The sequence below is a fragment of the Ahaetulla prasina genome, chromosome 6 (genome assembly GCF_028640845.1).
Source record: "Ahaetulla prasina isolate Xishuangbanna chromosome 6, ASM2864084v1, whole genome shotgun sequence".
NCBI lineage: Eukaryota > Metazoa > Chordata > Lepidosauria > Squamata > Colubridae > Ahaetulla > Ahaetulla prasina.
Window position 1 is genome coordinate 49,807,041 of NC_080544.1, and position 72,089 is coordinate 49,879,129.

Below are 72,089 nucleotides of genomic sequence, written 5' to 3' on the forward strand. Positions count from 1 at the left end.
TGGAGAACCGGTAGCAGAAATTTTGACTAATTTGGGGAACTGGCAAATAACACCTCTGGCTGGCCCCAGAGTGGGGTGGGAATGGAGATTTTGCAGTATCCTTTCCCCAGGAGTGGGGAGGGAATGGGGATTTTGCAGTTTCCTTCCCCTGCCACGCCCACCAAGCCACACCATGCCCACCAAGCCACACCCACAGAACCAATAATAACAAATTTTGGATTTCACCACTGGTGTGCTCATTAAAGCTAATACATCTGGGCTGCAAATTTCCATACTATTAATGGAGAGCAGAGAGATACAGAAAACTCTAGTTCTTTAGTGAATCTAGTGGTAGCGCAGATTTCGCAACCCAAACCTGATAACACTAATTAATACAAACTCTATAGATCTGTTCATTTGAAAAAGAGTTCCACTGAAGAGGCGAAGTGGTGTTAAGTGGTGTCTGGTAGTCTACTAAACCAGCAGATTCATCTGCCTCACCACCTGTGCCCTATGCATTGTAACAAGCATGACTGGAATTTCTCCAGAATGTTCTCTTTTGTGTATTTCAGCTCAGAGAGGCCTTCCCTGGACACATCTTATTATAGGTTTACATGTGGGAGAGGGAGGTGTAATCGTGGCCTACTGCTTTCTATTAATGTGACTCTAAAACAAACAAAGTAGTTTTTTCCCCCCTAATATTTATTTCTCAGATATTTTTAATGAAATATTTAGAATGCAAGGGTAAAATTGTTCTATTATACTTGCAACTATAGTTCTGCAGCTACAAATGAAATGATATAGTACAGTAGCTTTTTTATTTTTAATGCAGATACATATCACACTCTAATTCAGGGGTCTCCAACCTTGGTCCCTTTAAGACTTGTGGACTTCAACTCCCAGAGTCCCTCAGCCAGCAAAGCTGGCTGAGGAACTCTGGGAGTTGAAGTCCACAAGTCTTAAAGGGACCAAGGTTGGAGATCCCTGCTCTAATTATTAGGATTAAAATGACTGTCATAGATGCTTGTCTGTTTACAGTTGGTCATGGTGGATGCTGCTAGTCACGAAACATTGATCCTAGGTAAACATGTTACTGAGGTCATTCCCTCCCTCCCTCCCTCCCTCCAGGACAGCACCCTTCCAAATGAGCTACACATCCTTTTTATGTTCTAAGGGCATCTCCAGGGAATGCATCATCCCATTATCCCAATTGTTAGATCTCCTAGAAGCAAAGATTGCCTTGCCTGGAGGATCGTAATTCTCATTTTGTGCTGCTGTTTAGTAGGCCTTTGAATTTCTGTGGCCCAAATACGACAGTCATAAAGAAATAAGAATAAAAAATGCTGCATGAGATTAAAGATTCAATACCACAAATGATGCATTACACATGATTCTTTATTGGTATTATTTAAAATCTGGACTAATATACAAGCCATTATCCATTGTTTTCTAGCAATTAACCATGATTAAGGGAGCTACAGCATACCCATGGGCAACATGCAGAAATAGCAACGCTTCTTTCATTTTTATTGTTTTCAAAAAAATATCTTATTGCCTGTGCTTTCACCCTTATTCATATTTATCCATAATGATTTTTAACTCAAACAATTAAAGGTTATACATGGATACCTCTCTGTATCCTCCCCTTTCCTGGCTTCTCTTGCTGATCAAGATTATTTATTTATTTATATCCTGCCTTTATTATTTTTTTATTAAAAAATCCAAGGTGGCAAATATACCTAATATTCCTTTCTCTTTGAAGGTTTCCCTGTAGCAAAACATGAACTTTATATATATGTACCAAATGTCAAATTCAGGCAAGGTTTAAAAATTACTGGAGTAATTACTCAATCAGGAATAAAGTTTTAATAATGCAGTATCCTATCACGTTACAGATGTAGTATACTGTAATGCAGTTGATCTTCTGCAGTGATCAACTCTGGAAACTGGAATCAAACTTCATTTTGACACAGCATTTATACTTGCTAGATAAGGGAGAAAACTGAATTCCCTGAGAATTCAAACACTGACATACTTCACAAGATACGAATTTATTACTGCTATATTTTCTGCATCCTTGGTGACTAGGATTTTTTATTGATTAAAATTTTCCTTTGCCATTTGGTTATATAGAGGGCAAGGGGTTACAAGAAGATGCCCTCTTTTGATAATGCTTCTGTAATAACAGTGGTGCTTCCAAGTCAACAAACAATTAACTTTAGCCTGAAGAGGGCAGGATAACTTCATTGTCCATAAGCTTTACAACATAATAGGCTTTAAATACACAAGTCATACTTCTTCATCCTCCACCATCTTGCAAGCTGCTCTCTATTTCCGCTACTTCCCAATTAACCTTTTCCCCCAGATGATTGTACATGGGCCAGAATAAAATGTTCAAATATTTCTTATTACCTCAGAAAGCATTTTTCTAAAATGCCACTGGCAATCCATGGAGTCCATCCTTGGAAATAAAGGTGGCTTTCATAAATATTGTTTAAAGAAAAAAAAACCTAATAAACCCAGGATGAATCCCCCAAACATCACTTGAGCCTCAAAGCTAGTTTCCCATTTCCATGTAGTAAAATGCCTATTAATGTTATATATAATTGTAATATTTTTAGATTTAGGTGCTAGGAAAGCCTTGAAGAGCTGTTGCCACAGTCAATTGGGGGCTTAAGATGTCTAGTAAAGTGATCCTTTGGCTTTGCTGTGGTTGCTAGTGACTCCAGTTATAAAATCCAGATCACCCCAATTCATCTGCGCAGGACTGGACTAGATTTTAAAATTTAAATGGGTTTTAAATGGGTTTTATTATGTATATTGTTATTTTTAATTATTCGGCCATTTGTAATAAGTTTTTTAACTGATGTTTTATTTTGTATTTATATGTATATTTTTTATTTGGCTGTGAACCGCCCTGAGTCCCTAGGGAGATAGGGCAGTATAAAAATACGAAAAATAAATAAATAAAAATAAATAAATAAATGGAGTCCAAATAGAAATCCCTTCATCTCATTTACAGAGAAAAAATTGCAGACTACAAGAACCAGGAGCATTATTACTCAGGACATAGATAAACCTCCAAGTGCTTCAACAACTCTCTAAAAGGATGCAAATTACTAGATGTCTGTAAGGAATATGAATTCTTCCATTCCCCACAATCCTGTCAGAACTGAAGAAGCTTCTTGGATGAGAAGTGAAACGTCTTCAAAAGAAAAAACAAGAAAGTCCAGTTGCCTGTTGAAAAAGTACCTTTGGGACAACAATGACCTGGATGACTGAGAATCTCTATAGACCTTAATCTCATAGCTGTGGTCATGATCCAAAAGACTATCCTTCCCCAGTTTCTTTAGTTACTTTCTGAAGAAATTCCAGTTTAGTTGCTGGAATCTCTTCAGAAAGGCCTATGGGTTCTAAAGTTTCACTCAGCAGCAAGCATTTGAGTTTGCTAGACTTCTTAAGACCCCAATTGACTAGTGCAGGGGTCTGCAAACTTGGCTCTTTTAAGTCTTAAAAGAGCCAAGTTTGCAGACCCCTGCACTAGTGGAACAAAACCTCTCTTTTTAATGGTTAATCCACTTTGCAGTGGACTTTCCAGGTTCTGATAGTCCATGGTTGATCAGTACCTGGACCTACTATCTTCTGGAAGAAGAAAATGATAACAACAATTGTTCATTGTTCAAACAGTCCTGAAAATTGACTTGGTAGTATTGCTGTGAAGTGGGGAGTTATCAGATAAAGAGCTAGCCCAGGAGAAGACATAGACTCTTGTATGTTCATAAATGATTGCCTGACAAGGATTTTTATCTCAATTCCAGCCTTGTCATAAGAGATACAAATACAAATAATACAAATGAACAGATTTGGATGCTATGAATGGATGAAGTGATAGCAAAGGGCCAAACTATTGATAGAACAGAAGTTTTAAATGTTTGTAGATTCATGCAATGCATAATCAATTGTATCTCTTTAAAATTACAACTGAGAATTCTACCTCATGTTATTGTCTTAAATAATTGTTGATGTATGATTACAATCTTTGACAGAAAGTAGCTGCATCTCCATCAGTTAAGGATGCGATGGAGACCTTTCTAACAGGTGCTTTCAGATACACTATTAATAATAGAAACAGGTGCTCTTTCAGGTTTTCTCAACATTAATTTTCCAATTTTAGTGGCAATCCCATGCATGCCTATTTAGAAAAATCTGTTCAATTCAATAGGACTTAATTTCCAGTAAACTTTGTTGAAGTCAATGAGTCTCTTCTTGAGACTCTTGAGTAGATGGAATCAGGTTCACACTGTTATTCTATCACTTTCATATTCTAAAGGGGGAAAATTATTTTCAGACCAAGTACATTTAGCTGCTCTATGTAGTAGTTCACTTAGTTTACAGCAGATCTGTCTCATCCGTTGCTGATTCTCCATTGGAAAAAGGCGAGCATCCATTCCCTTTATAGAATTCACTGTCTTTGGCTCTCATTCAAGAAGTGATATTGCATGCCTTCTTTGGGCTACATGGATGTTCTTCATTGTTTTGTCTGAGACGTTTTTTCGACCAATGCAGAAAAGCAGCTTCTTGTACAGACCAAGGATCCTGTCTTGTCCCAGCTTGAAAGCAATTATGACAATTTCCATGCCGACTATAATATAAACTGAGAGAAATAAGAAAAAGTTGGGATGTTGCAGTTTGATGTCACCAAAGCCAATGGTTGTTAAGGTGATAAAGCAAAAATAGAAAGCTTCCTCAAAATTTAAAGCTCTTTCCCAGTGCGGAAGAATAGCGGCAGCACAGGAGATGTATGCAAAAACAATAAAAGTCATCAGTGAAAAAGGTACATCCAGGCTTTCTACTTCTTTCCCTATATTATTAATGCTGCTGATCACGTGGTTTACCATTGCCCCTTTGTCTAATTCAGGACATGAATTCCATCGTTCAAATCTGGTCAGCTTTGGAGGTGCAAGAAGAGCATTTTCCCTGATGATAAGCCTTTCAAAAATTTCAACATTTTGATTTTGCCCAGGCTTTTTTTTAAAGGAAGAATTATTTTTCAAAGCATCCTTAATATTTAAAGGCTCAAGAAGGACGATTTTGGCTGGCCCAAGCGAAGCTGAATCTCCTTTTGAATCGGTGCTTTTTTTACAGCAAGATCTAAAAGAAAGCCGGGCTAATACGTCTGATTGTAGTTTCCGAGCTCGACTGTAAGAGGTGGATAATATAGTTGCTAGGATGTCACCCATGTCGGTGAGGACCAGGAACATGAGAGGGATACCAAACAATGCATACACCATGCACAAGTATTTCCCAAGTCTCGTCACAGGATAAATGTGACCATAACCTGAAACCCAAAAAAAGAGAAAACTGTTTAAATATTATTTGTTTTTCTATTTGTTTGAACAAAACTAATGAATATGCATATAATAGTTGCTTTGGGGAGTGGTTCAGTTTTCTTAATTAATGTTATATTGGAGCATTAATTGTATAACTTCGTTAGTTTTCTTTGTCCACTTATTGATATCTTTTCTGAAAATACATCTTCGTTTTAAATAAAATATGCATATATCTTTTTTTTTAATGAATCTATTGCCTGCATTTAAAACATGAAGGCAAATAATAAAATCCTCCTGCTTCCTTGTCTTACTATTAGAGATGTTAGACCATTTTGATATCTTTTGTTTTTTTCAAACAGAGCTGTGCAGGTCAGAGTTTTCATAGCAAAACATTGAGCTGTCATATACTGTCAAGGCCTGCAAAGCCCTCCAGTTTGTTCCTGTAACCCTAAATATTTTCATTGGATGATTTTGAGAAATATTGTTAAATATACACATTTGCAATATGGAATGTAGGTTTTAGCTACTTAAAAGCTTTCTGTTGTTAACCCTGGTTGATTTTGATGGTGCCTGTTTTTATACCAGTTATTTAGCTTTGTTACAATGTTTTTGCTTTAGAATATTGGAATATTTCTGTAGTTTACATGGAGTTTTATCTCTTTTCCTATTATTCTGCCTAGTCACTGGATCTCATTAGAGGCCCTCCTATTATGGTATATCACTTCCTGGGGATTTATTTAATATCAGTCGAGAAATAGTACTTATCTGCAGAAAACTCTTCCCTAGAGAAAAAGTATGTTAATATTTAGAGTTATGCAAAAAGAACCCATTTATTCACCATGACATTCCATATTTCAACATCTGTGCCTATCTCTGTCTGTGCCTTCACCCGTTTAGTTATATATTTATATGTTCTCTGAAAAAATATTAAGAAGCAGATTGTGATTACCCTGTGGGTCTTAACTTTATAGTTCAACCTTGCACAGAATGTGTTTCCTTATCCCAAATTGCTAGGAATCTGAATATAGAAGTTTCCCCACCCTCTGTCAAAATTGTCTTCCTCATCACAATTGCCACCCAAAACTCATAGAGAATCCTGTGTAGAGCTGTGTTACATAGAATGCAAAATCCAAGCAATGTGTGAAATTTAGCACTTAATATGGGAACCTTTATAATGGCACACACATACCTTTCACTTTCTCAATTTTGCAGGCAAGGTGATTTATATGTCCTGTTAAGCTCACATCTCTAAGCAGTGCTGAGCAAGGCTGATTTTCAGGCTAGAGAGAACAGCTAATTGCTTTAAGTGTCTTTTTGTCTTCTTTTTGTCCTTTAATCATAGTCATCAGAAGGACTTAACCCAGCTGGTGTTCTCCTAAAAATTTGAACTAAGCATCTATTCAAATACTAACAATTGGTGTCTAAGAGTATCAGCCATTGTGAGAAAGGATATTGTTCCTCTATTTTCAAAAGTGTTGGCTTCTCCTAGTTAACTCAGAACACATATAGTGATTTTGCATCCTATTATGATCATTGATTTTCTTTGACTGCTAGGCTAATCCAGAGCTACTTGTCCCCAAACAGCTTCAGGTTCATGGATCAATGGCAATTAGTTTTCATGGCAGTGTGGCTTCCTATGAAGGCTATCTGCTGAGCGAGGAGTAGGCTTCCTTGTACAGTTTTGGCCACTCTGAGAACAGACTGTTGGACTAGATGGGTCAGAAGTCTGATCCAGTATCTTCACTATGATCAGAACTGAGTGTCCAGACTGAAGTGCAAGGTCAAAGTTTTTTCAAGCATCTCTGAGACCCAGAGGCAGAATTTTGATTTGAACATAGGCTTCTTCCTACTGCATCCTGTGTCAGAGTAAGTCTTTTCGCATAATTTTTAATCACTTAGTGCTGTCAAACTCATGGCCCATGGGCTGGATGCATCACCTGTTGGCCATGCCCACACCAGGTTTAGTGAAGGGGAAAAAATAAAAATACGACAATGCCGTGACAATGCGAGTTTGACACCCCTGACTTAAGTCAAGGGATAAATAACAAGCAGTGCATAGGGGAACCTAAAAGAGTGATTTAAGGCTGAAAGTCATATTTAACTAATTTGGTTTATTGTATTGAACAAAGGTCTTGAAATATGTGATGATTTTCAAACAGATTTCTTCTATTAAATGAAATCCTAAAATTTAGTTGCCAGAAATATGCAACTAAACTAGACAGCCAGCTAGTTTGCCCAGATAAAAGGCAGCTTCTTCCCTTGTTCCAAATGCACTTAATATTTAATAGTCTGTACAGATTTAGTGGATGCGATGAAACAGATTTACCAAGCAGTCTCATAATTTAGGAAAGCAACATCAATATAAAAGCATTTCTATAGCTAAAGATAGCTTTATTGAAAAATTATTACTTAATTTCATGGTGTTTTTATTTGGCTTCTAAAGTTGAATATAATATATAATAATGACAATTTTAACAGTTGGATGTTGCAGACTAAAGATTATTTTCAGTGCGAGAACCGCATCCTGTTGTTCATATTTTTTGGAGGAGAATTGTAAGAAAAATCAATGCAAAGAAGAGATGTAATTTACCATTAACTCCAAATGCTTTATTCATGGATTTCTAGGTGATTATGTATCAACATTTAATGATTTTTTTCTGTATTGCTGTAAACAATAATCACAAAATATTGACATAATCTCAAGTTAGAGATCGCTGAAGTATGTAAACAGCAAAAGCATTAAAATTCAGTGACATATTGAATTCACAATGAAAAGCAAATGGGAAAAAATGTCAAAAGGCTGTTCATATTGCATGCAAATCTCTTTTAAAAAATACTGAATACCAATATGAAACTGTCAGCCACAAACTATTGGAGAAATCACTGTTATATTTTTATATAATCACTTATATATTTGTATAAGAATACATTCTTAAATCAATTTAACTTTATTAATTTACAACTAAAACCTAAAAAAACTTATCTCTATATAGGTGCAGAAGAAATTGTTTACAGAATGTTAGTGATAATATTCTAACAGTTTGTTATGAAAATATAATAAAATAGAATATATACAAGATAGAAAATATATAGAGAAAATATATAGAGAAAATAGAAGATCTCTCTATCAATCTATCATCTATCTAATCTTCTATGGTGCTCTTAATCATCCTAATAATCAAACACAAAGCCTTCTCATAACAGTAGCAACTGAACAAAATTTTACTGCTCAGTTTTGGAAAATTTAATGGAAAAGCCAATAAATAAAAAGCAAAATAACTTTAGTTTTGGATCAGCATGGTCAATCAGTAAGAAGTAAGGTTATGAACACTGCATAGATGGAGAAGTGAAGTTAAAACTGGCCTATTGATTCAATTGTAGAATTGGAACAGAAATGTTCTAGACTCTCTTCCCATCTGTTAAAGATAAATATTACTAACATGATGGGTTTTTTTCCTATTTGAGGCCAAAGTAATTCTATAGATACTTGGGAAATATGATTTTGGAGCTGCAATTCTGTACATCTAGAACAAGAATTTTCTATTTCTGTACTTGCAAGGTTTGTCTATTCCAAAGGACAATAGGAATGAGGCTAAAAAGCCACAGGAGAACAGATCATTAGCTGTTCTTTTCCTCCAGTGGAAGGAAGCATATCAGCCAAAGTAAGCTGAGTCAGCAATGCACCCTAAATTATTCTCCTTCAAACTGCTCTGAAAAGCTATCCAAGTTCTAGCCAAAGAAGCACATTTGGAGTTGAGCAGGACTCACAATTAGGTCCTGATGAATTTGGACTGAATGGTTTAAAATGTGAATGATCAGATAGGCATAGAATTAGGCACCAAACAACAGTTAGATTTAACACCTTAGTACAAAACTTTAAAATGGATGCAGAATGTTATCAGTTCCTATTGGAACTGACTGACTGCACTGATAACTTTGTGAATTTAGTTTGTAATCTCTTGAGTTTACTGTAGCCAAGAATTAGATGACCGGAAATAGCTACCTAAATATTTAAACATCTTTATTTGCTTAATGGGATTGCTACTGATATTTCCATGAATGCTGGCAATGTTGCTCGGTGAAGAGTAACATCTTTGCTTTTATTTGGGGAGTAACATTTTTGCTTAATTTATTTTTATAATCCTCATCTTTGACTCTGTTAGAAATATACTAACAAAATTATGTCTAGTTGCTTAATTGTCCATAGAGCATATGCTAGGAATGTTATGACATTAGCAGACTGAATGAAACTGAAATCTTCATCCGGTGCTTTGTATTTTGTTTTTGACATTTTAAGAACAAGGCACCCATTTTTCCCATTTGCCCTCCCAACTGGAAAGCTAACTTAATTCCTTTGAGTTTTCAGGGATGTAGTTGGTGATCTAAGCATATCTAAAACTTAGGGCATCTATTTTTACACTTAAATCCCAGCTGGAAATGAAAAGTGGCTCTAAAAAATTTGTTACACAGGGTCTACAAATGGGGAGCTTAGGCTGGTCTCAAGCAGGTTAGAATTGCTCGTTTCTTTATGTCGTTGGAGGGACCCAATGGCTCAGTGGTTAAGACACTGGGCTTGTCAGCTGGAAAGCCAACAGCTGTGGTTCAAGACCTGGTGAAATGTAAAATTTGTTACTACCGGTTCTGTGGGCGTGGCTTGGGGGGTAATGTGACTGGGTGGGCATGGCCAACTTTTTTTAAAAAAGCATTTTTTTTGCAACCTCTTCATCAGAAGAGGTTGTAAAAAATGCTTTTAAAAGGCTCCTCTGACGATCCCAGCTGAGTTGCCGGATTGACAGGCTTTTCTTTTAAAAGCAATTTTTTTTACCTTTAAAAGGAAAAAAAAGCCTCTGACGATCAGGCAACTCAGCTGGGATCATCAGAGGAGCCTTTTAAAAGCATTTTTTAACCTCTTCGGCCAAAGAGGTTGTAGAAAAAATGCTTTTAAAAGCCTCTGACGATCCCAGCTGAGCCGCACGATCCTCAGAGGCTTTTTTTTACTTTTGAAAGCATTTTTTTGGCCGAAGAAAAAAATGCTTTTAAAAGTAAAAAAAAAAAAACCTCGGCTCAGCTGGGCATGGGGGGAGAGGATTTTTGCTACTGGTTCTCCAAACTACCCACCGCCATCACTACTGGATCGGGCGATCCAGTCCAAACTGGGAGCATTTCACCGCTGGTTCAAGACCCTAGCATTGTGCAATGGGGTGAGCTCCCATTACTTGCCCCAGCTCTTGTGGCTTAGTAGTTCGAAAGCATGCAAGTACAAATAGGTAAACAGGTACCACTTCAGTGGGAAGGCAACAGTGTTCCATGTGCCTTCAGGATATAGTCATGCTGGCCAAATGAGCATGAAAAGGTCTTCAGACAACACTGGTTCCCTCGGCTAAGAAAAAGAGATGTCCAGTCATACCCTAGAGTTGGAAACAACTAGACAGGAAATGTTTACCTTTATATCTTGTTGACCTGCAGCTTTTAGTATCCCTAGCAACTTCGATAAGCATGGCTGAATGAAGTAATGATATATAGTTATAATTTGGCAACAACTAACTGGCTATGCATTCTAATTGAAGGATAGTACAACTTCAGGAGTCAATCCTATTAAATCTCACAGGACTTACTAGCAAAGTTTCACATTATAGATTTAGATCGCATTAACACTCACCACAAACTAGCATAAATTATTGTTTTTATTTTATTATTGCAATTAAAAATAAAGAAGGCAGAACAGAAGCCTTGATGTTGCCCAACAATTGTTAAACACTTGGATGGCAAAGTGAGTAGCAGTACAGGTGTCAAAGACATACCATATTTTTATTTAATCACAATAGTCGATTCCAATTTTACTGAGGAATTTGAAAGAAATATTTACAATTTTTATTCTCAAATTGTGTGATGAACTTTCTTTTTGGGGTGGTATAAATGGCCACTTTTAAGAATTGCCCAGTAGCAAATACGATAGCACTAAGACTGTTCACATCTTTGAAGGGGCACTTTGAGGGAAAGGTTCCTTCAAAGCAAATATCATTTCCGTTCTAACCAATAAAGCAGAGCAGCTGCAGATCTTCACTTGATTAAAGTGTCTTCTGCGTATGCTTGGAAGTCACTGTTGATGAGGCAAGCAACCAATTGAATCAGCTCTGCCTCAAAGTTTCATTGAGATGTTGTTGCCAGCCTTCATGAGGTGTCATAAAAAGATAGAACGATCTGTTTTCCCTAGGAAAACCATACTATGAACAAGTGAGGGTAATAAACATCTGGGAAATTATCAACTTTACAATGATGTTGGAAGTAAGAGATAACATATATGCTATGATTGTTGGTAAGGAAACTCATTCTTATATCCATATTAGTCTGTCTTAATTTTATCTGATGAGTTGTTTTTATACAAGTATATAATACGAAATATAGGTAGTCCTCAACTTACAACCTCAATGGAACCCAAAATTTCCATTGCTAAGCAAGACAGATGTTAAATGAGTTTTGTCCCATTTTGTGACCTTTCTTACCACAGTTATTAGATGAATTGCTGCAGTTGTTAAGTTAGTAACACAATGATTATGTGAATCTGCTTTCCACATTGACTTTGCTTTTCAGAAGGTCACAAAAAGTGTTCACATGATACTGGGACACTGAAACCATCATAAATACATGCCAGTTGCCAAGTGTCTGAATTTTGATCACATGACCATGGGGAATGCTGCAACAGTCATAAGTGTGAAAAATGGTCTAAGGTCACTTTTTTCAGTGCTGTTGTAACTTCAGTCACTAAACAAATGGTTGTAAGTCGAGGACTACCTGTGTAGACATACGTAACCAAAATTGGGGGGTGGGGGGGATTAATGCATTCTGAATCACAAAGAAGCAGGGCAGCGGGGTGGTAGAAGTGGCACAAATCTACAGTATCTTTTTATCTATTGTACCAGGAAACAGTCTTCTATGTTAGTTGCAGGGGTGAAATCCAGCAGGTTCTGACAGGTTCTGGAGAACCGGTAGTTGAAATTTTGAACAGTTTGGAGAACTGGTAGCGGAAATTTTGTGTAGTTTGGAGAACCAGCAAATACCACCTCTGGCTGGCCCCAGAGTAGGGTGGGAATGGACATTTTGCACTATCCTTCCCCCAGGAGTGGGGAGGGAATGGGGATTTTTCAGTAACCTTCCCCTGCCACGCCCACCAAGCCACACCCACGGAACCGTAGTAAAAAAAATTGGATTTCACCACTGGTTAGTTGTTACTAACTGTTGTAACCCAACAGTTAGTTATTATGACTGTTGTCAGGATCCTCAAGACATATAGTATTTGAAGGGAGGGTACAAATATGCAATGCAAAACAGAAAATCCTGTTTATGCCAACCAGTATAAGTGAGAGAGTTTATCATCTTGAATGACGGGTATTGAAAACTTAGGTCTTCAGAAGGATTACACTTACGTTTACTTGGAGAACCAAACCTTGTTTATTGAGGCTCCCAATCATAAATACAATTCTTTACATCTTTAAGGAAATGCAAATGGATGCATAATATGAATAAAAGGATAAGCACATATGTGCTTGATCTATCGGCAGATACATTGGCAATGGGTCTTCCGGATGGGTCTACCACATGAGTCTTGTTCTTTGATGCGTAGAGTGCACTATTTGGGCAATATATTTTCACATGATTTGGGATTCTGGCATCATCAGTAAAACTCCTGATAACTTTAGCCCATTTTTGAATGGGATATTAAATTGATGGAGCTTCATGTCCACTAATGGCATTTCTAGAAGGTCTTTGTTACTGCAGTAATTACAGTACACATTTACTCAAAAGTAAATCCCACTGTATTTAGCAGGAGTTACTTCCACATAACTGTGAAGTGAAAGTCAGTTGCAGAGGTTAAGTAACTGGTGTTATTTAAATAATCCGGGGCCTTGGATCACATCTGCTGACTTTAAAGGGCTCTGAATATCACTGACACTTTTTCTGCTTTACCTTTGGTTAGAATAGAATAGAATAGAATAGAATAGAATAGAATAGAATAGAATAGAATAGAATAGAATAGAATAGAATTTTTTATTGGCCAAGTGTGATTGGACACACAAGGAATTTGTCTTGGTGCAGATGCTCTCAGTGTATATAAAAGAAAAGATACGTTCATCAAGGTACAACATTTACAACAAAAGTATGTTTAGTATGTTAGTATGTTTAGTATGTTAGTCCAAGTATGTTTGTTGCAAAATACTTCATACAAATCATACTGACCTACTGTGGTGAAGACAGTGCAGCAGAAAAACAGAGAGCCAAGAAAGGACCAGTTCTGCGAGGGATCAGTAAACCATGAAAAGTCAATTTCGTTGATCAGATCACGTATCCTGTTTGTAAATATCTCATTGTTGGTCTCATTATCTGTTAATAAGTTAGCGAGATGCTGTGATTAGTAAATGGAAAATTAAAGACTACAGACTATTGCTGTGTTACATCCATAGAACTATGACATGTTGTGGCAATGAAACATGGGAAGCGGCTTATTTAAACACACATAAGTCTTCCATTGACAGAAAACATGATTTTGCAGCTTTCCTCTTTAGTTTTTGAATGTGGCTACATTCTATACTCAATGTTAAGAGAAATGCACAGTTCATTTGGTCATATATGCTCCAGAATTAGCCTCTGGTATTAACAAGAAAACTTTAATCTACTTTACAGATTAACTTCTTTCTCAGAGTAATAGCTGGTGACATTGAGAAAATGTTGAAGGAATGCTAAGGAAAAACATTCATTTAGCGCTACTAACAAAAAGCATACAAAAATCTTGTTGCTGAACATTTAAAAAGTAAATCAATCTTGAAAACATTATTGGCATGTTCATTTTCTTAGAGTACCTCTTCCAACAATGATTACACTTACGTTACATTCAATCTTTTCACAAATGTACATGCGGAAGTGGTTCCATTATCCGCAAGGACTAGCGGAGGTTTAAGGAATACTTTAGGATTAAAACATTTATGATCTACTTTTTGTAAATGCTAAGCACAATCTGTGTTTCCAAGTAAATTTCCAAGTCATGCTTTGTTTTATAGCTATTTTTCGCATTCCCGTTTCTATCCCTAGCAACGTTCCACAAGTCATGAAAAGCTCAGGAATGATATTGGGGAGGCAGGGCAAAGAATCAGAGAATAAATCTGCCTGCAGAACTAAGAAATCCTTTCAACTTAGGGCAAGAAAATTATAATGCTACAGAAACTCATATTCCCAAATGTATTTATATATTCAAAACAAGAAGAGAATGAGGACATATTTGGTGCAATTAACTTGGTTGCCTCCTCTGCTAACATTGCAAACTCTTACCTGACAAATCTTTTGAAAGATTCCAAAGTTTCAGCATGAAGCTCCTGTATGCTTCACCTTCCTGGCTCTCTCTGCAGCCTTCAACGTGAGAGAACATGAGAGCTCCCAGGAGACCATAGACCACCAATGAACAAATGAAGCAAGCATGGGGAAAGATAGCCCAGAATACCTGACAGCAAGTCCTTTCCTTTGGCTGCGAAGGAGACATTCTTGACTTCATCTTCGCAAAACTTTGCATCAAGACCAAACGGAAGGCTTCATGAGCAGACAGAAAACATCTCTGAAACTCAAGTAGAGCGTCTTCTTTGACCAACCAAAACCTGTACTTTACTTCTGTTTCATAGCTAAAGAGCTCCGCATTTCATAACTGGAGTTATTTTTACAACATCCAAAGAACCGGGATAAAGATTGCAACCAGCTGTGATTTAAAACAACTGTCAGATGCTAATACGTTGTGCAGAAGAAATATTGATTTTTCTCAAATGCATATGATGAGCGACTATACGCATCAAGGGTTATCACCATCTGATAGTTGAAGGAAGAGGCTATTTGTTTATAGAGCTATGTCGCTTGCAATGCCCTGCCCTTTGGCAACAGCCAAAGCAAAATTTCCAGTAAGAGAAGGCAAAGAGAAAAGAATAGATAATGAATCTATATAAGCAGGTAATGGATCTTAGTACAATTGGGGATATTCCCCAAGGAGTATAGATGCAACATCTAATTTTTTTCCCCAAGAAAGCTACTAGACTTAATACTTTGCTAACTACTCTATCTTCCTGTTCACCTCTGGTACCAGTTCACTTTTGAGGCATTTGCTTTGCATACAGCGTCTATATCCTGAACATACATGAGTTAGAATGTGTTCTTTGTATAAAATTACTCCAGAATATAGAGAAAAAAAACGTATCTTGTCTTTCCCCCAACTTTATATCAGTTTGGCAAGCAAGATAAATATACAAGAGCTGTCCTTTATTTTTGTAATTTATTTACTGATGTATTCCAGTCTAGTTGTAAAACACAATTCAATTTGGCCAGAATTCTTACTATATACTGGGGAACGTGCAGAAACATGGCTAGCACAATTTTATTCTTATATTTTGCAGATACGGTCCATCCCTTGGCTCATAAAATGGATGAAGTTCATTTCTATCCTTAAGCGAGGTAAACCCAGTATCAAATCTTAGAGCTCCTGACCAGTTGCTCTTTTGAGTATGGTATATAAATTACTGGAAAGACTACTCTACAATAGGATTAATCCAGTCCAGCCTACTCCAAGAATTAGTATTAGCACCACTCTTGTTCAATTTATATACAGTTGATTTAATGTGAAACTCATTCCAGAAAATTTGGGTATACAGATGATTGGGCATTAGCCACACAGAGCAAGTCCATGGACTGTACTGAAGAAACATTGACAGCTGACCTAGCTATCTCAGAACAGTATTTTTGCAAATGGAGACTTCAGTCAAAATGAAGTAAGACTGTAGTAACATGCTTCCATCCGAACATCCAGATGGCTCACCATGAACTAAGGGTACAGTGTGAGAATACTCTTCTTACTCATAATAAATACCCATAATGCCTAGGGGTTACTCTTAACAGATCATTGTCCTTCAGAGAACACCTGAACCCTGCAGCCAAACTGTGAGCAAGAAATAGCATCCTGAAAAAGCTGTGTGATTCTACCTAGGGTTCCTCAGCTTCTATCTTGCAATCTTCAGCTCTTGGACTCATCTTTTCATCAGCAGAACAGTTTTGCCCGATCGATCGACACCTAGCTGAATCACACTATGTGCAATGTATCAGACACAATAAGATCTAATCCCACTTTTTGAACCACGTTCCTCCATCTCATCTAGGAAAGAAAAATGGTCTACTATGAGAGTATAAGAGTATTCACCTGCAATCAATGCAGATATCACTGATACTATGAACAGAAGGTTTTGCTACAGACATTTGCCTATTAGAACTTGCCAGAAACCTATTGAATAATAACTTCAATCTGCTTCAGGCCTGAACACAAGAATGGTCCTTTTCTGTTCCTCCAGAGTGTACAAAATTCCTGCTTTACAACTGAACCAAAAGGATTCAATTTTACCCCATAATCCTCAATAGGGTTAGGACCAGGGGTAAAATGCTCCCGGTTTGGACCAGCTCGCCCGATCTGGTAGTGATGGCGGCGGGTGGTTTGGAGAACCGGTAGCAAAAATCCCTGGCCCTGTCCCCTGCCCCTGCTGAGCCACACCATCATCAGAAGTTTGTTTTTTCTACTTTTAAAAGCAGTTTTTCTTCAGCCGAAAACATATCTTTATAAGTTTTTTTAAAAAGCCTTTGATGATCCCGCGGCTCAGCTGGGATTGTCAGAACCTTTAAATTCTTTTTTTTAACAAGCTCTTCAGCTGAAGAGGTTGTAAAAAAAAAAAAGTTTAAAAGGCTCCTCTGGCGATCCCAGCTGAGTTCCTCATTACCAGAACCTTAAAAAACATTTTTTTCTACAAGCTCTTCAGCCGAAGAGTTTGTTAAAACAATCCTTTTAAGAGGTTCTGGGCTGCAGTGAGGGAACTTCAGCTGGGATCATCAGAGGAGCCTTTTAAAATCTTTTTTTCCTCTGGTGATCCCAGATGAGTTGCCTCATCATCACAGGCTTTCAAAATCATTTTTAACAGCCTCTTACAACAGCCCTCACCCATGCCCACCCAATGCCCCATCCCCACTTGCCTTATTGCTGCTCTTTTCGGGCTTGCAAAGCCATGCTTTACATCAGTTGCATCAGCTAGCAACTGAATCTGCCTGCCTGTAATCTGTTTCCTCAGTGAGCAACTCAATCTGCCTGCTTTGCTGGCTGAGGAACTCTGGGAGTTGAAGTCCACAAACCTTAAAGTTACTAAGGTTGGAGACCCCTGATCTAAAAATATAAATTAAATAAAATAATAAAATAAAATATTTGTGCAGCTGAGATTTGGTGTGTTTCTGTAGTGTTTCACTCTAACTACGCACAAAATCTCACAAAGATGTATGTGGCCTTTTGTGTGTGTATGTGTGTGTGTGTCAGTTGTGTTGTGTTGTGTGCGTGTAAAGTGTGAAAGTTGGTTTTTGGTACCTCTTATTGTTTCATATACTTTGTTTATTATTTTTATTATTTATTGTTATTGGCTACGCCCACCCAGTCATCTGACCACCAAGCCATGCCCACCAATTAAGCCACGCCCACAGAACCGGTAGGGAAAATTTTTAGATTTCACCCCTGGTTAGGACTCAACATGGCAGGTCTCCTCCATAAATGTGGACAGCTCTCCTCTTTGGAATGAAGCCGTGGTGCTCCAAAGCAGACAGTGCAACATATTGTGGAACAGTGTCCTCTGAGTGTATGTCAGGGAAACCCCAGAGACTTTCTGTATACAACCCCATCAACTATTACTATAAAGTCTATCTCTGAATTTGTAAATAGAGTATTTGCAACTTGAGAATGTAGCTGCAATGTGCTTTTGAACATTTTTTTTGCCATACGCTAAATAAATAAGTTTAGCTTACAAAATTTTCTAATTATGAGCAAAAATCATAAAAGCAACATCATGAAACAATCATAAACAACCTGGATTGATAGTTAAAACCAAAACACTAAAATATTACCTTAAAAGATTAAATCATGGGAACTGGACCAAAGTTTATTAAAACTGAGATGTTTTGTTACTCATTCAACTAATTTCTTCAGTTAAAATGAAAATTTTGGTAGGCAGAGAGTCAGATAGTTGTTGGAAAGAACCAACTTTTGCCATATAGACTGCTGCAGGACTCTCTGCCCATCCAGATTTTCATTTTGACTAAAGAAGTTACTTGGATGAATAACAAAACGTATGTCATGTCCCCCTCCCCCTCCGACGACCGGGTCTAGGAATCCACATCAAGCGTGGCAACGAAGCCTCTGCAGCTTTGCCAAATTCCTCCGAGGTTTCTCAGAGCAGGCAGGAGTCCAAGTTGTGACTTCAGCAAACTAGATGAGACTTTGCTTGACTCAAAGTTGGAATGCCAAAAGCAGGTCCTTTATATAGGCTGTGGGGTGTGGCTCCATGACTCAGCATTTATCCAGGCCTGCCCCTCCCTTCCTTCCGTTGGCGTCGCCTCTCAGATCTCTGGAAGCAAGGATCCTCCCACTTTGGATTGTCTTCTGCTGTTTGAGAAAGGGAGGGGTCAGAAGGAGTAGGCCCGAGTAATTCCAATCCGTGGCTGACTTCCTCTGATGGCTGAGCCAAAGGAACACACGCCATATGAGTGAGGTTTGTTTGTTCATTCCTGACATACTGTCCAGGCATGGGGCCAGGGCCGGGGGCTGGAGACATGACAGGCCGTTCATCTTCATTATCAGACTCGGAGTCTGATAGCAGGCCCGGGTGTAGACGGGAGGGGCCCGGCTGAGGAGAAGAAGGAGGACGAGGCACAACAACGTCTCAATTTTAATAAACTTTGGTCCAGTTCCCATGAGTCAATATTTTAAGATATTTTTGGCCTGAATGATTGAAACTTCATTTACAAAAGTACTACCATACCATGTTATCAGAGAACCAGAATTAAATTAATTTCAAGAACCACTAGAAAATAATCACAATCAACTATATTTCATAGGACAAAGTATTCCATAACTTGAGTGCAATTACTGACAATCCTCAATGGTTTATCCTATTATATTCAAATATTCTTAAATGACAGCTGCACATATCTTTATTCAGCATTCCAAGATCAAAAAATTAGTCATGACAAGACTATAGGTCAGTGATGGCTAACCTTTTCTGGACCAAGTGCCCAAAGGATGCATGTGCACCCGGACCCCCAAAATGCAATGAGTGTGTGACCCCCACGCATTTGCCCCACCCTCCTATGCAAGCATGTGCACCATCCACGCACCCCCTCGTGCATGTGCACACCCACACATGCCACACACACCCCGTGCATGCGTGGCAGAGACCCGAAGACCAGCTGGCCAACAGGAGGTGCAGGCCCATGCGCAGCAGAGCTGAACTGGGGTGACAGCTCGCATGCCCACTGAGAGGCCTTTGCGTGCCAGTTCTGGCACGTGTGCCAGAGATTCGCCATCATGGCTATAGGTTTTTGAGATTGTGAAGCAATCCCTTATTGGCAACGGCATGGCCATGTCCAAACCTTCAGTCATTTGGAGGACTTGGTGGTCTCTGAACTTGTTTGTTGGCTCAGAGATGTTGTTAAATGTCTCTATTGTCACCCACCACATTAATAAAGTCTAGATTTATTTCAAAAGTTTTTTTGTTTTATTGTATAAAGATGTGCTATTCTGAAAACGTTCTTTTAAGTCAGAAGAACAATGTTTTGTAGACAAATGTAATTCAATTAATTCTACAGATAAGTGCAGAATTATAATGCATGCAGTTTCTTGGATCACCAAAGTTAGGAAGCTCTTTCTCTGAATGCTGAAAGGCTTTTAGATAATCAATAACAACTCTCCTTGCATTATTTTATCAATGAGCCGCTTGGATGCTTATTATATTTGGCAACTGTACTTCGAGCATTAAGTGCTTATGTTTCTATATTCATTGTTTATACATATGCATTAGGGTTCCCCCCCCCCAAACGAATTTATGAAACAAGGAGCAACCATTCCAGCATGGCACAGAATGGTCTTTAGAAAGGAAAACAAGGAAAGCCTAGTTAGGGGATTAAATGTGGTGGTTGTGGCAAGGAGAATATCTGCACCATTAACCAACCAACGTTCCTGTTGTAATCATTCCTGATCCTTGGCTGTAACCTGACTTTAAAAAAAAATTCCATTGGAACAAAATAAAACATCAAAACAGAAAGTACAAAAACACAGAATAAGAATAATTGCATCTTGTTCTGACTTGCAGTAGTATATTTACATGCATCTTTCAGTCCTTGAATTGGTGCAGAATTCAGAAAATAGGCTGTTAAATGGTAAGGCACTAGGAGATATCATGGCTTCTGAGGAAGACCTGTAGTAGTTGCTAATTGCTTTCTATTACTTTCAAACAATATGGTGTTGATGTTCATCCCATAAAGCTAAGATATTGGCTGTCTAAGGGAACTGATTTCCCATTTTTCCCCTGCTTAGGCATTACATTCTGGAGGAGAGAACCTTTTAAAAAATGAATTATTTTTAGAAGCTTGATTGTCAAGCATGTGAAAGGCCTATCTATGGAAAGCATAACAACTGCATTTGACCTCCATGCTTTCTGCTTTGAAAGTATCTGCAGAGATGCAGCTTTTTAGTTAAGATATTTTTATTACTGTATTTTAATTTATTATTATCTTGAATTTTTGGATATTATTTTAACAGCTGATTCAGCTTTGATGATCAAGCTGCACAAAAGATAACACAGAAATGAATAAATAAAATGTTAAAACAACTAGGCCAGGTGGCAGCAACCCACGGCTCCAGAGCCACATGTGGCTCTTTGATCCCTCTCCTGCGGCTTCCTGCTGACCCAGTCTCCACCCCAAGAAAGTGAGAGCCTCTCCACAGAACCGCTAGGCTGAAGCTCCCCTAGCGTTTTCTCCACACTGTCCGTGGCTGGCTGCTTCGCATCCTTCGCAGGCAGCTCAGCACCAGCCATGGTCCCCTTCGTGTTGGCTCAGGAAGGAGGGGAACATGGAAGATCATCCGCTGCCGCCCAATGCAGGGAGGAAAGAGCTCCAGCTGGCTACTCACCTAAGTGTGCAGTGGCGGCAGCAGGAGGAGGAGTCACAGTCACCACCACCGCCATGATCCCGGGCCAGGAGGGTATCCCACTTGAGTGCACACACACACGCATGAAAGAGAATGAGAGAGAGAAAAGGGAAGAGAAAGAGAGAAAAAGTGAGAGAAATGAGAAAATGATGGAGAAAGAAAATGAGAGAGAGAAGGAGGAGAGAAAGGAAAAAAGAGAAAGAAAGAAAGAAAGAAAGAAAGAAAGAAAGAAAGAAAGAAAGAAAGAAAGGGAGAGGAAAAAGAGAAAAACAGAAATGAGACGGAGGGAGGGGGAGAGAAAGAGACATTTCCCACAGAAAAAACTGGGAGCCACAAAACCTGGGTAGGACTGACTGGGGGGTGTCATGTGACTGAGTGGGAGTGATGTTTGTTAAGTTCGGGAAGTAACGAGGCTGGAGACCAGGGTAGTGACAACAGCTCTTTAATATATGGTGAACCCAGCAACCTGGCTGGGGAAAAACAACCCTATATATACTGTTTAACCGGCGGCTTCAACCAATCAGCAACGTGCTTGTTTCCCGCCTAAAATATTTAAAGATACATAACACTCCTCCCCTCCCAGAAAACACTTTACCATTATTTACATATTATTTACATGTTATTTTTCGACGTAGTCACGCAAATAACCTGGGCGTCTCCTAATTCTTTCAGACCTGCGCGGTTCAGTCCTGGGTTGTGTTTTGAGCTGGTCGGAGGGGCTGTTTGCTCCTCCCAGCTCTTTCTCTAGGCCATCGGGCCCTGGATTACTTTCAGACTCTTTTTCTTGGCCATCCGGCCTTGGATTACTTTTGTAATTTTCCCTGCTGTTTCCATCGGGCACCTGATGTCGTCGCTGGACCTCCGGGACCTCAGCTAAGTCTTGCGCCTCCCCCGGGTTATGGTCAGCTGTGGGTTCAAATAAGGAGTGGTCATTATCTGTCTCATTTAGCTCGGGTTGTTCAGCTATTCGTTTCCTTATCTGATCTATGTGGCGCCTCCATACTCGGTTGTCTTGTAATTCGACTAAGTATGACTTTGGACCGGTTGCTTTTATGATTTGCCCTGCGAGCCAACTTGGGCCGTCCCCATAGTTGCGGGCCCACACTCGGTCGCCTATACCCATTTCTCTCGTTTTTTCTAGTTCCCCCTTGTAACCCTCTGGTGTGTAATGGGGATTCAAACGGTCAAGTGGGCACCGGAGCTTCTGTCCCATCAATAGTTCGGCTGGGCTTCTGCCTGTAGCAGTGCTTGGGGTTCTGTGCTGAACGGCCAGAAAGAAATCTATCTTTGTTTGCCAGTCACCTGGCTTGAGCCTGGACAATGCCTCCTTAGCGCTCCGGACGGAACGCTCTGCAAGGCCATTCGACGCAGGGTGGAAAGGCGCGAGAGGGCATGTCGGATGCCCTCCTCTGCCAAGTATTCCTCAAACTGGGCTGCCGTGGTGCGGGCCGTTGTCGGACACCAGAGTGTCAGGCAACCCGTGGGTTGCGAATAGGTGGCGCAGGGCTGCGATTACTGCCTCGGCCGTAGTGGATTTCATGAGTATGATCTCTAACCATTTAGAGAATGCGTCGACAACCACTAGGAAGGTTTGGCCGTGGAAAGGGCCAGCAAAATCAATGTGGATTCTTGACCAGGGCCCTTGGGGTTTGTCCCATTCCCTGACTGGGGCCGTTGGGGGTAGAGGTCTGGACTCTTGGCAAGCCTGGCATTTCCCTACCCTCTCAGCAATCTCTGAGTCCATGAGTGGCCACCACACATAGCTTCTTGCTAGCCCCTTCATCCTTATGATCCCTGGGTGACCCTCGTGGAGGAGGTCCAATACCTTTCTTCTTAATTTATCCGGGATTACCACATGATCACCCCATAATAGGCACCCCCCTTGAGCCGAGAGCTCATCACGTTTCTTTACAAATTCCTTAAACCGTTCACCCGGCGCAATGACACCCTCTTGTACCCAACCGAGTACAGTCCTTAACATAATGTCGGTATGATGCCGAGCCACTTCCTTAGATGTGACTGGGCCAGAGTCCAAAGAGTCAATAAGCAGGATGGGCGTCCCGGAGTGGGGTCTTGATCGCCCTGGTAGTGGGCATCTGCTTAACGCGTCCTCATGCCCCACTTCTTTTCCTGGTCGATGCTGCAGCTTGTAAGAATAAGCGGCTAAGAAAATAGTCCATCGAGTCAAGCGTGGCGAAAGTGCCACAGGCGTTGGTGATCGCCAGCCAGTATTCCTAACAGCGGTCTGTGGTCAGTCACAATTTCAAAGTCTCGCCCAAAAACATATTCGTGAAATTTTTCACCCTGACACAATTGCTAGCGCTTCCTTATCTAACTGGCTATAGTTCCTCTCTGGGAGGACATCGTTCTGGAGTAGAAGGCTATAGGGGCTTCTGTGCCGTTTGGAAGTCTGTGGCTGAGCACAGCCCCACCCGTAAGGGGAGGCATCGCAAACCAGCACTAGGGCAATGAGCTATGATACTGGATGAGCAGGCTATCGCTCGAGAGCAGGTTTTTACTGCTTGAAAGCCCTACTTTCCGACTTTCCCCAAGACCAAACAGTATTTTTCCTAGAAGCTTATGCAGCGGTTCAGCAGCAGTCGCTTTGTTTTTAAAAACCGTAAAATTCACTAGCCCCAGGAATGCCTGTAGCTCTGTTTTGTTTTGGGCGCTGGAGCCTTTCTGATTGCCTTGACCTTGCTCTCAGTGGGGTGAATTCCTTTCTTGTCTATTCGGTAGCCCAAGAATTCGGATTCTACCCCTATCTGGCATTTGTTCACTTTAACCTTTAGTCCGCTGACCGAAAATGCCCAGAACCTTTCTCAGACGCTCCCCAATTCCTCTACATTTCCGCTGATATTAATACATCATCGAAGTAGGGAACTACCCCTGGGAGCCCTTGCAGAAGTCGTTCCATTAAGTTTTGGAACAGCCCTGGTGCCACACTCACCCCAAATTGTAATCGGGTACACTTGAATGCCCCCCTGTGAGTTACAATCGTTTGGGCTTCTGCTGTGTTGGCGTCTACGGGCAGTTGTTGGTAGGCTTGAGCCAAGTCCAACTTTGCAAAGACTTGCCCTTGCCCCAAAGAGTGCAGCAAATGTTGCACCACGGGAACTGGGTAAGCGCTTTTCTGTAAGGCTTTGTTTAGCGTCGCCTTGTAGTCAGCGCAGATTCTAATTGACCCATCTGGTTTTACTGGGGTGACGATGGGCGTCTCCCACTTTGCGTGATCGACTGGCACCAAAATCCCTGATTTATGAGCTTATCTAGCTCCTTGTCAATTTTAGGTTTGAGGGCAAAGGACTCTCCTTGCCTTTAACCTAATGGGGCTACCTGGGGACTAAGTTGAAGGAAATAGGGGTCCCCTTGTACTTGCCCAGGCAGTCCTTGAAGACATCTTCGAACTCGTTCATGAGCATGTCTTTCAGATTACAGTCACTTCTGTAGATGCCAGTCACTCCCATGCCCAGTGCACGAAACCAGTCTAGTCCCAACAAACTAGGCAGGGTCCCCTTGACGATCGTGATGGGCAGGGTCTTCTTGTGTGGTCCGTACTCGACTCGGACGGAGGTGGTCCCTCGAACAGGGATCGATTCCCTTGGTAGTCGTGGACTCGTAGCCGTTGTGTTTGCAGGTGGCGCTTCGCGACTGACGGCAGTGACTTCGCCAAAGTGTCCCAGGACATGATGGTGATCGCTGACCCGTGTCTACTTGAGTCGGCACCGTACTCCTTCTATTTTGGGTTTGGTGAAGATCTTCTTCTCCACCGGGTTGAGGCGCGCCTATGACCACCGTCGTTTGGTTTGAATCCGCGCCTTTTTGTTTGAGCCAATCGCGGGTCGCCTTGCCGATCCAGCGCTCTGATTGGCGATTTGAATTTTCGGCGGGAAGGTTGGGGGGCTCGACAGACTTGGGCTAGGTGCCCCTTCTTCTCGCACCGCCGACATGTTGCGTCCTTGAACTTGCAGCGCTGGCGCTGGTGTTGACCTCCGCAACTTCCGCATTCGTCGGTCTTCTTTGCCGCGTTTCTCGGTTCGGCAGACCCTTCCTCATCCTCACCGTCGGATTCGGTCTGGATCTCTTCTTGGTGCACGGGGTTGACTTTGTGCTCGCCTTTGGTGTGAGAGGCTTTGCAGTGTCTCCGCCGCTTGGGTGGACATTTCATGCGCTCTGGCTTCGTCCAGGCGTTTGCCAGCGTCAGATTGCTTTTCGATAGCAGCCGCCTCCATAAGCGCATGTCTCGGACCCCCTGATCAAAACAGAAAGTACAAAAACACAGAATAAGAATAATTGCATCTTATTCTGACTTGCAGTAGTATATTTACATGCATCTTTCAGTCCTTGAATTGGTGCAGAATTCAGAAAATAGGCTGTTAAATGGTAAGGCACTAGGAGATATCATGGCTTCTGAGGAAGACCTGTAGTAGTTGCTAATTGCTTTCTATTACTTTCAAACAATATGGTGTTGATGTTCATCCCATAAAGCTAAGATAATGGCTGTCTAAGGGAACTGATTTCCCATTTTTCTCCTGCTTAGGCATTACATTCTGGAGGAGAGAACCTTTTAAAAAATGAATTATTTTTAGAAGCTTAATTGTCAAGCATGTGAAAGGCCTGTCTATGGAAAGCATAACAACTGCATTTGACCTCCATGCTTTCTGCCTTGAAAGTATCTGCAGAGATGCAGCTTTTTAGTTAAGATATTTTTATTGCTGTATTTTAATTTATTATTATCTTGAATTTTTGGATATTATTTTAACAGCTGATTCAGCTTTGATGATCAAGCTGCACAAAAGATAACACAGAAATGAATAAATAAAATGTTAAAACAACTAGGCCAGGTGGCAGCAACCCACGGCTCCAGAGCCACATGTGGCTCTTTGATCCCTCTGCTGCGGCTTCCTGCTGACCCAGTCGCGTGACCTGCTCTCCACCCCAAGAAAGTGAGAGCCTCTCCACAGAACCGCTAGGCTGAAGCTCCCCTAGCGTTTTCTCCACACTGTCCGTGGCTGACTGCTTCGCATCCTTCGCAGGCAGCTCAGCACCAGCCATGGTCCCCTTCGTGTTGGCTCAGGAAGGAGGGGAACATGGAAGATCATCCGCTGCCGCCCAATGCAGGGAAGAAAGAGCTCCAGTTGGCTACTCACCTAAGTGTGCAGTGGCGGCAGCAGGAGGAGGAGTCACAGTCACCACCACCGCCATGATCCCAGGCCAGGAGGGTATCCCACTTGAGTGCACACACACACGCATGAAAGAGAATGAGAGAGAGAAAAGGGAAGAGAAAGAGAGAAAAAGTGAGAGAAATGAGAAAATGATGGAGGAAGAGAATGAGAGAGAGAAGGAGGAGAGAAAGGAAAAAAGAAAAAGAAAGAAAGAAAGAAAGAAAGAAAGAAAGAAAGAAAGAAAGAAAGAAAGAAAGAAAGAAAGAAAGAAAGAAAGGGAGAGGAAAAAGAGAAAAACAGAAATGAGACGGAGGGAGGGGGAGAGAAAGAGACATTTCCCACAGAAAAAACTGGGAGCCACAAAACCTGGGTAGGACTGACTGGGGGGTGTCATGTGACTGAGTGGGAGTGATGTTGACTTAGCCACGCCCACCCAGGTTTTGTGGCTCCTGGTGTTTTCTGTGGAAAATGGGTCCAAATGGCTCTTTGAGTGTTTAAGGTGGCAGAGCCCTGAACTAGACAGTGTGTAAACTTTTATGACTTTGACCCATGTGAAGTTTTTCACATTATTTTTCTGTTGCATGGCAATGGCAACGGAGAATGAGTTTTTGACTAGGTACATTATTTTAAAAGTGCCTTCCAAATGTAATACATCCTAGATTGTCATTTCTGATCATTAGTTTTCCTTGTTGAAGGCATATGCACAAAGGGCATTTTGTTTGTCCCTTGTTTTTCCTGTGACCCAAGAATATAAGAAATGAAAATCTATGGGAGAAGCAGAACTTCTCCAACCCTGCACTAGTGTAGTTTTCTTTCTTTCTTCTCTCTTTTTGTCTTTTTGTAGTTTGCCTCATCTCTGTAATTTAAAGCATAACATTTAAAAATTTATATTCTGCCTGGAAGTGAACTAGATGCCAAGGGCTCAACATTCTGGTCATATAATCTGTAATAACATAATGGTCTGCAGCATTTTGCATATTCTGTGGTTTCTGGTCACTTTTCATGTGTAATATCATACAAAATATATTACAATAATCCAGGTAGCCACAAAAATGTGAGTGATTTCTGGGAAGAATCACTGTTCAGATTATTTATTCTGATTTTTGTTTGTGATCTTTCTGACATTTTTCAAAGGCAGCTTCTTACTATAGTCAAAATGTAAGTAGATTTGTGGTGCGAGGCTCAAGAATTTAACCAGAGCAAAAATAGTTTTGGCTGTGCTCTAAATCCTGGATTAATTGTCAGGGCAAGGATTGTCAAACCAGGTTTTTTATTTAACATTTAATACTGTTGTTTTTATGACTTTTATTCATAATTGGGAAATATTGTAAGCTAAACAGGGAGTGCCTTTATTTTGAGTTAAATTTTTACCAACCAAAAGTGCACTTGGAGTTATACTTTACTGTGGTAGGTTCAACATGCCACTGTAACCTAGTTCACCCAATGATAAACCCTAAATTATATGAATTCACACGCAATCTAAACCTAAACAAATCATATTAAAGCTCAGTGTGATATGAAAACCCATTTCTCATATGAACCTATTTCTTTTATCTGAATTATTATTTTGATTTGTCTGCACTGATTTCAAACAATGGTTGGGGATAGTGATATGTTCTCTGGTCCTAGATAGAAAGGAAGGATGGAGCAGACTACTATACCATGAGTTTTCAGGTGAGTTTTTCTTAAACATTGAACAGAGATGCTAAACATTGAAGTGAAAGGAAGCAAAAGGTCATTGGGAAGAATACCAGTATGTGAAAACCTATCATCAAGAATGCAAGAAGCCACTTTAAAATATGGCTCCATGATAATTCCTTTTAAGCATTCTGGAAAAGCAGTTGAGGATGCTTCAAGATTCTGATGGCCAAACAATTGGAGAGAGGACCTGCCTAGTCACCTCCAGCCAACTCCAGCTAAACCAACTAGCAGCAACTGCTCTCTCAACGGCAAGGACAAGCTAGAAACTGGACAGTTGAGGATATGAACTGTTAATCTCTTTTAAAATGTAAGGTTACTCAGCACCATTCCCATTAGGCAAAATAAGGCAGTAACCTGAGGCGCATAACCTAATGAAAAGGCAGAAAGTGGTTGGTTATATAATTATGTTGTCAGTTTTTGATCAATTGTTGCTGCTTGAGAAGGTGAGAAATGCTTGTGGCGTGTTTGGCTTCAGACACCAAAACAATTTGATGGCTCTTTAGTCGTGCACTCTTGGGCTGAGGGCAGATGCACCAAGATGACTTCAATCAGCCCTGAGGCTACAATACAGTTCAATCTGCTTTTTAGGAATCGTAGTTTTGATGTTGGCTAATGGTTATTAATATGGAGACCGAAATAAATAAATAAAAGTTTAAAAAAATAAACCCACCAGTGAAACAAAATGAAAACCATTGATAATAAAACAATAATGATAAAACAGAAAGTGCAACCCTTAACTATATGATCATTCAAGCCATTTGTGCAGGCTTAAATGATTAATTAACAGAAAAACTAATTTGGTCCTGGAACAGTTCTTTTTACTTATTTATTTTATTTATTTATTTTCATCAAGCATGTATTTTATGACAGATACAAGTGTAAACATAATTATAAACACATGTAAAGGGTATGAATAAAAGAAAACATTAGGACAGGGACGATAGGCACCCTGGTGCGCTTATGCATCCCCTTGGACTGCAAAAATTCAGATAAGCAACCATTTTGTAAGCTGTTATCTAAATTTAGCACTATGGACTCCTTTGGATGGAATTCTGTGAGCGGTGATGGTACATTCTGGATTTGACCTGGTCTTCATGATGTTTCAGGACTTCAGTTCCTTCCACTAGCAAAAGGAGTTGACATGGTAGGGAGCAGCTACAAGTCTAAATGCTTCCCAGGTGTGGCATTTTCCCCTGGAGTTTGCTGTCCAAAGCCATTACTGCAGGATACATCCCCAAATAAAAGCACCTTTACATGAAGCACCTTCATACAGTGATAAGAAATCTACCAATAATTCTGCAACCACACTTTAATACAGGAGATGAATGAGTAGGACAGATGATAATCGTGTGGCTATTAGCTTCATGTAACATTTTTATTGTTTGAAAAAAAACACAATTGGGGAACAGTTTCCCAGGAGGAAAATCAACCCTACCTACAACTCAGTTGCTGCAATTCACAAAGACTGATCCTTCTAGAATCCATATCATCAAACATTTGTACAGTTAAAAATAGTTAGCTCAGCAGCCAGTCCATTAGACTCAAATGATTAAAGAGCTATTTCATCTATTCACATCATTGCTATTTTGTTTAATATAATCATTTGGGCTGGATAGCTGCCCTGAAGCATGCCGCAAATAATGAGTGTTTTGAATTATATATTTTGTTTTTCTAATAGAAGCCAAATGCGGGTTGCTTGCAGCCAAATTGTGGTCTTATTTACCTTCAGTTCATCTAATGCAGAGAACTGTAGAAGAAAGAAGGGAGAAATTTATTAACAATTATCAGTCAGATTATATTTCAGGTTGTAGTTAATTTGTCCACTTGCTTTAATTGATGGTTTTCTCTAAACTATTATATATAAATCAAAAGGTGGGCAGACAAAAATGCATTGATGATATATGGGTTTAAGCCAGGGCTCCTTAAGCTTCTTTAAAATAGGCCAAGAGTTTACTAATAACTATAATGAAGCTTCATTGTAGTTTCAGCTATAGATTGTGAAGCTGGTTATCACTTCAGTTGCTTGCGTTGATTCTGGCAGTTAAAAATCATAACACAAATGGTCACAAGGGGGCAGTGCAGGAACACATCATTTACTTAAAGCAGCCTGTTTAAGGGAGCTAAAGGTTGAGGTTTCCATTCTACCTACTGTATTCAGAAATGTTCCAGTGAATGGGAAAATTGTCTGCTAGTATCAGAAGTTTGGGCAATCTCCATTCCAGCTACTCTGACTGTGAAGCTGAACTGATTGACTAGAAGCCAGACTGCCAAGCCATCAGTATTCCATCTGAATCAATGCACAAATATAATGCCTAGAACAACAACAAAAAAATGCTACCATTTACACGTTAATAGGCATGTCTGCATTGGAGCAGGGGGAGTCTTACCTGTCAACAACTTCTTCAGCTTCAATCTTAATAATACACGGGCAAACAATCGACACAAATTCAAGGTAAAATGCTCCAAACTCGATTGCAGAAAATATGACTTCAGCAACAGAGTGATCAATGCCTGGAATGCTCTACCCAATTCTGTTGTTATATCCTCAAACCCTCACAGCTTCAACCTTAAACTGTCTACTGTGGACCTCATCCCATTCCTAAGAGCTCCGTAAAGGGGGTGTGCATAAGTGCACCAGCATGCCTATCTTCCCTGTCTTACAGTCCCCATTTATCTGTAGAAATATATAACCTGGAGGTATTAGGCCACTAGGCACTGAGGTCACCTGGAATTGAGGCTAACATCTGGAAGTTTTTACCTATTTTTAATAAAACCTGGAAATGCTGCAGGGTCCTTCCCCCCCCACCCCATGTTAAACTAATACAGGTAGTCCTCGACTTACAACAGCTCATTTAGTGACCGTTCAAAGTTACGGCACTGAAAAAAATGACTTATGACCGTTTTCACCCATTACCATTGCAGCATCCCCATCGTGATGCGATCAAAAATTCAGACACTTCGCAACTATTTATGATGGTTGCAGTGTTCCGGGATATTGTCATACATGTGATAAAACATGATATTGTCATACGAGTGACAAAAATTATGCAAGTAGCAACATTTGCTTCATGATGCTACGTGTTTGAGTTTGCTTGTCACCTTTTGCAACCTTCTGACAGGCAAAATCAATGGGGAAGCCAGATTCACTTAACAACCGTGTGACCCACTTAAGAATTGCAGTGATTCATTTAACAGCTGTGGCAAGAAAAGTTGTAAATTGGGGCAAAATTCACTTAACAAATGTCTCACTTATCAATGGAAATTTTGGGCTCAATTGTGGTCATAAGTCAAGGACTGCCTGTACTCCATATCATCAGCAATCTGTACATGGGCCTACAGATCACATTGTAACATACAGGCTGTGAAACTTCATTCAAAGTGGGAGGGGTTCCACTATTAGCTAAAATCTGAAAAATGCAAAGATTAGGTCACTGCACAATTTTATATTGAACATGATGACATTTTGGCATCATGAAGCAAATGATGCTACTTGCCTAGTTTTTGTCACTTGTATGACAATACCATTAAGCAAACAACAGAAGTTTTATTAATCATGTAGCGATGTCATTGAGGAAATGATAGCATCTCCATCATGTTCTTTGCCTAATGACATCATCCATAAGCAATGCAAACTCTAGCATTAGCATAACGACATCATTATATGCATGACATAAATCACAGCCAAACTGGTCCATTGAATGGGAAGTCTATTCCATGGAGGTGTGGTAAATCAAGTTTTCCTTATACTTGGATACGAACCCTTTTCTATATTCAGGAATAAATTCTGCCAGGGCTAATCTTTTGACTTCCAAAGTGGCCACAGCTAAAGCAACCCTGAGTGGAACCATAGTCAATCCCTCTCTTCTTCTTTTTTCTATACTCTTGCTACTACTTCCCCTGTTCGGATTCCTTTTCCCACAAATACTTTTGGAACTGATACTAAGCCCTGCTCTATTCCATTAATGAGCATCTTTTAGGAAGGGAGGGAGGGAGACTAAACTATATAAATAACTTAATTTAATATTTCACTGTTTTGAACTCTGATTTTGTCATTTTTGTTTCAATGGATATTATTATAAATAAATGATTAAACAGGATCTGCAGTTCATCCCTGTGGCAAGGGCTATCACATATTCACAAGGAAAAAGGTCCTTTGGCAAAGGTCTGAGGCACCCATTCTCTTCCCTGCTTCTCCAGGCGAACCAGTGGTGCAGACTGCATTGGGGCTCAATGTACTCCAATTAGCCCCTTTGTTTGTGGTGTTTAAAGCGAGATTGTTGCTGATCTCATTGTTCTTATTTGTATCACGTTTGTCTCAGTTGGAAGACATTGTGCGGAGCAAGTTGGAGTCCAATCGAGGATGCAGAAGGTTCAGAAGTGTTGAAAAAGGCTCCAATTTTTCAAGCAGCATGCAGATCACTGCTCTACACATAATATTAAATTGTAATTATAGCTTGTTGGTGCCCAAGACTGGAGTTGCCGTTAAATCTATATATACTATTTCCCCAGGCTTGCAAATTTTGTTTCTTAACCTGTTGATGCTTAGTTAAAAGGGACAAAGGAAAAAGAAACATTGCTTTTGTTCAAATAACATCTGAATTTATTTTCATGTGTGAGATGAAAGCACATTTTCCAGGAAATTCAAGTACAACACACACACACACATACACACACACACACGCTCCTTTATTAAACAAGAAAGTGTTTTAGTATCTAGGAAGGGGGGAAAATGTCTGTTCCTGTTTCCTTTACAGGGTAACTCCATGCCTTTCTACAGTGAGATTGTTTTCATTATATTGACCACCTGGAGGCACTGTATAACCAGGTTCATCTTTAATTGGGGCTCTTCAGTTGTTATTCCATAGCAGTGGTAGTCAACCTGGTTCCTACCGCCCACTAGTGGGCATTCCAGCTTTCATGGTGGGCGGTAGGGGTTTTGTCCAAAACTGAAGCACTTTCCTTTTTTAAAAAATTTAATTTACTTTTTAAAAAAATTTCATAGCATTATTTAAAAACATTTTCATTAGGTTTTCATAAAATTCCCAGTGACAATTTAAATTTCTGAAAATACACTATTTGTATCGCCTGCATATAAGTTTAGTTCACGTTACATAAGTGAAGCTAAATGGCACTATAGTGCGATCGCAAACAAAAGACCCTCGTCCCAGAATAGCTCGCGCATCTCCCCCCACACCACCCAGCTATAACAGACAAGCAGAGTTGGTAGCCGGCGTCCCCCCCAACCTAATCCACAATGCGCGAGAGGCATGCGCAGACGACAATACACAGCACATTACTGTGGAACCGATGGGCAGTTAGAAAATTTTACTACTAACAGAGATACAAAAGTGGGTGGTAGGTATAAAAATGTTGATAACCCTGTTCCATAGGGTTCAAACACTCTACCAGGAATTGAACTCATACACCTTCGTACTTTAGAATACTATGTATGAGTTCAATAGCTTTACAAGTCATATCAAAACCCATACATCAAGGAAGAACATAATCAGAACATTAGTATCTCTCTGTTCTGAGAGTTTACGTGAATGTGGAATATACTATAATATACCATTCTGAGAGATTACAGTCAAGTATGTATTAGAGTGTGCTAACATTTATGACAAGACACATCAACCTGTCCTTTGGATCTGGCTGGATAAGTGATGCAGACTTAATCAAAGTCATAATATGAGGCATTTTTAATGAGCTTTGTTAACAGTCATGGTTACTGTTCACACAATAGCTGTGTGTGTGCATTTCAGAATCAGAAATAGTATTTGCCTAATGCAAGTCATTAGAAAGGACAAACAGATTAATGGAAAGTGAGGTGGCTCCATCTCTTGCTGGCAGATCTCCTAGAGGCATCTAATGGGCCACTATAATTAGGCTCCTAGACTAAATGGGTCATTTGCCCATTCCCACTCTTGCATTCCTCTATTTTCAAAGAAAAATGCAATGGCCCCAAGGGAGCTACTAGAGGAAATATCTATCTATATCTATATCTATATCTATATCTATATCTATATCTATATCTATATCTATATCTATATCTATATCTATATCTATATCTATCTATATCTATATCTCTATCTCTATCTCTATCTATCTATCTATCTATCTATCTATCTATCTATCTATCTATCTATCTATCTAACCAATTCTCCCACAAGGGGGTGCCTGATCTCCTCCAACATAGTGTGTGAAACACATAAGGGGACACATAATTCTGTCCTATCCAGCCAAATTCCCTATAGTATTAAGCAATTCCTAGAATCTCAAGCCAACATTTCTTGTGCTTATAGTACCAGAAGTAAGAATACTTCTGATGTGGATGACATGAAAGAATGTACTGTATAAATAACTTTGAATTAATAGATGGAATCTTAACATTAACATTAAAGAATTACCATTACCGCTCCTTCCATTTCTGATTTTAGAAATTTTAAAGTCTGGTACTTAACAGAATAGCAGAGTTGGAAGGGACATTGGAGGTCTTCTAGTCCAACCCCCTGCTCAAGCAGGAAACCCCTATGCCATTTCAGACTAATGCTTGTCCAATCTCTTCTTTAAAACCTCCAGGGTTTGGAGCACCCACAACTTCTGGAGGCAAGTCGTTCCACTAATTAATTGTTTTAACTGCCAGGAAATTTCTCCTTAGTTCTGGCAATTAAGTTTATTTATCTAGCAAAGATGTTATCAGGCATTATCAAAAAACATTAAGCAAATAAAAACAATAGCAATGTAGAACAACGAGCCAAAGAAACACTTCGAAATTTCAAAATGGACATGCAAATCAGAGGTGGGTTTCAGCAGGTTCTGACCAGTTCTGGAGAACAGATAGCGGAAATTTTGAGAACCGATAGTAAAAATTCTGACTGGCCCTGCCCCCATGTATTCTCTGCCTCCCAAGTCCCAGCTGATTGGGAGGAAATGGAGATTTTACAGTAACCTTCACCTGCCACGCCCACCAAGCCACGCCCACCAAGCCATGCCACACCCACCAAGCCATGCCACACCCACAGAACCTGTAGTAAAAAAAAATTGAAACCCACCACTGGTGCAAACCCACAGATTGTACTTTTGTGTTAAGGTAATAGGGAAGAATCTTGTTCTTTGATGCTATTGTACTTTGAAATAGACGGAAGATGGGTACCTTTCCAAGTCTTTTTGCTTTATAACAGCAGCCCTATACATACTTATCTGGAATAAATCCCATTGACCTTAGCTTCAATATGACATCCATTTCCAGCAAGCCTGTTGACCTGAAAACACATGAAGAAAGAAGTGGGCTACAAGTGCAGAAGGTTTTCTCAGAGTGGAGATAAAGGGAAAACGAGCCTTGGAGGATAAAGCTCATTGTAGAAGAACTGATCTGAGAGAGCTTCTGGTGAAAAATTGATCCATGTGAATCTTGAAATTATGGAGAAAGGACTAAGGAAACCACCTCTACCTGGGACTCAGTTTTGTCAAACTCCCTGGGAAAGCTTTCTAACTGAAGTAGAAAGGACATTCCAGATTCCCCTCAGCTCTAGGTATTTTGTCTCTAAATCAAGTTGAATGCCATCATCACAACAGGAACGGCTTCCAGAGCAGAGGTAAGCTTGAAGAAAATTGGGATAGCTGAGACTGGTGATGGATGATGGCATGCTGGAGATATGGTGAGCAGATGCAAAAAAAATATAAAAAAATAAGATTCCCGTGACAAACAAACTAAACCTTTACCGAACAATTAAACATGTAGAATGTAGAAGCAATGTTTTCTTATGTGTATGCCAATATAGCTGCCGTTTTATACTTTGAGAATTGGATATAAATATGAGAGCTGGACTCGCTGAAATTAGGGAAACTTTTGAGATAGACAGGATTGTCTGTAGCAGGTGTCTATTTAGACAAAATCTGAAGGTTATCATTCTATAGACTACTAGGATGTGTTATTACAAACAGCAGCTTCTCAATTTAGGGATGGAAAACTCATCATACTATGGTAAAAATAGTAAGATCTGCTTAAAGTTACACTGTAGAGACTATATATATATTTGTGTGTGTATGTATCTTAATTGCATCAATTTGCCTCTGCTTTTTTCAGAATTAGTGCTTGGTAAAAAGCAGTGTAGCAGAAGTTCAATAGATACTGATTTTCTTCTTGACAGGAATATGATACCAGGATCAAAAAAGCTTATATTAAATTGCTGCCCACCATTCATTATGTCCTTTGAGCAAAAAACTGTGTAGTTTTTACAGTTTTACAAAGCTATTACAGGGGAAAGCATTGTGAAGTGAGCATCTCCTAGTATTTTTATGCTTCCACCTGGTACTTTTAGAATCTCTGTTCTCATTAATTTGGCCAAATGTAATATACGTTGCAAATCAGATGCAAGTTTTTAGTTTATTCCTCAAGGGGAGAGTTAGTTAACTCAGAAAAGTATTACAGGTAGTTCTCAACTTACGACCATTTGTTCAGCAACTCTTCTTAGTTACGGTGGCATTGAACAAAGGGACTTAACAACCAGTGCCTAAAGTTATGGCTGTTGCATTGGCCCGCGGTCAAAATTCAGAGCATTGGCAGCCTGCCCGCACTTACTACTGCAGGGCTGCTCCAGAGCCTTTACCGCAGGGGTGAAATCTAAAAAATTTCCCTACCGGTTCTGTGGGCGTGGCTTAATTGGTGGGCATGGCTTGATAGTCAGATGACTAGTGGGCGTGACCAATAACAATAAATAATAAAAGTAATAAACAAAGTATAAAAAAACAATAAGAGGTACCAAAAACCAACTTTCGCACTTTACACACACACAACACAACATAATACAACTGACTTACACACAATGTAAAAGCAGCTGCACTTCACACTTCACACAGCCACAAAAAGCTCAAAAACCAACTTTCACACTTTAAACACACACAACACAACACAACTGACTCACACACGTAAAAGCAGCTGCACTTCACACTTCACACAGCCACAAAAAGCTCAAAAACCAACTTTCACACTTTACACATACACAACTGACACAGACACAAAACAAAACAAAACAAGAAGAAGACCTTCTACGCACTAATTCCAATCGTGCTTTCTATAATTTTGTGAACAATAAACTTAAAGAAACAAGATCCATCCCACCACTAAAAGAACCTAACGGCAAAGAATGTACTGACGAAACAGTTAAAGCAAACCTCTTTAACACATTCTTCGGCTCAGTCTTTGTAAACAGTGATGGCTCATATCCAACATTCCCCAATCGTACCAAAAATATTAACAACGACTTAACTCATATAAACATCACAGAAGAAAACAACGACCTAACACATATAGACTTCACAGAAGATAATGTTGAAAAAGCCCTTCGCAACCTGAAACCATCATTATCTATTGGACCAGATGGACTATGTGCATACTTTTTAAAAAAACTTTCAATTAATATAGCGGAACCCTTAAGCATAATCTTTAATAAAGCCTTCAAAACTAGTTCCCTTCCAAAACTCTGGTCTCTAGCCACAGTCATCCCTATCTTCAAAAAAGGAGATCCAAACCTAGTGGAAAATTACAGACCTATCTCTCTATGCTGTGTCTCATGCAAAGTAATGGAATCTATCATAAACCAATCGATTACACTCCACCTTGAAACAAAAAACCGGCTTTTAAAAGTAAAAAAAAACAACCCTCTGCTGATGGTGCGGCTCAGCAGAGGCAGGGGAGGGGCGGGGCCAGGGATTTTTGCTACTGGTCCTCCGAACCAGCAGCTGCCATCGCTACCGGATTGCGCGATCCCCTCCGATCCGGGAGCATTTCACCCCTGCTTTACCGTCTATGCCTTTTTAGTTTCCTGCTACCCTGCGCTCTGCCACCCCAGCTGACCTTCACCATCTAGCAGTTCCCACTGCCAGTGAGGCATACCCAGCCTAGTTACTGGAATGGGCTGCAAAAACAGCCCCTGAGCATCAGCACTTCAAAACTCTCCTTTGCACCTCATGGCTTGCCTTGGCTTGCCTTCATATTGTGGGGGTGGGGGAAAACTGAAATCTTTAAATTCAAAGCTGAAGAAGCTTCTTGGATGAGAAGCGAAACGTCTTCAAAGAAAAAACCAGAAAGTCCATTTGCCACTTGAAAAAGAGCACCTTTGGGACAACCATGAGCTGGATGACGGAGAATCTCCATAGACTTAAAGCATTTTTTTGGACATCTAAACCAAGTCACAAACAGCCCAAAGCATGACACAAGTGTATTTTGGTGCACTGCCACAAGCAGTGCCTGAACTGCAGCACAGCATGAAGCCAGCCACAGGCACACATCATCAGCAGTGGGAGCAAGATGGTGAAGGTCAGCTGGGGCAGCAAAGTGCAGGACATTAAGAGTTTGGAGTGCATGGTGGTGAGAATAGCTGGGACTGGCTGGGGAGTTGTGGTTTCCCAGTTACACAAGGCTAGGGCTGCTTGCTGCCCACAAGGCAGGATGCCTGGCAAGAGCAGAGATGGGGTCAAATAGGCAGATGGAGGGAGTTGGAAACAGTTCTTTGTCTTACTGAGGGTTGGGGTTGGTAGGGACCAGGTTCAGAATGGCTTGGATTGGTCCTCGGCTAACAACTGGTAAAATTCACTTAATGATGGCAAGAAGGTTGCCAGGATTACCATCGTTAAGCAATGCAATCACTAGATGTGTTGCTTTACAACTGCATCACTCGGTACCTGAAATTCCTACCCCAACTGTGGTTGCAAGTCAAGGCCTACCTGTAGTTTTGCATGCAAAAAGCTTCAGCTTTAATTGATGTTCTCTCCAGGCACAGCGGGAAAACGTTGAGCTAGTAAGTTAGGGTCTGACTTGGCACAAGGCAGTTTCATGTACCTAGTTGGCCACCATTGTCACTCATCGTTCAGCTGCATTTTATCTTTTCTTTATTTATGGCATCTTCCTCCTATGAGTAGACAAATCAAGTTCAGAAATATAATGACTACCTGTCAGTCCTCGACCCCCACCCCAACCTTCCCCTTTATCATTGTTGCTAAACACTGTGGAAAGCAAACTCGCTTCCTTTATAAATGGCCTTAACCAGCAACCTTTAGAGGTGGGTGTTAGAAAAACATTTGAAATCTGTAATGCAACAAAAATGAATGAATTCCTCATCAAAATCACTGCATTCTCTTCTTGATAAAATGATGGGGCCAAGTTGGCAGAAATGTTGGGTGTTTTTGGTGAGCATCAGAGAAGAAGTTAGTGAATTTCATCAACTCTGCTCCAGTTTGATCAAGGAAGAAGACTACTTGGGACTGATTTTTATGCGCAACTGTACAAATGATTTGGTGTTTTTTTTTAATGTATAAATTGTGGTGTGTTAGCTAGATCATTTTAAACTCTAGACTCAATAACCCTTTCTTTTGTGATACCATGATTGTGTATTTCACACCCTTCAAAATAAACAAAGTCAATTTTGCCCTGTTTGAGGAGGGTAAATTCTGTTGAATAAGAATTTGAACATCTGCCGATGGTCTTGTTTCACTGAGCTTAGACTTCAAGTCAAGGTATGATTTGACATTTGATCCTGAATAAAGTTAATCCTTTTTTTCCTATTTTTCAAACTACTTTATCAGAAGTGTGTGTGTGTGTGTGTGTGTGTGTGTGTGTGTGCATACATTCATCATCATGGGGGGGGGGAACTTGACAAAAAAACCTGGGAAAAAACAAAATTTCCAACTCAAAATCTGAACGGGAATCCCATCCATCCTTTTGGTATTTTCATCACCTACTCCAAAAACAAAATAAGAATATTAATTTGAGAAGGATGAGAGTTAGTGTGATTTATTTATTTTTTTTGCACCCTACATAAGCAATCTGGCCACCAGGGATGAGGAAAGTTGCTGTCCAATGCATCTGGAGGGATCAAGTCTGGGAGAAAATATGGCTATGTCAATAGCCCAGGAAATATCACCAGAAATGCTGCCAAAAGGAGAAGATGATCAGAGAGAGCTATCAGAACATCTGAGCTATTAGAATCCTACAAAAACTTCTCAAGAGAAGACAGGAGAAACGGTGCTTGGCGAGGGGCTCCAGCGCTGTCCACTTGCCCCCGCTTATGCAAAGGGGATTTGTAGTCCGACAGGATAGGATTGTGATTTCTACAAAAGGGGAACAAGGGAGGCTAGCTTTAAAATTAGTCTCAGGGGAGAGGAAAATCTGTGATACGTTTACATGTTTAACTAGGTTGGTTGATTAGGCTCTGAGGACTCTATTTCTACAATAGACTAAGTCATAAACCAAGTTGACGGTTCAGAAGGAATGGCTATTTCAGAAACAGGCTGCCCAAACTCGCCGAATGGCTCAGCCCCAACTCGGCCAAAGGTTTGGTTTATGGCTTAGTCTATTTGTAGAAATAGAGTCCTCAGAGCTTAATCAATCAAACTAGTTAAGCATGTAAACGTATCACAGATTTTGGAGAGAGGGAAATTGGGAGATGCCTGCCTGCTCTCCAAACTCCGCTTTTTCTTTTCTTTTCTTTTCTTTTCTTTTCTTTTCTTCCCGTTCCTCGCCGTTTGTCTTTCCCAGCGAAAGCGCGACATCGCCGGCGATCGTTCCGAGGTGGCGCCGGAGAACTCCGCCATCCGTCCATCCCTCTCTCCCTGCCCGCCGGCCGGCCAGCGGGCAGCTATTCAGCAATCCGTCCCCTCCCCCGCTCCCCCGCCCCGGTCCTTTGCGCGCGTTGTAAAGCACTCTCTAGGTTGTTGGTCTCTGCTCCCGCCCTTGTTCAAAAATTCCCCCGCCGCGAAGATGCGAGTCGGGGCCCGATGGAGAAACTGACTTTTTTTCGGGAGTCCAGGTACCTACCGGTCTACTAACAATACCGAGGCCCCACAGCCCAGCCAACCGTCTCCCCCAACAGAGTAAGAAATCCCGCTGAGCAACCCGGCGGCTAGGATGCTACCGGTAATACTTCGCTGCGAAGCCCGGAGAAATAAGAATCTCGGCGGAACAAGCCGCTGATGGGGCTGCGAAAGGCGATTGAGAAAAGGAACGTAGCGGGACACATGTCCTAAAACACGTGAAATCAGAAGTTTATTCAGCAGAAGACCACAGTTGGAGGACTTGGCCATCACCCGGTCGAAACCAAAGTAATCCACATCGGGATTCGGGGCAATTTGGAAACCCAGCTCAATATTTCCAAATCCAAGAGAAGGGGAACAATCGCTGAATGTTGCCCGGTGGCAATGCGAATGCCCAGCATTCCTTCTGTGAGAGAGAAGGGGCGAATTTATGGTTAAAGAATTCTTTCGAGGGGCTTCTGGGAGGGAGGGAGGGAGGGAGGGAGGGAGGAAGGAAGGAAGGAAGGAAGGAAGGAAGGAAGGAAGGAAGGAAGGAAGGAAGGAAGGAAGGAAGGAAGGAAGGAACTTTCCTATTTTTACAGTTTGCATGGGTACCAGATCACCCGGCCAACCCCATTTCTCATCAAAAGATGTTGTCTTCTTGGTCCCCAACAAATGCTTCGTTTTCCTGTTTCAGAAAGCTAGTTATTCCTTTTGTTGAAGCAAACAGTAGCAGAAACAGGTATGAAAAATACATCACAATTTTTAAGAGGGCAAAAGCAAATGTCAGAAAGGTGGGGTTGGAGGAGTGTCTTGATCTTGCAGTCCCTTCCATTCCATTCCATTCCATTCCATGAGCCGCGGTGGCGCAATGGTTAGAGTGCAGTACTGCAGGCTACTTCTGCTGATCACTGGCTGCGAGCAGTTTGGCAGATCGAATCTCACCAGGCTCAGGGTTGACTTTCATCCTTCTGAGGCCGGTAAAATGAGGACCCAGATTGTTGGGAGAAATATGCTGACTCTGTAAACCACTTAGAGAGGATTGTGAAGCAGTCTAAGTGCTATTTCTTTGTGGTCAAGTAGGATATGACAGCTGTACCACTAACCAGACATTGACTAATATAAACACTCAAGGAGAGAAAATGTACAACTAACAAGACACTCCAAAGGATATCCAATTGCAATTTAGACACCTCAATTTATGAAATCATTTTATTGATGTTGTGAACATATAAAATCACTAGAAAGGACTCTCTAGGCATCCGCAGTGGAACTCAGCCTTGTCATATCCACATGATATCTTATAACCGGCATGACTTTTTATATACCTTGTCATTATTGGAGAGGTAAAGTAAAGGAGTCCCTCTGGATTTTATTCCACTAGTCGTTGCTGACTATTGGGCTTGGTGCTCATCTCCATTTCATTGAGCCAGCACTGCCGAAAACATTTCTGTAGTCATGTGGCCAGCACTGATGTCACAGAGTGCTGTTATTTTCCCACCATAGTGGTACTTATCTATCTACTTGCATTTGCATGCTTTTGAACTGCTAGGTTGGCAGGAGCTGGGTGAGGACAGGAGCTCATCTCATCACATGGCGCTCGGGTCATGGGCTGTTGGCTTTCTGGTAGACAAGTCCAGAGTCTTAACCCCTGAAACATAGTGGCCCACATATTGGACAGGGGAATATATATATTTCATTGATGACCTCTCCCACATAATCACTTTCCTGGGAATAAATAAATGATGCAGAAAAGGTGAATTGAGTCACATGGACACATCTCCTCCAAAAGAGAAGAAACTGAAAAAGTTTGATTCAGCAGGAAAAAAATGAATGCGGGGGGCAGTTTTGCAGGATCAAGGCAACATTGGAATTATTAGGTCATTCAGATATTGATGTAAAACACAAATCAGATGGCACATTGGGAACCTGTACAAATAATTTGTACTACCAAATGGTGAATCTACGAGATGCCTTGGATTACATCTAATTTTTTCCAGCTGCCATGGCTTACAAATCTAGCAAAATTATTTGGAAAAGGCTGTTGTAGTTCCTTTCAAATTCAGCTTTGGGCATTATTCTTCTACTGAGACTTACTCAAGTGATTTAAATCAATTAAATCAAAAAATGTAATTAGAGAGATAGCGCTTATAATTTTCCACAAATACACATACTGTAGATCCTGAACACATTTCTTTGAAAAGAATATTTCCAAAATTTTAAAGTTTCACAATGAAATGGAAGAATTAGCTCTGGATTTCTGGGTGTTTTTTTTTTTTTCCTAATCTGTAGTTGACTTTGATATCAGAATGCTTTGGCAACTTCAAAGTTCTCTTCTGATCATACGATTCTGCCTCTGTGTGATTTTCAGACCATGCTTACCAGTTGTTGTTGTTTTTTTGCTAAATTGTCAAAGACCCTACATGTACTTTCTACTTCCCATATGCTCTCATACTTTGACTTGTAGTTCTGTATTTTCAATGCAGTATGTAACTCAATACAGAACAACTTATAAATAATAAGTTCATATGCATTGCTGGAGGAGAACTACTATTTTCAACAACAAAAAAACCCACTAGAATAATGAATACTAATGTATAGTAAAGAATATTTTCCAACAGTCTGACAGGAAGGCAGTTCCACTGATTGCTTGATCAGTCTCTAGTACTGTATCAAGAAACAACCTGGACTTTTGATGACACTGTTCCCTAGTAATCACTTGTTGCTAGTGATCTTGGACCATCCTTCGAGAAGCTCTGAGACATGAACCAGGTGATGCAATGACTGGAGCTAGTAGAAAAAGACTGAAAGTAAACTTGATGGAGCATGGGTACATCTTCCCCATGGCAATAAGGAATTCAAAGTATTGGTACTTGTCTTCATAGCAGCATCCTAAAAAGGAACTAAATCCACAATTGATACAAGTCATTTGTAAAAAAAAAAAAAAAGTAGCTTTGGCTTCAAATAACAAATTCTTTTGAGATCAGAAAAAAGGCAGATCAGTTCAGGAGGTGGACATTTAAAATTAGCCTAGTTTAGAGCAGATTCCAAACAAACTCAGAGCAATTATGTGGACACTGTTGCAACTTCTACAAACCCTATGCCAAAGGAAACAGTCCTCATACCATAGTGGATTAAAGATATATAATTCTGGGGTTCCGTTATTGATGGAATAATAGCAGTACCTGGCAGGGGAAGACATGGTAATCCCATTTTCCAAAAGCAAGTGATCTTCAAATGCAACCGTTGTAAAACTGTTCTTTAATTAGTATGGAGGTGGGAGATACTTCCAAAATATTCTACCAAATCCACTGCATGGATTGCCCCTGTGACTACATAGGACAGACAAGGAGGAAGCTAACCACCAGATTGCAAGAACATAAGTGAGCAGTCAGATGAGGAGATCTGAACTCACTGGTAGCCTCACACTGCAATGAACAAGGACACAGATTCAATTTTGTAGCTACTAAGATTGTTGGATGAGCAGGCACACAAACAGCCAGGGAAGTGATTGAAGCCTGTTTCCCCGGCTTTCCCTCGTCAGTAAACAGGAGTGCTGATTTACCACCAGCTTATCAAGTACTTAGAATGTGAGGGCTGGGCAGCACAAACAAATGCCAGCTAACGATGTAAAAGTCAGCCATCAACGCACCCCAATCAGCATCTTAAAAAGGTATGTACAACAGGCATTATAAATACCACACACAGAACAGCACACGCTTTGCTAGAGAGAAGTTCCCTGAAGATGGGCTCAAATACAAGTCCAAAAGCTTGGAAGATAAGCCTCTGCTCCCAGTGACTGACCCAGATTGGATCCTATGACATTATCTGGGACACATATATTTGCCTTCATTCATGTGTGTTCATTGGACTCAGAATATTGGGCTGTTTATTTGAGCCTATGTTAGGAGTACAGAGAGTGTGCTATTTTGTTTATTCCCCAGATATTTTGTAGTTTTTGTTACTATATGAAGCCACTGGGCGAGATCATCCGTGGTTTTGGGGTGAGGTACCAGCTGTTCGCTGATGATACGCAGCTGTACATTTCCACCCCAAACCACCCCAACAAAGCCGTTGAAGTGATGTCTCGGTGTCTGGAGGCTGTGCGGGTCTGGATGGGGAGAAACAGGCTCTGGCTCAACCCTTTCAAGACCGAGTGGCTGTGGATGCCGGCATCCCGGTATAATCAGCTGATTCCATCGCTGACTGTGGGAGGCGAGTCATTGGCCTCCACGGCGAAGGTTCGCAATCTGGGCGTTCTTCTGGATGCACGGCTGTCGTTGGAAGATCAAACGACAGCCGTCGCCAGAGGAGCTTTTTATCAGGTTTGCCTGATTCGCCAGTTGCATCCCTTCTTAGACCGGGATGCCCTATGCACGGTCACTCATGCCCTTGTTACCTCCCGTCTGGACTACTGTAACGCTCTCTACATGGGGCTCCCCTTGAAGAGCACCCGGAGGCTTCAGCTGGTCCAGAATGCAGCCGCGCAGGTGATAGAGGGAGCAAGTCGAGTCTCCCACATAACACCACTCCTGCGTAGGCTGAACTGGCTTCCGGTGATCTTCCGTGTGCAATTCAAGGTATTGGTTACCACCTTTAAAGCGCTTCATGGCATGGGACCTGGTTATTTACGGGACCGCCTACTGCGACCGACGGCCTCCCAGCGACCAGTGCGCTCCCATAGGGTGAGCCTCCTTGGGGTACAGTCGGCTAGACAATGTCGGCTGGCGATCCCCATGGGGAGGGCCTTCTGTGTGGGGGCTCCAACCCTCTGGAACGAATTACCACCTGGTATTCGCCAACTCCCCGATCTCCGGACTTTCTGATGCGAGCTGAAAACATGGTTGTTTCATCGCGCAGGACTGGCCTGATAGTTTTAATTGAGAATTTTAAACGGGTTTTAAGGAGTAGCCTAAATTTAAATATTTCATTTTAAATTATTTTAATGTTTGTATATTGTTTTTTATATGGCTGTAAACTGCCCTGAGTCCTCGGTCTAGAAATTTAAATAATAATAAATAAATAAATAAATAAATAAATAAATAAATAAATAAATAAATAAATAAATAAATAGCATCCCAATTGCCCTAATTCTGACCTGGTTCCAGCAAATTATGGTTATAATGGTACTTTGGTTGCCTTAAAGAGGTTCCCATGGTAAAGGTATATTAGAAGCCACACTTTCAAAAATAGGACCAGGAAAAAGAAGTGTGTCAGATCAACAATTACATTGAAATGAACTGAAATGAAATCAACAAACAATATTATTTTTCCAGTATTGATATTTATCACCATCTCGTGAAGTCCAACAATTAAAAACATTTGGAAAAGGCTTTAAATTGATGGAGAAAGTGCTTTCAATGTTTTTGTCAAAAGAGAACATTTGCTATAATCCTCTTGGACTTTCCACAATTATGAAGGGGCTACGTATGTCCAAGTTCCAAATCACTTACAGCAAATGGGCAGTTTCCGAGCCAGGACAAAGAAGCTGTAGAGAGAAAAACGTCTTTGACTTGGTGTCTAGGCTGTAATTTGAGGTGTCTCTCTTCTTTTTTTACATTGCTGTTGCTTTATTTTGCTCTAGCAATTTTGATTCAATATGTCAAGTTTTGTAAAGAACTAAATGAAGCTTTATAACTAAATAAATAAATCTGCTTCTGATAATCTGTTTCAAATGTGTGTGGTGCTGGTTCCTGACTGAAGACAATTAAACAGGGCCTTCAAATTGACTCACCATAAAGCAAAGCTTCTAATAGTGGGTTTTTGAAAGGTAGAATAGATAAAAGTTTGTGTTTATGTGAGGGGTTTTTTTTCCTCTCGTTTATTTTGCAAAGTTGGCTACAAGGTCATCCCAATAGATTGATTCAATTCCCAGGCAAAGAGAGCTCAGCAGGCCATTCATTGCCCAGAACAATTCCACCAGATGGCACCTGGACATGGCGTTATTGTATGAAGTGTTATTTCTGGAAAAAATATCCCTCCTCCTATAAATTATGCTTTATATACTGTGCTTGTTCTGTCTCTTCCCATAATTCAGACCTAGATAAAAACATAATCACTCACTGCACCATGATATGTCAGACTCACAGACAATCATGTACTCTACTTTCCAGTCCACATACAGAGGGGAGAAAATAAATAGCTCATATTGTTATTTATTGAGTTCAGGAAGGTTTCCTTCCCATATCCCGGGCAGCAGTTCCCTTCTTGTTTATAATGATTAGCAGACACTTTTTCATTGCTCAAGGTAAACAGATAGCTGTCTGTGGCTTTGCCCACCACTGCTAAATCCCCTTTACAAGTCCCTCTGAGAATATTCAGAAACTATATGTATAAACAGGAGCGAGGGACAAGTATTCTGTTCCTTCTACCACCTGTCTCATTTACCCCTTACTCTTCATGACAGAGCTAAAGAGATGTTGTAAGTTCATTCAGTTGAACACGCTTACAGTTCCTCTTCAATTTTTCCTGTTTATTTTAGAAAATGGGAAGGTGAGGGTAGAACCAGAACATACATACTCCATTCCTATCCACTTTTACAATTAGTGAATGCCCAAAATAAGGCTGAAATATTTGACCTATTAATTAAAGCAATGTCAGAATATAAACAACTACAACTATACAGTCATAGAATGTGGTTAAGTGGAGTGACCTAAGTAATATGTCAGTCAAGTTCAAGGATAGTGACCTCCAGATATTGTTGAGCTACTAGTCTCAGCAACTCTCATTTTGGGTCACGTTGGTTAAGGATGTAGAAATGTTAATTTAATTTTAATTAATTAATTTTAATTTTAAGGAAATATCTTAAGGGGACACAAGGTTTTTCACTGCCATTGACAAAGAAATTGGAAGGAAACATGGAAGACTGCTATAAAAATTATATAGTGTAGCAACTTACATCAAGGTTGCCTTTGAACTGACAATAAAGTCACTTCAAGTAGTTATTCTTTCTTTCTTTGGCCGTTTTCAATGTAGCTCAGATTATATATAAAGGATGGAATATTCACATTGAAGAAGTTGATTTTTTATATGTTGATTTATATAAAGAGGCTTTTCTTTGTAGAGATGCCCAATCTCATTGATTTTTGAATGTTAGGACACAGGAACACCCCCCATTCCGCTCCAAACCATGCCAACCTTGTCATCTCAGAAGGGATTCAGAAATTTAGGTGGTCCAAATACTGGATAAAAATTACTATTCTCCTTATCCTTGTGAGGAACACCATACAGTAAGAGATTTACTTTAAATAAATTACTTGTTTACAAAATAACCGTCTGCAAATAATTTTGGTTTTGTGTTGATACACCTTTGTTCTCGATAACATATTAGAAAAGTGTATCTAGAATTGCAAGATAAATAGTACAATGATATCTATAGCATATTGACGTTTGTTGATTCCCTGTACTATGCTGTTTCCTATGCAAGCTTTTTCCAACCCAGTGCCTATCAATATAGTAAAACTCCTGATCCCAGCCACTTCAATCAGTAGTTACATTAATAAATAATAAGGAAAAAGTAAAAGAACTAGCTCAAGTTTTGCTGAAAAGAAGATGTTTTCCCCTAGGCAGTTGAAAGAAATGGTTGAATAAGCAGGTTTCTAGTTTTCTGTATCAGTAATGTAGTCAGGGAATAAAGTCTGCTGACTTTGAATGAGTTCAGATCTCTAGAATCAAATGAATGACATGTATGATCCTGAAGAAACTTGCTCATGATCAAACCAAATGTATCTGTTTCCTCTGAGAAATCCTGGACAAGGGGTTGAAGTACTATGTGACTAGAGAAAGACAAACATTGGCCCTTTCATCAGGAAGGAAAAAATGCAAGCCCTTAGTCCAGGAAATGATAGTCTGAAAACAGAGAAGATTTGAGATTTAATGATAAAGAAATCTTGAAGAAATGCAGATTATCATATATCAGATATATCATATATCAGATATTAGCATATTCTTCATTAAGTAGAATTAATTTCAATCAAATAGTTGGATGAAAAGAGAGCAAATGCTCATATTTATAGACAACAAAAACATGGCGGACATATATAATATGTTAGAAGACAGAAAAACAAAATGATTTTCATTGAGAAGTGAGCAGAATTTAAGAAATGTAAGAAAAGAGAATTTAACTGCACAGGCATAGGGCAAGGAATATATGATCAGAATAATGAGATGTGTGAAAAATGATTTTGGAATTGTAATTGATTAAAAACTGAATATTAATCAGAAGTATGATCTGGTGGCAAAAGAAGCAAATGAAAGTTTTAACTAGCTAATAATTTCCAAATAATTTCCTGTTTATTTTAGAAAAATTAGGGAAGATAAGCGTACATACTGTTATCTGTTCTTTTATATTCTGCATTGAGTGGACTCAGTCATAAGAATGTGTCCAGTTCTAGGAACCACTTTGAGGGAAAATGCTGAGAAACTGAATAGAAGTTGAGAAAGATAATAAGGCTGATCAATCACAGGGGAGAAACTTAAATCTTAGGAAGAAAACCAAGGAAACTACAGGTAGTCCTCACTTAACTATCACAATTGGGACTTGTAACTCCATGGCTAAGTGCCATGGTCATTAAGCAAAACATCACATGACTGCAATGAACAATTTTACTTCTGCTTTTCTATTAACTCAGCTTGTTGCAACCCAGTTACGAAGCACACAAATGGCAATCACATAACTGTGGGATACTGAGATGATTGTAAATACGTGCAGTGTACAAAGTGCTGAAATGACAATCTGTGACTGTGGGATGTTGCAATGGTCATAAATTCAAGGACTGGTCACAAACCATTTGTTAAACTGCCATAACTTTGAGCAGTCATTAAATGAGGACGACCTGTAGGTAGCAAGTGAGGATTTGAGAAGAGAAGATTGAAAAATCTTCTTGATATCATTCTTGAATACTTGAACGGTTATTCAAAGTCATAATCTGTTCTGTTCGTCTCACAAAGAGAACATGGAATAATGAACTTAAAATTTAAGATTCTAGTTGAATATCGGGGGGGAAATGCTAACAAAGCAGTGGAATAAATTACCAAAAGAAAGTGATTGAAATCAAAGCCTGGCCAACCATCTCTCTGAGAAGCTTTAATATGGAGTCTTGCAGTGAACAAGCAGTTGTATTCAGAGTTCCCAAATTGACCCTTTTGACTTTATGATTCTATTGTGATAATTTTATTATTTTTATATCTAGAGAATTACTGCCTTATTTCCTTCACTATAAGATTTTATCATAGTTTTAAATGGATTTCTTCACTATGTTACATCTGATACAGTTTATTTTTAATTTGTTAAGTTAAACAAAATGATTTCTCCAAAGTCATGAAGACTTTAGTTTAGCCTTTTCTTATTTGAAATAATAGACTCATTCTTTATAGATACATGTCAAATGCATTGGACAAATATAAGCTGCCTCTCAAAGGGGATATTAGATGTAATCAAACATTTTTTTATTTGTTCAATAAAGTAGTGCAAAATGATTAAGGGGCCCAAATTCATCAAAGCATTTAAATGGGAGCTGGTGGAATAATTTCTATTCTCAGTAGATTGTACAATTTGCATTTTAATTATAAAATAATTACAAAGTGTGAAGTTTTATATAATCCACTTAAACTAGTAATGCCAAAAATGAAAGGCATTTCCCAGGAAAATTTATCTATCTCTTTATTTATCTTTTGTATAGATAGCGTATGAATATAGAACTAAAATGTGTTCCACTTTGGACAGATATATATTTAATGTGGCTCTTGTCAAATAGTTTTAAGCTTCAAAAATAACAGAAATCCTTAGAAATATGAAATGTGACTCTATTAAAAATGTTTTCAGATTCTTCTTCTGCTTCTGAATTGTAGAAAGTAGCAGAAAGACAGAAGAAAAATATATTCAATCTATTCATTTTGCAGTAGATGAATTGTCTTGGAGTCTTCGCCAGTTGTTCCCATTCTTGCATCTACCAAAGTACCATTTTTATCTTATAGAGTTAGTGCTGGTTTGTTTTCTTATTCTTTTCCTAATCATTTGGACTTTAAAATTGTGGGAAGCACCCATTTTGTGAATTATATGCAGCCTGCTCTGACAAACTTTTGTTGGGAGAAAATTAAAAATACTTAATCCAGATTCACTACAAACTGATACCGTATTTTTTGGACTATAAGACATACTTCTTTGACTCCCAAAAGAGATTAAAATGTCTGCGTGTCTTATAGACCAAATATTGCTGAAGACCCACCTACCCGCCAGTCGTTTTTTTGCCTCTGCATGCCCTATTTTCAGGCCTTTATTCGACCTTTTTCAGGGCTTTTTTTGGCCCATTTTCAGGGCTTTTTTCAGCCCATTTTCAAGGCTTTTTGGCCCATTTTAAGGCTTTTTTGGCCCATTTTTGAGGTTTCTTCTGGCCCATTTTCAAGGTTTTTTTGGCCTTTTTTCCCCAGAAAAAAGCCTCAAAAATGAGCTGAAAAAAGCCTCAAAAATGGGCTGATAAAAGCCTCAAAAATGGGCTGATAAAAGCCTAGAAAAAGTCTAGAAAACGACCCAAAAAAAGGCTGGAAAAGGCCCAGCAAAAGGCCCAAAAAATGGGGCGTGCAGAACCCAAAAACTTTTTTTGTTGATTTCCTCTTCTAAATTTAGGTGCGTCTTATAGTCAGGTGTGCCTTATAGTCTGAAAAATATGGTATATACTGTTTTGAAATAATAGTTTATCTTGTGAGGGAGGGAATTCACAAAATTGAACTTTTAAGGGGCAAAAGAAAGCTAATATGGTGTAGTGGGTAAGGCACAAACTTAAAAACTGTGAATTCTAGTCCCATCTTAGGCACTAGTCAGCTGGAGGACTCCGGTCTAGTCACCCTATCTCAGGAACAAAGCAATGGCAAATTGTAGAGTCCTCAAAGTTACGACGCCGGCTCGAGCCTTGCCAACAGCTGGCGACTACTGATTGGCTAAGGCGCGAGCTGGCTAAGAAGCGGGAAATCTGAGGCTCGCTATTGGAGCCTCCTGACAGCTGCCTATATAAGAGCTGTCAGAAGCTCACTCCGTCGCTTCTTGTTGTTGTTGTTCCGTTCCAATTGGTTGATGTTAGCGCTGCTTGCGCTAGAAATAAAGGCTGTTTTCTTCGAAGCCAATTGCCTCATTATTGCCCTCACATTAATATACAATACAAATCACTTCCAAAATCTTGCCAGGAAAAGTGCGGGGACTAGTCCAGGCAATTGCAAGGAGTCAACATTGAATCACTCACACACACACACACACACAATAAGACAGAGGAGCAGTGTTGTCCTTGTGGTTTATACTGCCTTAATCTTATACTTCACTCTTTTTGAAGACAGGCTGACCAAGTGTTCTGTGTGAGGCAGAAAGGTTGTCTTCTGAATAGCTATTAGACATCTCTTCAAGGGTTTGTTTGAAGAGCATGCTATGCAATCATAACTGAGAAGATAGATATCAAACCGAACTTCCTTATGTTATAGCAACATAAGAATGACCCTATAGGTAATTCTTGAGATACAGCTGTAATGGAGTCTGCCCATTATGGTTGCATAGCGTGACAGTCGTTAGGTGACACATTTCACCTAAAAATGCCTCCATCCCTGCTCTCCTCAATGAAACATTAAACAAACATGCAGGTTGTTAAGCAGAGCTTGGGGTGTCTCCGGTGTGAGGGAGGTCATTGGAGGCCTAGAAAAGGTCATGGCTTGCCTGTTTTGGCCCTCTTAAGGCCTTCCCCAACCCCAAGATCTCCCATACTCCACTTCCAGGGCCTTGGGTCTCAACAGGCCTTTTCCCACTCCCTCCAGGTCCTCCAAAGCCTATTTTGCCCATAACAATAATCCTGTGAAGTGAGTTGGTCTGAGAGAGAGTGACTGGTCCAAAGTTACCCAGATATGCCTAAAGCATAAGTAATCTCCTGGTTTCTAGCATGGAGCCTTAACCACAAGACCAAATGTTCTTTTCTATGGCAGGTTTATTTTTTAATTAATTATAATTTTAGAAATATTAAATGTTGGTATGCAAAATGTATAGCTTTTAATATTTCCTTTTATCATTTTGATTATGTGTTTCCCCTGTTTAGTAGTCTGTAAAGTTATCATCCCATAAAAGCATATTATTCTAAGATGTACAATTATTAGGATTTTATGACTCAGATCTAAGATTATGCTACTTTAATTCAGCATTCCTCTACAACTTTCCAAGTCAGTCCTGTTTATTTTCATTTCCATTTATTTTATTTAATATGCTTAATTTTAATATGTCTATTGTTTTTTAATTTATATTAATGATTTTTTCTATTCATTTAACAACAACAAAACCTTAGTACAACTATCAGTATTCCTGATTAATTTTAATAGGTTATAACCTTGCCTGTTTATTTTTCATTTGAAAAAAATCTGGAAGAAGATGGAACATGTATTTATTCTATGGTAGCTTTTTTAGTCATTTACAAGGGCATTAAACAGAACTACAATTAATTAGGGTTATAGTCTAGATTATGAAAATGTAGTACGATTTTTATATGTAAGGAAAGAAATGTGTAGAGTAATGTAAATAAATGAACAAATTAATCAGTGGCTAAAATACATTTAACTATATATTGCATAAGTCTAGAGTTTATGTTTAACAAAGTGCTGAAACAGAGGAGGTAATGGTAGTCTTCATTTAGCAATTGCTAAATGTTTAGAGACCATTTGCAGTTATGATGCTGATAAAAAAATAATTTTTCAACCAATTTTCACATTTATAGCCTTCACAAGTCTTTAAAACAAAGAAAAACAGAAGTAAGATAGTAAAAAGAGTCATGGCTCCACTTAGCAACTACTTTGCTTAACAACTTAGATAGTGCTTTCAGTTGTAGTCACTATATTGGCCCAATCCAATACTGCTTCATTTTACCCAGTGTAGTGAACTAATATTTGAGTCGAAGAAAGTGGGGTTTAATACTTTATTTCTGTGAAGAATTAAAGCAAGAATCCAAGTTCAAATCAGGTGTGCCTACTGAAATTCACTGAGGGACACGTTGGCTCATGGCTAAGATGCTGAGCTTGTTGATCGAAAGGTCAGCAGTTCAGAGTTTGAATCCCTAATGCCGCGTAATGGGGTGAACTCCCGTTACTTGTCCCAGCTTCTGCCAACCTAGCAGTTCGAAAGCACTTAAAAAATGCAAGTAGAAAAATAGGGACCACCTTTGATGGGAAGGTAACAGTGTTCCATGAGCCTTTGGCGTTTGGTCATGCCGGCTACATGACCATGGAGACATCTTCGGACAGCGCTGGTTCTTTGGGTTTGAAACAGAGATAAGCACTGCCCCCTAGAGTTGGGAATGACTAGCACATATGCACGAGGGGAACCTTTACCTTACTGAAATTCAGCAAGCCAGTTTATACCATAAAACCTTATAATTTCCTGAACTTTCATCATTTGTTCCTGATTTTTAAGACGTGTGGAGTATAAGTTAATATGCCTTAGTAAGATTGGGGCAGGATTACACTTAATTAGCTAACCTCTCCACCTCTGGGTGTGTTTTTAACATGCTAATAATAAAAACATTTTACTGTACTTCCAGGCTTTTGCCTGAACATTCTTGACCACAGCTAAGCTAAATGTCATGTTTCCTTTCCTTGTTCCAGTAACAGGCCCACTTGCAAAATTCTTCAGCACAATTACACAGCCACACATCCTGCCAGATAGAGTGACATTTCTCACGTAGGAAGCGTTTGTGGTTAGCCCCTTGCTTTCTTCTGGCAGTTGCCAAAGCAGGTATTAATTACTAATTCTAACATTGGCTATATTAAGAAAAGCACAAAGTGATTAAAACGTAGTGCTTCTGCTTGAAGTTAATTCATGATTTATGAAAGTTCCTTATGGTTTATTAGCAAACCAATTGGCCAGGTCCTCAACTAAATAAAGACCAGCAATATCAAAGTCTTTCAGTACATTTGTTGTGAGCACTCTTCAAAATGACTGTTGGGAATGCCTCAGCCTTTATAACATGGCTGATATGGGGAACATAACCAATTACAAAGCTTTCAGAGTATTACCTACTATATCACATCTTTTCAGTCTATCAAAGTTTATTTTGGTTACAGAACAGTATAGAAGAAAACAACTAAAACTGTTTAAAAATAAAAGAGGATAACGAAACAGTGGTGGGTTGCTACCGGTTCTCCCCAGTTCGGGAGAGCCGGTAGCAGAAATCTTGATATGAGAGTGAACCGGTTTGCTCCTAACATCAGATGGGCCCTCCCGCCCACCCCCACGCTATATCTACCTTTATTCCTTTATTTTTAGCTCAGCTGTAAGGCGTGGCAGAGTGGATTGCCATACCACAGCTGTTTTTTTACTCAATGTGCTTGCGCGAAATGGCGATCGCGCGCAAAGCGCATGCGCAATGCGAAGTGGTAAAACTGGTTAGAACCCACCACTGCACCTAAATATAAAACACAAGCTAAAATAATAGTAGAGAATATTATCACTATTACTTGAGCCAGTTTGGTTCAGTGGTTATGGATTCAGGGAACACATTCAGGAAACTGAATTCCCATGTGGCTGGAGAATTATGAGAATAAAAGTCTACACATCTTAAAGTTATCAAGTTTGAGAAACACTGATCTGGATATAGAATCAAATGCAAATTTAAAGTTGATAAAAGCTGCACATGGGTACTGAGCTAGGTTTATCTGTGCACTTTTCTACTAAATGTTGTAATACAAATTGAGCAGTGGATAATAAGCCCTTAACCAGCTTGTTCTTCTGGCACTAACTGCTCAAATTTCATCCAATCCAGTAATTTTGTGTTTAAATGTTTTGCATATAATTTGCTTATGATACGTAATAGACTGATGGGGCAATAGTTAACTGGTATATTCCTTTTCTCCTTTTTATAAATGAGAACTATTATTGTTGTAATCTCTTGGAATTATTGCAAAACAGTCAATAGCAAAAAACAGAAAACCTAAGCTTAGAATCCACCCCTCTGAGTTGTTGAAAATAATTTAATCAGTTAAAAGGTCATTCCCTGATGCTTTTCATGGGTTGAGTTGGTTAATCAGCTATTTGGTTTCTGTTCGTGTTACTGGATACCAATAAGGAAGCATATCAAATTTGAATTTGAATTGGTTGGAGCAGGGCTCCCTTTGTCCATATGAAGAAACAACCCACATCTTCTAGCTCTTTCTTCTATAGGAAGCACTTCACTAAGCCTCCTGTTTGTGCTTTTTCTGCACAAGTGGATGCACTTCCAAGCAAAATGTTAGGCTGTAGCCACTCATGTTTTTATTTTCTAAGAGAGCTTAGGTAGTTCATTTTGAAACAAGTGACATTATAGAATTAAATCTGATATTTTTTTCCAAAAAAAGTCAAATAAATCAAATCTGACGGGCCCCAATTTTTTTTTTAAATTTGAATTTATATCCTGCCCTTCTCCCAAGACTCAGGGCGGCTTACAATGTGTTAAGCAATAGTCTTCATCCATTTGTATATTATATACAAAGTCAACTTAATTGCCCCCAACAATCTGGGTCCTCATTTTACCTACCTTATAAAGGATGGAAGGCTGAGTCAACCTTGGGCCTGGTGGGATTTGAACTTGCAGTAATTGCAAGCAGCTGTGTTAATAACAGACAGACTTAGTCCGCTGAGCCACCAGAGGCTCTTTGGTGCCCCTAATATAATCTCAGAGGTACCCAGTCCAAATGCATTATTTTCACAGAAGATGAAAACTTACTTGCCATTCTACATGTAATTTATAGGAGAAAATCAGAAAATGCAATGCATAAACAGATGATAGAGAGAGACAGACAGACGGACGGACCGACGAAAAATAGGATAATATATGTTAAAATGTTTATTTTTAAAAATTAAAATAAAAAACCATTATAGCAATTAAATAATGCCTATAATAAGCAATAAAATTTAAAAGTAAAATATGAATAGCAGATTTTTAATATCAAACCTAAATGCAGTGATAATCTACTTGGACATAGTCTAGGTCAGGGTAACTTGATGACTTAGAATTGGAATCATGGTTGCCTATTAAAATATTTAAGGACCACTACCAGCTCTTGAAAGTTGGTATCTGTCATTCTCTGCTTCGCTTTGCTTGCCACCTTTGCTTGCTCATGGACCAATCCCTTAAACAATGGTGAGGAGAGGTGTGAAGCAGAAAGACTGAGCCTGTAGCTTCCCAGGAGCCCTCTGAGTCTTCATAGTTGGTTATGCCTCTTGCCTTGAAGAAGCAACCTTGCTAGTTCTTGCTTTCACAACAATTTTTCAAAGGCCTCTGGCACCCAACTCCTAACCCCAACATATGAGTTACTGGTAGTTAGGTGTCTTATAACCTTTGCTGCCATTCTGGAAATTAAAAAGTCAGAATACAAAAGGTAAAACATGTTTTATTTCCTTAACCTACAAGAAGAACATGATTAGAGGGTTTAGCCCTAAGAAGTCATAAACAACAAACTTTAAAAAAAGAATATAAAAACAATTTTAAATTAAATCTTAAGAGGTAATAATTAACCATTAAAACAGTTATATTATAAAGTTGACCAGATCACAATTAAACAGCTTGGCTTAAAAACTAGAAAATTTAGCAAAAAAACAAAACAAAACCTCAAAATGAATGTTTTCTGATGGTATCTTGGAAGAAATGCTGTGACTAAGTTTCAAGTTGCTATTATTTTATGTCAAAATAAATAAAAACAATATTTTCATAACTAATTTTATCATTCAGAATGTAATTAGCATAGCCCAGAGAAACAAAAATTAAAATCATAATGCAAATGTCTTGCTGGACTTTCTATCTATTTCTTCTGAAATAGCCATATGTAGAAGAACTGCTCTGCTTCATTCTTCATAGACTTCCCACTTCTTTGAGATTTTACAGTAAATTTTAAACAGATGCTGATGGGCATAATGTTATATCCTGCTTTTCTACCTCATTCCTGCAACAAAATCTTCTTTTAAAAGGATCAACCTTTCTTCTGTAACCATCAGAGGAAGGGCTGAGCATAATATGAATCCATATGTTCTATTTGTACTTGATTAAGAGCATCTCTCCCTCGTGGTGGTAGGTCATATATTTTAGCCTAATGATGGCGAACCTTTTAGGCACAGAGTACCCAAACCAGAATGTGCATACATATGCGCCAGAATGCTGGAAACCCAATGACCAGTTGGCCGATGCACATGCGCGCTTTGGAAACCTGACAACCAGTTGGCTGAGCTGGGGCAACAGCGCGCGTGCCCACAGAGAGGGCTCTGTGTGCACCTCTGGCATGCATGCCATATATATGTTCGCCATCACGGTTTTAACTGTCTGCTCGAAATCAGCAGGTCAAAATAGATGTAATTCTAGTAAAGATTAATCCAGTAGTCTGCAAAAATGGCCAATGGTGGCAAGAAAGAGATAAAAAAGGTTTTAAACCTTTGCTCCCATCTAGTAGTCATTCTACTATTTGCAGGCCAGATACTGTACGATAGTTGTACTCTAAGATGCTAGATTTCTGAGCACAGACTCTCTGACTAATCTTAAAATCAGACTGTTAACTTAGTCAGACTAAGGCTTATGTAACGAAGGTTTAATGCTGGATAAAGCAAAGTAACAGTTTCCGCTATTTTTTTATTTTCAAAAGCAAGCCCTACATGCCGGTTTAGAAAACAAGTTAGTTAGGCAGTTATGTTTATATAGATCATAGCTCCTTCATTTATTTCCAATTTCTTTCAATACAAAATATCCTAAGACTGTTTTTAATTTATATCAGAATCTTCCTTGATTAAATATCATGACATTATGCTAGCTCATGTTTAAAATTATAACAGTTGCAGCAGAACTATACCGCCACAAACGCTATAATATATTCCAGGATACTGCAGCTTTTCCCAATGTATATTTTACTCCCTTTTCATTCAACCTGGCATTTACGCTTATTTTATGTTAAGAAGGGAGCAAAAGTAATATGTACTGCCCAATATATACTTATATAAACCTCATTGCCAGCATCAGGACTTCTCTAATTCATTCACCCAAGCAAAATAATTCTAGACTTCACAATCTTTCTTTGTATATACATTCTACCACACCTATAATCAACCATCCTCATCACTATTTCCAGGAGGTTTTCAGACTGCTAATAAATATACCTTCAGAGGCAAGTGACCAAAATGGAATGTGGCATTAATCGAAAAGGAGGAGATCCTTTCAAGAGCCTGTTTTTACATTGCTACTCAAAGGATTCCTTTTTAAATTTGGTTTGTTTAAAAAGACACATATGCACATATCTACCAACTGAGAAGAAAGTGACAATGACAATAATACCTACACTCCTGTAGGAATACCTGGCACTCCTTTCCTCTGAGACCTCTAAATGTATGAAGGCTATCAGATTATTGCACAAATGTAGCAAGTTGCAACCACTGTGCACTACCTTGTATTTATCCATGATTAATGTCATGTCTTGACGTGCTGCCCAGTTTCCCTATGTGCTTATATTCCTCTATCATAAGGTAGAATAACCCCAAAATGCCCTGAAATCCTCCATAGATTTTAATAACTAGTGTCATGGGCAATTTGTCTTGCTAACCCTGCTTTTATCATCTCTTACAATTCATTAGGAAGTATATTGAATTCTATGAAGTGCCCATTTAAAGAATGAGCCAATTAAAACTAATGAAATCCTCACAGTTCCAGAGCCATAGGTCAAAGCTAAGAATTTATTGCAAACATAGACTTCTCTTGTCCTGTATTACAACAGTAGCAAATAAAGTTTTCTTTTCCTGGATTCTTCAATGAAATGAAGGAAATTTGAGTGTATCTACATTTACTTTGTTGCAGATGATTGTCCAGACTTACATTTCTAAATCGTGGTGTAGAATATCTCTAAATTTTTAAGGAATCTCATATATTTCTCAACTGGTTTATTCAATGGGTTTACTTCATGACTTTCTTAAATGGTTCAGGTTGGTTTAGTAGAGCAATAATTAGGTAGACTATGAGTTGAAAATAACTCCTGTAGGTAAAATCATGACATCCATAGAAGAATCAACATGCTTAGATCCAGAAACTTGATTAAAGAACAAAGAAGGTCTTTGGATCCAATACATATGAGAATCAAGGAAATTTGATATAACTTAATGGGCATCCCAATATTTACTGCCAAAGATATTCCACCCAATAATTCTGCAATCAAGAGATTTAATGATCAGTTGCTGGATCCAGCTTCATATATCTAGCATTAGGCTCAGCTGTAGGAGCAAAATTATCAATGAACCTATCACTGGAGTGCTAGCTATACATATCTAGCTACATGAACTGACTCTCCCATTTGTGAGCTGGACTCAAAAACAAACAAACAAACAAACAAATAAAAACTAAGGTTATGTGAGATGTTCCATAAATGAAACAGATATAAAATCACTGAAGTGCTACTTGATTGTTTCTAGTGCAGCACTTTCTCTTCTAATTGTTATTGATAATGTGACAAAATTAGTAGATCAGCAAAATGCTGTGGACATAATTTATTTGGACTCCAGGTTAGTGTTAGTCTGACTCCTTGCCTAGATAATTCTCTCAAAGCTTCCACATAACAGAAAAACAGAGTTGGAAGATCTTCTCTAGTCTAACCCCCTGCTCCTGCAGGAGCCCGTACATCATATCAGACAAATGGTTGTAGAATAGAATTTTTTTTTATTGGCCAAGTGTGATTGGACACACAAGGAATTTGTCTTGGTGCATATGCTCTCAGTGTACATAAAAGAAAAGATACGTTCTTTGTACAATCTCATCTTAAAAATTGTACAATCTCATCTTAAAAACCTCCAGTGATGGAGCACCCAAAACTTCTGAAAGCAAGCCATTCTATTGATTAATTGTTCTAACTGTCAGGAAATTTCTTATTTCCAGGTTCGTTCTCTCCTTGATTAGTTTCCACTCTTTGGAAACTAATCTGATTCTGCCTTCAGGTGCTATAGACAATAAGTTGATCCTCTCTTCTTTGTGTGGCAGCCCTTTAGATATTGGAACATTGCTATCATTTCACCTCTAGTCCTTCTTTTCATTAAACTAGACATGCCCACTTCCTGCAACCGTTTTTCATATATTTTAGCCTCCAGTCCCCTCATCATCTTTGTTGCTCTTTTCTGCATTCTTTCTAGAGTCTGAACATCTTTTTTATATCATGGCCATGATATAAAATTATTGGATGCAATAATCCAAGTGTTGTCTTACCAAGATTTTATAAAGTGGTACTAATACTTCATGTAATCTTGATTCTATCCCTTTGTTAATGTACCCCTCAACTGCGTTGGCTTTTTTTGTGGCTGCAGCACATTGCTGGCTCATACTTAAGTGGTTGTGTACTAGAACTCAAAGATTCCTCTCACAGTTACTACTATTGAGCCAGGTACCACCTATTTTATACCTGTGCATTTGGTTTTTCTTGCCTAAATATAGAACCTTACTTTTCTCATCATTGAATTTTATTTTGTTAGATAGGACCCAGAGTTCAAGTCTGTCAAGATCGTTCTGTATCTTGAGCCTATCTTCTAGAGTGTTGGCTATTCCCACCAATTTGAAAATTTGATGAATTCCCCTTCTATGCCCTCATCTAAATCATTTATAAAGATATTTAAGAGTATTGGGCCTAAAACAAAGTCTTGAGATACCCTATTGCATGTTTCCATCCATGTAGATGCAGTTCCATTAAGGACTAGACATTGAGTGTGGTTGGTCAGCCAGTTACGAATCCATCTGGTGATGATGCTATCTAACCCAGGGTTCCCCAACCTGTGGGCTGTGCAGGAGATTGCAACTGGGCCATGGAAATGACTGGTGAGTGTGTGTGCTCCATTTGAGTGAATGGCAGGTGCGCGTGCATGCTGCTTGCACAAATGGAGCTGTGTGCATGTGCTTGCTGGCTACTCATGTGGAACTATCCCCTCCCCCCATCCTCAAAGCCAGAAATGTTGGAGAACTCTGGTCTAATCCTCTATCTTATCAAGTAATAAGTTGTGGTCTACTTTATCAAATGCCTTACTTGAGTCCAAATAAATTATGTCCACAGTATTTCACTGGTCTACTAATTTTGTCACATAATCAAAGAATGTAGTAAAATTTGTCTGGGATGATCTGTTTTTGACAAACCCATGTTGTCTTTTAGTTATAACTTGCTTATCTCTAGGTGTTTGCAGATTTGTTGCTTGATTATTTTTTCCAGAATCTTCCCAGGTATTGATGTCAGACTGATAGATCTGTAGTTTCCATTTTTAGTTCCTTTTTTGAAGATTGGCTCCCAAACAAAAAGTGATAGTTTGTCTGGAATAAGACATCAAAAAGGCACTGCCTATTCATCTGTTCCCATTCAAAGAAATCATGCAAGAATTATCATCATAGGAAGTACTGAAGGAACTCTATAGTTTCTCTGCTAAAAATAACACCTAAGAAGTTATAATTTTATTATCGAAGGCAACATGACTTCCCAGTGAAACCACTTATCACAAAATCAACAAACAGTTGGTGGCTTCAAAGCATACATCTTTTTTAAAAAAGACTTTGTACTTCTCAAAACAAAGGCACTACAGGTAAAAAAGAAAAACTCCGCAAGTAGAGGCTTCTTTAGTGGAAGTGAGCAATTGCAAATCACTATCAGAGTTTTTACATTGGTGGTAACTTATTTGGGTTGAGAAGCACAGTCGAGTCTAGTTATTACCTGAATGGGAGACCAGCAAGAGATGCTATTTTGGGAAGCAAAACATATCCCTGGAAACATCTCTGATCAAGGCAAGGACACAAAAATTGCACGTGTTTGTGTGTGTGTGTGTGTGTGAGTGTACGTGCACGCGCGCGTGCACACATAGCTCTTACTTTTCTATGTCTCCACAGATAAATAATGGCTAGGTGGCCATCCCCATATTAATTCCTGATAAATGGTGGCATTGCTAAAGATAAGCACACAAAAATTCCCTCCCTTGAAGAATAGTCCTGTCTAACAGATGAGGAGACACAGCTTGACATACTAGGATTCCATGCACAATTCAAACATGAAAGATAGCTTACCTGTAGGATGATGAGTCCCCAAAATCAGTTGATTTGGAAAGCTATGTTGACTGACTTTAATAGCTATGTTGACCATGACTTTAATAGCATACTGTTAACATTCCTTCCTGACAAATTTTCATTCTACCTTTTTGTTAAAATACATATGTTCAAAATTGAAAATCTAAGATGTGGCAGGATGCGGCCACTGCTGGCAGCAACAACAGCAAAGAAATATTGCTCTTTTATCTTGTCCGTGACTTTCAAAAGGGACTTGCCTAACCACGATGTAAAGTGGTTTATACATAAATGTCACTCTTTATTTCTGGGTACCTATCTAATGGGTATTTAGAGTAGATTAATAGCAGATGATAGCTGTTATGTATTCATGTTTGTACCTTTAAATATTTGAGCGGGAAATCAGCACGTTGCTGATTGGTCGAAGCCTCCAGCAGAACTGTATAAAAGGAGAGGTTTTTCCCCCAGCCTGTTAGCTGGGTTCACCCTATATTAAAGAGCTGTTGTCACTACCCTGGTCTCCAGCCTCGTTACTTCCAGAACCTAACATTGGCGACGAGGATGGGATCTCGAGGCTGAGGAGAACCAGAACCGAGCTGAAGCACGATAGACCCGAACCCAGCAAATCCAGGGCAGAAAAGAGGAGATGGCCAGTTACACTCCGCCCGCGCCGTTCGACCCGGCTAAGGAGAAATGGGGGACGTATATGACCCGTTTCGAAAGTTTCCTAGAAGCCAACGAACTGCACGGAGTTCCAGACAACCGAAAAAGGGCTTATTTCTTAAGCCACTGCGGTCCGGAGGTCATCGACATCGCGGAAGCCCTGGCAGAGCCAACGCCGTTGCAGTCGGTGTCGTGGCCAACTTTACAGACTTTATTAAAAAACCACTTCGCACCAACGCCGTCCAAATACGTGCGGCGGTTTGAATTCGGAGAGCGAAGGCAGATGGAGGGCGAGTCCATCGGTGACTACATGGCCGCCCTAAGAAGAGCGTCCAAGGACTGCGGATACCGTGACCTAGACGAGGTGCTCCTCGAGCAACTCATCCGAGGGGTCAAAGACATCCGTTTGCGGCGACGGCTGCTAGCAAAGAGCAACCTAACGCTAGCCAACGCTCTGGACGAAGCCAGAGCACATGAAATGTCATCCCAAGCGGCAGAGACACTGCAGAAGCCGGTCCCACAAAAGGCGAGCGCGAAGGCAACTCCGGTGCACCAGGAGGAGGTTCAGACCGAATCCGACGGTGAAGACGAGGAAGGGGTCTGCCGCACCGAGAAACGCGACAAAGGGGACCGAGACGAATGCGGAAGCTGCGGGGGTCAGCACCAGCGCCAACGCTGCAAGTTTAAAGACGCGACGTGTCGGCGGTGTGGGAAGAAAGGGCACCTAGCTCAAGTTTGTCGAGCGGCCCAACCTTCCCGCCGAAAATTCAAATCGGCCAATCAGAGCGCGGAATCGGCAAGGCGGCCCGCGATTGGCTCAAACAAAAAAGGCGCGGATTCCAACCAAACAACTGTGGTCATAGGCCGCTCGACCAAAGTGGAGAAGAAGATCTTCACCAAGCCAAAATAGAGGAGTACGGTGCCGGCTTGAAGTAGACACGGATCAGCGATCACCATCATGTCCTGGGACACTTTGGCGGTCGCTGCCGTCCGTCGCGAAGCGCCACCTGCAAGCACAACGGCTACGAGTGCACGACTACCAGGGGAATCGCATCCCTGTTCGAGGGACCACCTCCGTCCGAGTCGAGTACGGTCCACATAAAAAGACCCTGCCCATCACGATCGTCGAAGGAACTCTGCCCAGTCTGTTGGGACTAGACTGGTTTCGTGCCCTGGGCATGGGAGTGACTGGCATCTACCGAAGTGACTGTAACCTGAAAGACATTCTCTTTAACGAGTTCGAAGATGTCTTCAAGGACTGCCTGGGCAAGTACAAGGGGACCCCTATTTCCTTCAACTTAGACCCCCAGGTAGCCCCCATTAGGCTTAAGGCGAGGAGAGTCCCTTTTGCCCTAAAACCAAAAATCGATAAGGAGCTGGATAAGCTCATTAATCAGGGGATTTTGGTGCCAGTCGATCACGCAAAGTGGGAGACGCCAATCGTCACCATAAAACCGGACGGGTCAATTAGAATTTGCGCTGACTACAAGGCGACGCTTAACAAACCCTTACAGAAAAGCGCTTACCCGGTTCCCGTGGTGCAACACTTATTGCACTCTTTGGGGCAAGGGCAAGTCTTTGCAAAGTTAGACTTGGCCCAAGCCTACCAACAACTGCCAGTAGACGCCCGCACAGCCGAAGCCCAAACGATAGACAGGGGGGCCTTCAAGTGCACCCGATTGCAATTTGGGGTCAGTGTGGCACCAGGGCTGTTCCAAAACCTGATGGAACGACTACTGCAGGGGCTCCCAGGGGTAGTTCCCTACTTCGATGATGTCCTAATTTCAGGGGAAAACATGGAGGAATTGGGGGAGCGGTTAAGAAAGGTCTTGAGCATTTTCCGGACAGCCGGATTAAAAGTCAAGACAAACAAATGCCAGATAGGGGTCGAATCCGTCGATTTCTTGGGCTACCGGATAGACAAGAAAGGAATTCACCCTACTGAGAGCAAGGTTAAGGCAATTAGGAAGGCTCCAGCGCCCAAAAACAAAGCAGAGCTGCAGGCATTCCTGGGATTGGTTAATTTTTACGCGGTCTTTTAAAGAACAAAGCAACTGCTATGGAACCGCTGCATAGGCTCTTAGGAAAAAATACTGTTTGGTCTTGGGGAAAGTCAGAAAATAGGGCTTTTGAAGCAGTAAAGAACCTGCTCTCAAGTGATAGCCTGCTCATCCAATATCACGACTCATTACCCCTAGTGCTGGTTTGCGATGCCTCCCCTTATGGGGTGGGGGCTGTACTCAGCCATAGACTTCCAAACGGCACAGAAGCCCCCATAGCGTTCTACTCTAGAACGATGTCCTCCCCAGAGAGGAACTACAGCCAATTAGACAAAGAAGCACTAGCCATTGTGTCAGGGGTCAAAAAATTCCACGAGTATGTCTTTGGGCGGAATTTTGAAATCGTGACTGACCACAGACCGCTACTAGGGATACTGGCTGGCGACCGCCCAACGCCTGTGGCACTTTCGCCACGCTTGACCCGTTGGACTATATTCTTAGCCGCTTACTCCTACAAGCTGCAGCATCGACCAGGAAAAGAAGTGGGGCATGCAGACGCGTTAAGCCGATGCCCACTACCAGGGGCGATCGAAGACCCCACTCCGGGGACGCCCATCCTACTTATTGACTCATTGGACTCTGGCCCAGTCACATCTAAGGAAGTGGCTCGGGCATCATACCGGGACATTGTGTTAAGGACTGTACTCGGTTGGGTACAGAGAGGGTGGCCGCTGCGCGGTGAGCAGTTCAAAGAATTTGTTAAAAAACGAGATGAGCTCTCGGCTCAAGGGGGGTGCCTGTTATGGGGTGATCGTGTAATAATTCCTGAGAAGCTAAGGGGAAAGGTATTGGACCTCCTCCACGAGGGTCACCCAGGGATCGTAAGGATGAAGGGGTTAGCTAGAAGCTATGTATGGTGGCCACTCATGGACGCAGAGATTGCTGAGAGGGTAGGGAAATGCCAGGCTTGCCAAGAGTCCAGACCTTTACCCCCAACGGCCCCAGTCAGAGAATGGGAAAAGCCCCAAGGGCCCTGGTCAAGAATCCACATTGATTTTGCTGGCCCTTTCCACGGCCAAACATTCCTAGTGGTTGTGGATGCATTTTCTAAATGGTTGGAGATCATAATCATGAAATCCACTACGGCCGAAGCAGTAATCGCAACCCTGCGCCACCTATTCGCAACTCACGGGTTGCCGGACACTCTGGTGTCCGACAATGGGCCCCAATTCACGGCAGCCCAGTTTGAAGAATACCTGGCAGAGGAAGGCATCCGACATGCCCTCTCTGCGCCTTTCCACCCTGCGTCGAATGGCCTTGCAGAGCGTTCCGTCCGGAGCGCTAAGGAGGCATTGTCCAGGCTCAAGCCAGGTGACTGGCAAACAAAATAGACTTTTCCTAGCCGTCCAGCACAGAACCCCAAGCACGGCCACCGGAAAAGCCCAGCCGAATTGCTAATGGGACGGAAACTCCGTGCCCACTTGACCGCTTGAACCCCATTACACACCAGAGGGTTACAAGGGGGAACTAGAAAAAACAAGGGAAATGAGCATAGGCGACCGGGTGTGGGCCCGAAACTATGGGGACGGCCCTAGTTGGTTCGCAGGACAAATAATAAAGATAACCGGCCCAAAATCGTACGTGGTAGAGCTACCCGACAACCGAGTGTGGAGGCGCCACATAGATCAGTTAAGGAAACGAATAACTGACCAAACCGAACCAAATGAAACAGATCATGACCAATACCAATTTGAATCCACAGCTGACAATGACCCGGGGGAGGCGCAAGACTTAGCTGAGGTCCCAGAGTTCCAGCGACGCCATCAGGTTCCCGAGGGAAGCAGCAGGGAAAGTTCCAAAATTAATCCAAGGCCGGATGGCCAAGAAAAAGAGTCGGCCAATAATCCGGAGCCCGTTGGCCCAGAGAAAGAGCTGGGAGGAGAAAACAGCCCCTCCGACCAGCTCAAAACACCACCCAGAACTGAACCGCGCAGGTCAGAAAGAACTAGGAGACGCCCAGGTTATTTGCGTGACTACGTCGAAAAATAACATGTAAATAAATATGTAAATAGAGGCAAAGTGTTTTCTGGGAGGGGAGGAGTGTTATGTATTCATGTTTGTACCTTTAAATATTTGAGCGGGAAATCAGCACGTTGCTGATTGGTCGAAGCCTCCAGCAGAACTGTATAAAAGGAGAGGTTTTTCCCCCAGCCTGTTGCTGGGTTCACCCTATATTAAAGAGCTGTTGTCACTACCCTGGTCTCCAGCCTCGTTACTTCCAGAACCTAACAATAGCAAATTAGATTCCTCAGATTAAACTATTTTTAGTTGATCTGTTATATGAGCTTCTGTCAAATTATGTGTTAATGAAATAATATGCTGACATTTGAATATGAATAAGCAATGTTGATGAAAGATGTTTTCATTTTATCAAAAGATGCATGTTGTATAGCAGATGCCTTCTTAGAAGAGATTTACTGTAATGCACTGAGGAAAAAATGTTTCTTCTGATTCAACAATGAACTGTACTAGCGAGTATTGCTGTTTCTTTGTTACATTTATACAGCAAAGTAAGGTGCTTGGAACATTTCAACACTGGACACTGAAAGGAAGTTCAGGATGGAAGGCAAGGGAAAGAAATATTTCCATCTCTTCCCACCCACCCCCATCACCATTTTCTCCAAAACACAAAGGGATTCGTTCGACCATTGAAAGAGTTAGTTTAGATTTTCCTTGTGGTTGAAATATTGCTAAAGCAACGGGGACAGGTTTGATAGCTGGAACTTCGAATATGAAGATTCATTTATTTTTGTATTTGTTGTCCAGTTTTGCAGTTTTGTTTATTTCCTTTATTATATTTTTATTTATCATATTGTATTGTATTGGTATTTTGTTTTTTATATTACGAGCCACCCAAAATTAGTCTGGCAATGGGGCAGCACTGAAATCAAGTTAAACAAATAAATAGATAGACACTTCACCCACACCTTAACTCTGAACATTCATTTTTCATGGAATGTTGTTGCTCTAAGAGGAGGGACAGTTGAATTAATAAGTCAGGAAAATAGATCAATTTTCTTTCTCCAAGATTAAAGAAATCTCTGCCTCCAAAGCATGAATCCCTCATTATTCTTTATTGTAAAATGTTGTGAAAACCATTGTGACTTGGTGGCATATCAATTCTACATAAATAGTAACAAGATAATAATAACACGAAATTCTAAAGCAGTGCATTCTATTTCAGTTTAGATGTATTAGATTAAAGATTAGGGTTAGGGTTAGGGTTAAAAACTGCTCAGAGCAGTTTAAATAGTAAGGCTGCCTAGTTAATTAAATAAAATGTTAGAACAACCAAAACTGACTAAACTGAGTCATCACTTTATTACCTTGAAAGCTTGGTATACAGCTCTGCCTTAACAATAATAACCAACAATAATATCCAACAAAAATACCAAGAAGTTCATGTGACAGTTCATATGAAAAGAATGGGTAAAATAATTTAAGTTTTCTAACATTTGATTGGAGATATGCAGATATAAACTACAAGAAACAAAAAGATATAATTAAGAAAAATATTAACTTTTCATATTTTATATAAACTCATGATTTATAAAATCACTGTATTTTAGTCCTTAAATCACAGGATATGTACTTATTTAACTAGTGGTGATTTAACTAGGTGTTGGATTAAATATATAATCCTAGAGCATTATAATCAAATTAAAAATATTTTAACTTTAGTGGCATAATTAAATGAGACAATTTCATTCTTTGTTATTATTATGCTGTAGAAGGCAAAAGTAAAATTAATTATGAAAAAAATAAGCATGGAATAATTTTATAAGGATATTCACAAAACTATAATCCACTACCAAAGTTTGTGTCCTTTTTATTTTAAAATGCATTGTTGCATAACTGTTGCATATTAATTTCTTTTATCCATTATCTGTAACAATATAATGCATTATTGATATTATAATATTTGATTGTATAGAATTTTCTGCCCAGATGATAAATGCCCAGGATTGAATTTTAGAATATTTCAGATTTCAAGAAGTGCAGGCAGGTAAGACTCACAATTTATTTATTTACTTATTAAATTTATATGCTACCCATCTCCGCAATAAGGAGATTCTGGGTGGTTTACAGATTATAAAAAGATAAATAGAAATGCAGTTAACAATTTAAAACTATACAAAAAACCAAGAACCAAGAGAACGACAGCACTGGAATGAGGTCTTCTTATCCTGTCAATCAACTCCAGCAGTGAGCGCCCCCTCAGGGCTCTTAGCCAACTTGCAAAACCAAGTTTTAATACATTTCTGAAAGGCCAATAAGGTAGGAACCGTTCTCATCTCTGGTGGTAGAGTATTCCACAGAGTGGGTGCCACAGTGAAAAAGGCCCTTCTCCTTGACTCTGCCCTCCAGAATTGCATAGCAGATGCGGCCAATAGTAGGCATCTTCCACTGGCCTTAGTGGGCCAGGCTAGTCCCATTGGGGTAAGATGACTCCTCAGATACCTTGGACCCATGCTATATAGGGCTTTAAAGGTAATTATCAACACCTTGAATTGAACTCAGAAGCAAACTGGTCATCAATGCAGCTTGCGCCAAAGCAATGTTATATGTGCCACCCTAGAGCACCCAGAACAGTATGTGCCATTGTATTCTGTCCCAATTTTAGATTCCAAACTTTTCAAGGGCAGCCCCATGTAGAACAAGTATATTGACTTCACAAGCCAAGTAAGGGTACAACTGATGCATAACATGAAGTTGTGCAAAAGTCCTCCTAGCTACAATTGCCACCTGCTCTTTGAGCAAGTCCAGGAGAACCTCCAGATTGCATACCAGGTCTGGGATAGTGTAACCCATAGCCATTCCATATTGCCGGGGTTCAGACAAAGCTTTTTGTCCCTCATCCAGACACCTAGAGCCCCCAGGCCCTGAGAAAGGACAGCCACAACATTGCTTGGATCACTGGGGATGGAGATATAAAGTTATGTATCATCAGTATACTGATGATATCTCACCCCATGGTATCAGATGATCTAGCCCAGCATTTTCATGTTGATGTTAAAAAGGAATAGAGAGAGTATGTGGCATCCCACATATTCCTGTGGATCCCACAAAGAAGTTTTTGTGGGCTAGACCCCTTGCTCTCTGTCAACACTGATTGGGACCGGCATTGGAGAAAGGAGCCAATCCAGCACAATACTGCACCACCCAGGCCCAAACCCCACAGATGGCCCAAAAGGATACCATAGTTGCTGGTATCAAAAGCCCCCAAGAGGTCAAGGAGAGCAAGGATGGATGCACTATCTCCATCCCACTTTTGTCAAACATCACCCACAAGCATGACCAATACCATTTCTGTTTCATGACCCATCTTGAAACACAACTGAAAGGGGTCCAGATAATACATTTCATCCAGGATCCTCTGGAGCTGGAATGCAGCTTTTTCCACCACTTTCCTTAGAAAGGGGAGGTGGGAAAATAGACTAAAACTGTCCAGACATGTTGGGCCAAATGATGTTTTCTTAAGGAGGGGACAGACCAAGACCTCCTTAAATGATGCAAGGAACAACTCTTCCTGCAGTGATGCATTAATCACTGCCTGCATCCACCTGCAGTTCACCATCCTGGAGGCTTTCCCCATCCAGGTGAGACAAGACTGTAATAAGCAGCTAATTGCATTGACTGTAATGTGACTGTAGAGACTTTTCAGAGTAATGTTATGCAGATGTGTCTCCTTTACCTTTTGGAATGTTTCCATGAGATAGTATTTTTATAATTTTGTAATTCTATATGGTGCATCTAGTTTATTTAAAATTAGGTGACAGTCAAATAATGGATTCATGCATTTCATTGAAGACCTCTGTGCTTTATTGTACACAATAACTCAATTAGCAACTATTATTTGCTGCTCTTAGCTAACTTATAAACCAAAATGCTGATTTAGATCCAGTCTGGTATAGTGGTTAAAGTATTAAGCTAGAAACCAGAAGACCATGAGTTGTAGACTGGGTAAGTGACCTTAGGCCAGTTATTCTCTCTCAGCCTTAGAAAGTAACAAACGGCAAACTAATTCCAAAATTTTGCCAAGGAAACTGTAGGGACTATTATGACAGTGGTCAGCCAGGTTTTCAACAGTATCAGTGATGAGATGGAAAACTTATCAAGCACATTCAGGAAGTCATCTTGATCTATTGGGTAGCCACATCAGACCATTTAACCAGCCCTCCATTTCTGCAGAGGTTTGTAGCAGCCACCAGTTTAAAAGTAACAAGAAAGTGCTCTGATCATGACTGTTTTAGAGAGGACATCCATCAGCAGATTCCCTGTTTTAATCAGTCAAAATATCAAATCTACCATGTCCTGCCAGTCCATGAGAC

General features: G+C 40.1%; 1 protein-coding gene across 1 annotated transcript; it reads right to left on the reverse strand.

Annotated features, from left to right (window-relative positions):
- Positions 1-4,457: 4,457 nt before the first annotated feature.
- On the reverse strand, positions 4,458-14,850 carry KCNK18 (potassium two pore domain channel subfamily K member 18). The gene is made up of 3 exons (XM_058189107.1): positions 14,631-14,850; positions 13,545-13,688; positions 4,458-5,317 (listed from the first exon to the last, which is right to left on the reverse strand). The coding sequence occupies exons 1-3, from the start codon at positions 14,848-14,850 to the stop codon at positions 4,458-4,460; spliced, it is 1,224 nt and encodes a 407-aa protein (XP_058045090.1).
- Positions 14,851-72,089: the final 57,239 nt, after the last annotated feature.

Excerpts from the sequence above, each read along its gene's own strand:
- KCNK18 (XM_058189107.1), bottom strand. The coding sequence starts at position 14,850 with ATGAAGTCAAGAATGTCTCCTTCGCAGCCAAAGGAAAGGACTTGCTGT. Across the intron at positions 13,689-14,630 it reads TCTTTCAAAAGATTTGTCAG|ATAATGAGACCAACAATGAG; the intron begins GTAAGAGTTTGC and ends ACTTATTAACAG. Across the intron at positions 5,318-13,544 it reads CACTGTCTTCACCACAGTAG|GTTATGGTCACATTTATCCT; the intron begins GTCAGTATGATT and ends TTTGGGTTTCAG.